The sequence below is a fragment of the Salvelinus namaycush genome, chromosome 3 (assembly GCF_016432855.1).
Source record: "Salvelinus namaycush isolate Seneca chromosome 3, SaNama_1.0, whole genome shotgun sequence".
Taxonomy (NCBI): Eukaryota; Metazoa; Chordata; class Actinopteri; order Salmoniformes; family Salmonidae; genus Salvelinus; species Salvelinus namaycush.
Genome location: NC_052309.1, coordinates 78,005,525 through 78,077,613, shown reverse-complemented (window position 1 = coordinate 78,077,613; position 72,089 = coordinate 78,005,525).

The following is a 72,089-nucleotide window of genomic DNA, read 5'->3' as shown; positions in this document are numbered from 1 at the left end:
GATCAAAGTTTCATCTTATCTGATCGTATAGTATCTAGTTGATTAGATGGATGTTTGCTCCACACATTTATGCATGGTGCTTGATTATGTTTTTATGTACTGTGTAATTACCATCCAATGTTTGTTCCTGTGCTTGTATAGGAACTCTTTTATTGTGATTGCAAGATATTAAATCAGTTCCAGAATGTTGTAAACAAGACTGTCCGCTTGGCTGTTATGTTCATGGACTTTGTCTGCCTGTCCGTCCATCCATTTTGTCTGCCCGTCTGTCAGTGAATAATTGACAAAGGGGAATGACACGTATGGATTTCACCTTGAGTGTGGATGGTACATGATCGATCTGACGCCTAGAAAATTGAGAAGAAAATGAGAGGATGTACCTCTTCATCAGTGAACTCCAGTCTCTAGGGAAACAGTAACCTGATAGTATTTACTATTTAGTTTAGTATTTTATTAGCATCCCTGTTAGCTACTGCTAAAGCAGTGGCTACACTTCCTGGGGTCCAAACAAAACATAAAACATGACATAAAACATAACCTTAATAGACAAGAACAGCACAAGGACAGAACTATCCTAATCTAATAGCAACCTTGAATTCTGATATCCTGATCTCACAGAACCAGGGTGTATACTAAGTAGCTGGTTTGAGGAGTTAGCCAGGTAACTTTCTATGGCAATGAATGCTTCAGAACTAACCTGCTCTGGGGAGGCTAATGCTGAGTTTAGATGGTACGAGGTAGACAGCAAACCAGATGTCATTGTTTTCAATGAGAGCAAGACGTTAAATGCCGTCCCTCGTCTAAACGCAGCATAACTCAGGGCTAATGCTGCGTTTAGACGGGATACTCAAAAACCGTCATACCCGTCGGCATAGCGGGACAAGAAAGCAAGAAAGATGGTGACGGCAAAAGCAAGCCAGCACGACGGTATGCGTTGCTATGATGATTTCACTAAACAGACAGTTAGAAAACAACGCTACGGCAGACTGCAAAAGTCTGAACTTTGGCGGCAAGTCCCGTCTCCCGTGACGACTGACGGCATTCACCGCCAGGCTCAGCAGTATTTACTGTCATGCTCTCATTGAAAACAATGACATTTGGTTTGCCGTCTTCCATGTAAACCTCGGCATAACTCAGTTTATCCTGAATGAAGTGTCTGAGTCGCTAGTTGAGGATCAATGAAATCAGATTGCCACCCTCTTGCAAACATTGCATAATCATTCCCTTCATTTGAGGATGACGCCCGATTCAATATTTTATTTATCAAATGTTTTTTTGTGTTCAAAAATAGTTATATTAAAATACCTATGACATTACATATTTATTAAGGACAGGATGCATTTGAAAGTTCACACGCAGTAAAACTTTTGTATGACGTTGTACAATTATTTTATCGATAGAAGTGGGGAAAAAGATGCTGTGTGCGTTGATATGCACACCAAAGCACATCAAATCAAATGTTATTGGTCACATACACATATTTAGCGGATGTTATTGCGGGTGTAGCGAAATGCTTGTGTTTCTAGCTCCAACAGTGCAGTAGTATCTAACAGTTCACAACAATACACACACATCTAAAAGTAAAAAAATAGAATTAAGAAATATATAAATATTAGGACGAGCAATGTCGGAGTGGCATTGACTAAAATACAAAATAATAGAATATAGTATATACACATGAATTGAGTAAAACAGTATGTAAACATTATTAAAGTGACTAGTGGTCCATTATTAAAGTGGCCAGTGATTCTACGTCTATGTTTATAGGGCAGCAGCCTCTTAGGTGCAGGGTTGAATAACCGGATGGTAGCCGGCTTGTGATTGCCATTTAACAGTCTGATGGCCTTGAGATAGAAGCTAAAGGTATCCTGGAGGGCAGGCAGTGTGCCCCCGGTGATGCGTTAGGCAGACCGCACCACCCTCTGGAGAACCCTGCAGTTGCGGGCGGTGCTGTTACCGTACTAGGCGGTGATAGAGCCCGACAGTATGCTCTCAGTTGTGTATCTGTAAAAATTTGTGAGGGTCTTAGGGGCCAAGACAAATATCTTCAGCCTCCTGAGGTTGAAGAGGCGCTGTTGCGCCTTCTTCACCAAACTGTCTGTGTAGGTGGACCATTTCAGATTGTCAGTGATGTGTACGCCGAGGAACTTGAAGCTTTTCACCTTCTCCACTGCTGTCCCGTCGATGTGGATAGGGGAATGCTCCCTCTGCTGTTTCCTGAAGTCCACGACCAGCTCCTTCGTTTTGTTGACGTTGAGGGAGAGGTTATTTTCCTGGCACCACTCCGCCAGGGCCCTCACCTCCTCCCTGTATGCTGTCTCATCATTGTTGGTAATCAAGCCTACTACTATTGTGTCTTCTGCAAACTTGATGATTGAGTTGGAGGCGTGCATGGCCACGCAGTTATGGGTGAACAGGGAGTACAGGAGAGGGCTGAGCACGCACCCTTGTGGGGCCCCTGTGTTGAGGATCAGCAAAGTGGAGGTGTTGTGTCCTACCTTCACCTCCTGGGGGCCGCCCGTCAGGAAGTCCAGGACCCAGTTGCACAGGGTGGGGTTCAGACCCAGGGCCCCAAGCTTAATGATGAGCTTGGAGGGTACTATGGTGTTGAAGGCTGAGCTATAGTCAATGAACAGCATTCTTACGCTCACTGTATTCCTCTTATAGGGCAGTGTGCAGTGCGATGGCGATTGCATCATCTGTGGATCTGTTGGGGCGGTATGCAAATTGAAGTGGGTCTAAGGGGCCAGGTAAGCACTTCATGATGACAAAAGTGAGTGCTACGGGGAAATAGTCATTTAGTTCTGTTACCTTTGCTTTTTTGGGTACAGGAGCAATGGTGGACATTTTGATGCAAGTGGGGACAGCAGACTGGGATAGGGAGAGATTGAATATGTCAGAAGACGGCATTAACGATAGGTAATAAAAGAAAGACGGCACTTCTAACAGCCTATTTCACATCATAACCTGCTGAATTTGCAAGATCACTTTTATTTCATAATGATTTCAGCAAAAAAAAAAAAAAGTGTCACTGACGGATTTTTCAGTATCGTCTCAATGAAGAGTTCGACTAGCCATGTGTGGCTGCTGCAGGCTGCAACGAGACATGCATGCGCAGTTACAAGCCTGCTAGAGTTAGCGGCAGGCAGATGAGCAATATCCACCGTCGTAATACGGATAAAGCCTGAGCTGGAATGTGAAGCGATCTGAAGCTAGTTCATTTCAGAAAAGCCTGGGTACATCTAGCTATGTAGGTAGTATACCCCTCAGTTGTTCTGTAAACACCAGATAGAATCCCACAACATCAGGAACCATCCGTGTTCTTGGTTCTTCCGTTTGCATAGGCTGGACATGTGATTCATAGATGCTAGTGAATGCAAGGGAAAATCATGGAAATGGAAATGCAATAATCATGTGGAGTTTCACCAAAGTCGTTAACTCCTGCTCAGTTCACCTGGCGTGAACAGAGCCACATATTATATCGTATGGAGTAGCACCGAAAGTATTTCTCCCACTACGTTCCCCTAACATAGACATATTCCTTTTATAACTCACTCCTCAATGTGTTTTTAGCTTCGGGCTAGTGCTAAATATCCTTTTAGATTTGGAATTTGCCACCATGACCATGGACAAACAACCAACAAAACTAAACTATTGGCTGTGGCCTCTGTCTTTCTAAAGCTTTACTTCAAATCATTTACCCTTCTAGACACTGTAATGTATATCATTCACTGGTTTATGATGCTACTTTATCAATGTCGATCAAATTCCCTGACAAGCTAGCACTTCAAATGGGTTCTTTCTTTTGTCCTTGGCGGGAGTTCAAGGGAAATATCTAATCTTCACGGAGATAAGGGATAACATTCATCAGCTCTCATTTACCTCATTCATATTCAGTAGCTGTTTCATATTAACTCCATCCCTAGTCCAACGTCAGCAAGATTTGGTGGAGCATTTAGGACTGTTAAGACCAAGGGAGACTCTCAGATCTCTGCCATGAGAACTTTATCAAAAAACACACACACTGAACTTCAGGGGCAGGGAAACTTTATACTTTATATGACCCTCACAATTCTGTTTAGAATTTCCACAGGGAATCTCTATTTTTGTATCTTGTGGAAAAGTTGATTATTTGTCTTTAGCACTCCCTGCTGCCCATATAATACTATCGCACCACATAGAGATTACAACTAAGGATACAATCACACTAAACAACACAGTGAAACTCTCTGAAATTGTATGGATCTTATTTTCAGTCTGTCCACCCATCTGGTAGTTGGAGCTCTCTGTCTTCTACGAGAGATACAGTACACATTACATGTTATTGATTGAAACATTCCATTAGATTAAACTTGGTATTCCTTGTCATGAACCAACTTTGTTCAGTCTTTAACTGAACAATTTCCCCTAGGTTTCCTTTCCAAGTACTCATCGATAGGGTTTAAATGACTAGCATGCTGTTTGTTTGAGCATGCACTGTTTGGTGGCTGATAATCATGGGGTCAAGTACAGGCCAATGTTCAGAGATCCCACTCGCTGTGTTTTGAATTGTAAGTAAACAGACATTTGATGCATGAATAGCCCTCTATCAGGTTACACACAAATAAGCATTTAGCTCAGTATCCACTGTGCAAGACTGGCGGCCACTACTATAATTGTGTTTATGGTTAATTCTGTTGAGATTGCATGTCACATTCATATAGCGCATGCTGATACAGTGTCAAATGTGGTCTCTGTATTGTAAACAATAGATTCATCACGTATGTTTTTGCATCTTGGATATTATTATGGTTTGGAACAGGGGAGGTAGTGATGTTGAATGTAGGCTTTTTGCCCACTGACATAGCTCAGTTAGTTCTCATACGTATTCCTCCCTGCCGGGCATTGCTCAGCAACAGAGCCAGCATAGCAGACCCCCTCCCTGCCTCTCCTCCCTCTCCCTTGTCGATGTTTGGCACTATCTGATGGGGTGTGATCCACAGTGGGCCAGGCCCGCAGCAGCTGACAGCCTCTCATGGTGTTGTCATGTCAAGGGGAGGCTTTGTTAAAATGGAGAAAAAATTCTCCAGAGGAGCCCCCACTGAAACAGCAAAATGGCAGAGGTGGTAAAGAGAGAGGACTCTTTCACACCTGTCAAACACCCTGGCCATAACAGAGGGCCGCTGTTGTTGCTCAGCTGTTGGGACGCCTTACACTCGGGTACCTACAGTAACAGTACAGACTCACCATGGCCAGTTAACTGCCAATGATAGCACGTTGCTCAGGGCAGTGCCCAAGGCTAAAGTTCAGGAGGATGCTCGCACTCGAGGACTAGTCGCTCGGCTTTGATTTAATGTTTCATACACGTTACACGTCCCACTCTGCCCGGGCTCTTGGCTGCTATTACTGTATTACTGTAATGTTACCGTTGTAAGGGTTGAAAGTACATGTCAGCACCTCATCAATCTAAATATATTCCCATACTACAAGGCTATGACCTTCACTTTATGGCTATGCCATTGCATTGCATTATGCTGTTTGCTTGTTGTCAGTGCTTCATGACACTGATTTGATAACAATGGGATGAACATTTAAGGAAGGCCACATTCTGTTTGCCCTGAGCAGCGTTGTGCAGACCAGCAGTATATTGAGTTAGGATGGAACGATTCATCTGAGAACTGATGACCATTTCTTAGATAAAGATGTACTGTGGATGCATTTCTACTCATTGTGCTGGTAGTGTTTCACATTAGATTTAGACATTAGATTATTCTCTAAATGTCATTCTTTGAACTGTATATCTACCATTGTCTGTACTTTGTGTTGCTATATGGGATATTATTAGCTGGTTATTTGTCCATAGTGTATTAGCTTTGGGGAAGAATACACTAACACTTTTTTGGTTACTACATCAAATCAAATCAAATGTTATTTGTCACATACACATGGTTAGCAGATGTTAATGCGGATGTAGCGAAATGCTTGTGCTTCTAGTTCCGACCATGCAGTAATATCTAACAAGTAATCTAACCTAACAATTTCACAACAACTACCTTATACACACAAGTGTAAAGGAATTAATAAGAATATGTACATAAAAATATATGAATGAGCGATGGCTGAACGGCATAGGCAAGATGCAGTAGATGGTATAGGGTACAGTATATACATATGAGATGAGTAATGTAGGGTATGTAAACATTATATAAAGTGGCATTGTTTAAAGTGACTAGTGATACATTTATTACATCCATGTTTCATTATTAAAGTGGCTAGAGTTGAGTCAGTATGTTGGCAGCAGCCACTCAATGTTAGTGATGGCTGTTTAACAGTCTGATGGCCTTGAGATAGAAGCTGTTTTTCAGTCTCTCGGTCCCCGCTTTGATGCACCTGTACTGACCTCGCCTTCTGGATGATAGCGGGGTGAACAGGCCGTGGCTCGGGTGGTTGTTGTCCTTGATGATCTTTTTGGCCTTCCTGTGACATCGGGTGGTGTAGGTGTCCTGGAGGAGAGGTAGTTTGCCCCCGGGGATGCGTTGTGCAGACCTCACTACCCTCTGGAGAGCCTTACGGTTGTGGGCGGAGCAGTTGCCGTACAAGGCGGTGATACAGCCCGACAGGATGCTCTCGATTGTGCATCTGTAAAAGTTTGTGAGTGTTTTTGGTGACAAGCCGAATATCTTCAGCCTCCTGAGGTTGAAGAGGCGCTACTGCGCCTTCTTCACCACGCTGTCTGTGTGGGTGGACCATTTCAGTTTGTCCGTGATGTGTACGCTGAGGAACTTAAAACTTTCCACCCTCTCCACTACTGTCCCGTCGATGTGGATAGGGGGCTGCTCCCACGATCATCTCCTTTGTTTTGTTGACATTGACTGTGAGGTTATTTTCCTGACACCACACTCCGTCTCGTCGTTGTTGGTAATCAAGCCTACCACTGTAGTGTCATCTGCAAACTTGATGATTGAGTTGAAGGTGTGCATGGCCACACAGTCATGGGTGAACATGGAGTACAAGAGAGGGCTGAGAACGCACCCTTGTGGGGCCCCAGTGTTGAGGATCAGCGGGGTGGAGATGTTGTTACCTACCCTCACCACCTGGGGGCGGCCCGTCAGGAAGTACAGGACCCAGTTGCACAGGGCGATGTCGAGACCCAGGGTCTCGAGCTTAATGACGAGTTTGGAGGGTACTATGGTGTTAAATGCTGAGCTGTAGTCGATGAACAGCATTCTTACATAGGTATTCCTCTTGTCCAGATGGGTTAGGGCAGTGTGCAGTGTGATTGCGATTGCGTCGTCTGTGGACCTATTGGGGGCGGTAAGCAAATTGGAGTGGGTCTAGGGTGTCAGGTAGGGTGGAGGTGATATGGTCCTTGACTAGTCTCTCAAAGCACTTCATGATGATGGAAGTGAGTGCTACGGGGCGATAGTAATTTAGCTCAGTTACCTTCGCTTTCTTGGGAACAGGAACAATGGTGGCCCTCTTGAAGCATGTGGGAACAGCAGACTGGGATAAGGATTGATTGAATATGTCCGTAAACACACCAGCCAGCTGGTCTGCGCATGCTCTGAGGGCGCGGCTGGGGATGCCGTCTGGGCCGGCAGCCTTGCGAGGGTTAACACGTTTAAATGTTTTACTCACGTTGGCTGCAGTGAAGGAGAGCCTGCAGGTTTTGGTAGCGGGCCGTGTCAGTGGCACTGTGTTGTCCTCAAAGCGAGCAAAGAAGTTGTTTAGTTTGTCTGGGAGCAAGACATCGTGGTCCGCGACGGGGCTGGTTTTCCTTTTGTAGTTCATGATTGACTGTAGACCCTGCCACATACTTCTCGTGTGTAACGGCAGATTTCCTCCTCTTCGTCTGAAGAGGAGGTGTAGCAGGGATCGGACCAAGACGCAGCGTAGTAAGTGTCCATGATTTTTAATATAATCAACTGAACAAGACACAATACAAAATAACAAAAGTAAATCTAACCAAAACAGTCCCGTGTGGCCCAAACACTGACACAGGAAACAATCACCCACAAACCAATAGTGAAAACAGGCTACCTAAATATGGTTCCCAATCACAGACAATGAAACACACCTGCCTCTGATTGAGAACCATATCAGGCCAAATGACAAACCTAAACATAGAAACACAGAACATAGAATATACCCACCCAGCTCACGTCCTGACCAACTAAATAAAAACTAAACAAAGGAAATAAGGTCAGGAACGTGACAGTACCCCCCCCCCAAGGTGCGGACTCCGGCCGCAAAACCTGAACCTATAGGGGAGGGTCTGGGTGGGCATTTGTCCACGGTGGCGGCTCTGGCGCTGGACGTGGTCCCCACTCCACCATAGTCAATCCCCGCTTCCGTGGCCTCCTCGGAACGGCGACCCTCCAAAATAACCCCACTGGACTGATGGGCGCCTCTGGACGGAGGGGCAGCTCCGGACTGAGGGGCAGCTCCGGACTGAGGGGCAGCTCCGGACTGAAGGGCAGCTCATGACTGAGGGGTAGCTCATGACTGAGGGGTAGCTCATGACTGAGGGGTAGCTCATGACTGAGGGGTAGCTCATGACTGAGAGGTAGCTCATGACTGAGGGGTAGCTCATGATTGAAGGGCAGCTCATGACTGAGGGGTAGCTCATGACTGGCGGGCGGCTCAGGCAGCTCCTGACTGGCGGGCGGCTCAGGCGGCTCCTGACTGGCGGGCGGCTCAGGCGGCTCCTGACTGGCGGGCGGCTCAGGCGGCTCCTGACTGGCGGGCGGCTCTGGCGGCTCCTGACTGGCGGGCGGCTCTGGCGGCTCCTGACTGGCGGGCGGCTCAGGCAGGTCTCCTGACTGGCGGGCGGCTCTGGCGGCTCCTGACTGGCGGGCGGCTCTGGCGGCTCCTGACTGGCGGGCGGCTCTGGCGCCGGGCAGACGGACATTTGATTGTAAGGAATTCTAGGTCAGGTGAACAAAAGGACTTGAGGTTCTGAATGTTGTTATGATCACACCACGTCTCGTTAATCATAAGGCATACAACCCCGCCCTTCTTCTTACCAGAGAGATGTTTGTTTCTGTCGGCGAGATGCGTGAAGAAGCTGGGTGGCTGTACCGACTCTGATGACGTGTCCCGAGTGAGCCATGTTTCCGTGAAACAAAGAACGTTACAATCTCTGATGTCTCCCTGGAAGGCAACCCTTGCTCAGATTTAGTCTACCTTGTTGTCAAGAGACTGGACATTGGCGAGTAGTATGCTCGAGAGCGTTGCGCGATCTGCCCGTCTACGGAGCCTGACCAGAAGACCGCTCCGTCTGCCCCATCTGCGGCACCGTTGTTTTGGGTCGCCGGCTGGGATCCGATCCATTGTCCTGGGTGGTGGACCAAACAGAGGATCCACTTTGGGAAAGTCGTATTCCTGGTCGTAATGTTGGTGAGTTGACGTTGCTCTTATATCCAATAGTTCCTCCCGACTGTATGTAATAAAACCTCATATTTCCTGGAGTAACAATGTAAGAAATAACATATAAAATAAAAAAATACTGCATAGTTTCCTAGGAACGCGAAGCGAGGTGGCCATCTCTGTCGGCGCCGGAATGATTCCATATGTGTTATTTCATAGTTTGATGTCTTCACTATTATTCTACAATGTAGAAAATAGTAAAAATAAAGAAAAACCCTTGAACGAGTAGGTTTTCTAAAGCTTTTGACTGGTAGTGTATGTGTCATATCAGTATGTGTTCTACATGCATAGCTTCTGCCTTGGATGCTTAAGTAACAGGCCTGATGTAAGAGTGAGTGAGGTGTATGTGAGCTAGCAGCAGAGGGGAGGCGAGGAATTTGGAGGCAACAGCCAGGGCTGATTTGCAGCTCCATTCCAGCGTGTGGGCCCTTTCAGGCTCTCCTGCCTGTAACAGGTTGACGTGATAAACTCTCCAGCAGCAGCAGCAGCTCTAGTCAGATGTGGCATGGTACCCCCCCTCTCCCCCCCTCTCCCTGTGCTCCTCTATTCTCGGCCTGGTGGCTCCAGTGCTCTGGATTTACACCTTCACAAGGAAGTAATTGATTTCTTTAATTTGTTTCAAGAGAAGCCGTTGTCAGCCGACCAGGCAGCCATTTTTCAAGCCACTTTAATTAAATGCCAGGTCTTTAGGTGCGATATGAAATTCGTTTGGCTCCTCTGATCTTCTACTCCACAGACAATTCATTAACATTTCTTATGTGCCTTTATGTTTTACACAAAGCTTCAAAAAGGAGCTCAACTGTGACATTTTGGTTTCTATACCATATATTTAATAATTTCTTTACGTGCATTTAGACTGCAACGATAAAGTGTGTCTGTTCCACATAAGATAAAGCAGCCTCTGTAGAGTCTCAGCCTGAAAAGGAATTCAGAGAAAGAATTACCTGAAATATCCATCCAGGAACACTTAAAGTTGTATATCATTGTTTTAGTATTATTGTAGAAGGTATTAAAATATGCCTTAAGCTGTAGTACAACTTTGACCATGGTATTATATGTGTGACCACTGCTAATTCCTGGCTTTATTGACCTAAATAAAATGCTCATACTCATAGAAGATAACTTGTCTTGCTGCATTTAGCGGTTCAAACCATTCTAAATGATTACAAGCTGGTTTATAGTTCATAGTTCTGTTTCATTTCCGCCTCAAAAATGTTTTGTGTTTCTCTAAGCCTGTACTGAATATTACATTTGTCTGTTGAGTGATGCTATATGAGTCGGGACAGCTGACAATAATTATCTGGTAACCGGGTGTTACGCTCGTCGTCGGATGATAAATGACCGGACCAAGGTGCAGCGTGGTAGGCGTACATTCTCTCTTTATTAGAAAACGTAACACCGGGGAAAAACAATGAACACAAACCGAACGTAAAGCTAGTCGTGCACAAAGCAACAAACAAAGACAAGATCCCACAAAACCCAAAAGGAAACTGACAACTTATATCTGATTCCCAATCAGAGACAACGATAGACAGCTGCCTCCGATTGGGAATCAAACACACCAACATAGAAACAGAAAACCTAGAATGCCTACCCTAATCACACCCTGACCTAACCAAATAGAGAAATAAAAAGTCTCTCTAAGGTCAGGGCGTGACACCGGGAGATACTCTATTCTCGCCCACAGAACAGGGTTGCATACACACCTCCATCCCCATAATATTCTGCCTGCCTGCCTGCCACCCCACTCGTTCTGACTCAGAGCTCCTCCATAATGCTCCTCTCCACAGATCCTCTCACAATGGCGCTCTCTCCCTCTCATGGAGATTCACAGCAGCTGCCTCCTGCCTGCCTCCCACCGCCCATCCACACTGCACTCCCCAGCTTCAAAGAGGAGGAAACATGCTGAGACTCATAAAGGGAAACCTGCTCCAGGATACCACATTACCTCTCTGTAAGAGTTCTGGGTGAAATATTCCTTAAAATATAGTTTTTTTTACACAAACGAGCTGGGATGGGAAGTGCAGCTTGTGAAACAAGCAAGGCCAGGATTTCATAAGGGATTTTTGGAAAAGGTTTGAGCATGAAATGGCAGAGGACTCGTCGTAAACGGTACATTAAAAGGAGTCTCAGATCAATTTCCCCAGCCAAATGCTGCATTACAGGAGTCATTTTGACAAAGTAGCCGTGTGATTATTTTGTATTTCCATTTGAAAGCAATTAGCTAGTGGCTGGGTCTTTCCCTTGAGTTTCTGTGGCTGAATGTAAGGAATGACTCAAGATAATTGCTGTGAAATGAACAGACCGAGAAGTGAAGGGAAGCAGCAAAACGTCAGGGTTCCCTCTCCACGGAAACGCCCTCTGCCTTTGTCGATGCACCAGAAAATTAGGCAGCAAGCGATAACAGAGCTTGAATGAGTAAACGCCGGGGCCGAGTGATATTTACTCCATTCCAAGCTATTACAGAAATTGAGTGTTTCCCTGGATCTCACGCTGTGCCGCCAGAGTGGCTGAGTACAGGAGGAGGAGGTTTGACACACATGGCAGCGCTGCAGCCTCCGCTGCTATGAAGGAAAAGCAAGTTGAACAGCAAAACAACAACGTTTGTATAACAGCACGCACTCCATCCAAACACATGAAGTAGCTTAACTTAGCCGCAGGTTGGCACTATGTCCGTTCACTGAACCCTGAAAGGACACAAAGAAGTTTGAAGAAATGGGAAGGGACTGACCTGGTGTTTTCCCCCTTGTCTAATGTATCTTAGCTGGAAGCTGCCTCCTCAGCCCCTGCACTAATTACTGGCTTGCTCAGAGGCAGCTGTCCCTTGATATGCCTTTCATGCCTCTCTTAATTATGTCGGCCAGGAGAGAATGTGATTGTTATTGTCATTACTCTCGTTAGTAATTAAGCATCTATTGACTCCATCCAACATTCAGTCGGTTTCATTAGGCCTGAGGTCTGGAGATATGGATTAGTCTCTCCCAGCGTCACACAGCCAGGCAGGCAGGCAAGGCTATGGAGCACCACCACACAGCACAGCCTTCCACTGGGTGGTTGAGGTCTACAGATGAGGAAGAAGAGGAGGAGGAAGAGGAGTTGAACTGTGGCTTTTCTCCCCCCTGTGACAGGGACAACCTTCAGCCCGCACTCAGCATGGAGGTGGTGAATGAGGGGAGTCTCTCTCGCCTTCACGCTGTGTCTCCGTCAGTGACGCTGCAGCAGTGACTGGCTCTCCCGGAGGTGGCATGGCAGCCATGGAGATTACTGAGGCAGGAATGTCAAGAATCTTCTAAATCCTCAACCAGAGGTGGATGTGGGTTGACCGACACGAGAGAAGGGTGAGCGGTGGCGCGGGGGAGAAAAATATGACTTGAAACACCAGGGATTCCCTCCCATAGGGAAAGTGGCAGAAGAGGGTAGAATAATAGCCTCTGGGATGGGGGTTCAATAATCGTCCAGGAGTGACAAGGAGCCAAAGCAATTCCTAACTGAGAACTAATCCCCACTTTTTGCGGGGCGAGGAGAGAGGGAGATAAGCTTGGAGGTTAATGCAGAGGCAGCTCTCCTCTGTCCTCCTCGGTGACAGCCCCTGACAGGCAGACCCTAGCAGCACGGCTTGTTTATGTTAATGTAGGCGGCCAAGCAAGCTCCCACGCTGCGCTCCACCAATAGAGACGTCAGAGGCTCGTCAGAGTGTGACGGAAACCTCTCACTGGGGCACCCAGAAACTCTGCCTCCACAGACGGGGACAAGCTAGGGCTCTATCAGTCAACCATGATTCACCATCTTCTTCTGTGCACTTGATATGAACAGCAGCCACAGTTTGCTTTCGAGGGCGTCATGCTCAACTGTCATGCCCTTTCTTTTCATGAACCTCAGAAACAATGAAAATACATTTTGAAAGTACAGTATGCTCCGTATCCTGATGTGTATTTTTCAAAACGTTCTGCACAGTTAGAGAAATTATGGTCTTATTTTCGGCCCAGTTTATGAAACAGGAACACATACAGTATTTCACACATTCTACTGTAAGTTTGTTGTTAGAAAACATACGGTATCTTTAAAGATGATGGGATGATTCATGAAGACCCTCCTGCCAGTTTGTAATTCGGCAATAACAGCAATATGACTGCCCATCCTCTGTATGTTCTTATCTCCATGTTCATCTTGTTGATACTCTGGGCTATCTTCCTCATCATCAGCCCTGTCTCTAACTGATGAACGGGTCTGCCTCTCTGACCTGGAGTCCCCTTGTTTGTGTCAGTGTGATGTAGGGTCTGACCTGTGGAGGTGAAGCCCAGATTAGGCGGGAGTCAGGTGGGGACGTGGAAACAGATGAGGGGTCAGAGGCGTGTGAGAGATGCCTCTCCCCTGGCTTCTCTTTTGGGTCTCCTTCACCCCGCCGCGTACAACCTGCGCCAGCCTTTCATTCTAATCTGATGATAATGATATTTGCTCAGGACGACCTCTGCGTGCACAGTGTAATTACCCCTCCAGGTCTCTATGATCTCGCCTATTGGAAATCGATGGGCCATAAGAGGACCCCATCAGAGCTTATTATTATCACTGCTTGGTTTTCGTTACAACGCGATCAGATTTAATATGTTGTGTAGTTTTTTACGTCATGTTTTTTTTCATCAGCTGGGGTGGTTAAGCAGGTGTCTGGCCACTGTCAGAACAACATCCCCCAAAAACCTCAGCATGATGCAACGCTTTGTTGCTTACCCTTCACTTCACACTGAAGCCATTACCACAGACTGTCATCTAAGTATAATCCCTTCCCTTAATGACACCTTGGTCTTAGTGGTACTCAGCAGTTCAACGTCTGTCCATGCGTTCGAGGACTCTCTTCCATTAGATACTCATCCATGGTCAAGAACCCTTAGAATCAGTTTCTTCTCCGTGTTGATTGTGACACTTCAGTAGGGCCTCGGCCCGAAATAATCGTCTCAACCTAGCTCCTACAGACTGTTTTCTGCGGCTGCCAAGGGCATACGTATGGCCCACTGATCTGGAGCGTATTGCCATTATTTCTGCTTTATGAGATCCAAACTTGTTATTTCAGGAGTCACAAATGTCTTTGCAGTGACCTTCCGTCTCTTCCACCTTCCCTATCTGTTAGTGTCAGTGTTGTCAAGGAGATAAGAGGATCACCGGTGAGATTCCATCAATGGGGAAAATGGGCACTGCTGAGATTTATTATTGGAACAATGGGGATGACCATGTCTATGCAATTAAACTGTCATTCTGGACTTACGTCTGGTATCAGGTCCATAGAATATGTCCTTGAAGTTTACCTTTAGTTTAAGCATTGCTTTCAGGGTGGGTTGTATGTTTTGAGTCATACTACGGGCTTACCAGCTTTCCATGAATTTCCTTTTATTGACCCCTGTAAAAGGTCTGGCTCAGTCAACAACTTGGAGTTGTCATGTTTTTATGAGTGAAATGAACCTTTATAACACAGCTATCAGCATTTATTGTGCACGAGTGTTCCAGGGATTCCAGAAAAACCCATCCGTGAGTGTTCAGCAGGGCCACTGACCCCTGAGCTGTGGTGATAGTGTCTGGGGGTAACAGTTTCTGGTCGGTAGAGGTCACAAGTCAGAGTTCGAAGGAACAAACATGGAGGCAGAAATATGAAGAAGGATTACATTTAAGGAGAGGGGCCAAAGGAGGAAGGTGAGAGGATTGGATGTGGTCGGTTGGCAACATTGAATTGAGTGTGAAAAGTATTTTTAGCTGAGGACAGAAAAGGTGGCAAAAAGGAGAGGTGGAAGTGATCGATCTGTTTGTGCAAAGGGCAGAGGACTGCCGAGACATAACAGTGGGAGCCATGAGTGAAATAGACTCAAGAGGATAGGAGTGCACAACCAATGCGGATGGGGAAAGGAGAGGCACAATTAATGAGGAAAGGGTAACCAAGACATGGGAGATGAGATATGACTCTGTACCGGTACCCCCTGTATATAGCCCCGCTATAGGGATTTTCTTAAAACTGCATTGTTGGTTAAGTGCTTGTAAGTAAGCATTTCACTGTAAGGTCTACCTACACCTGTTGTATTCGGCTAGTGTGACAAATACCATTTGATTTGATTTGATTTGAGACTGGAAGGACCGAGGCAGCAAATTACAAGGCTATACTGATAGAAAAGATGGGATAAGGATATCTACTGTAGACATACAGTATGTCACATGACGTTGGCACAAATTGAGTAGACAGAGGAAGGAGACTAGTGATGAAGAATAAAGCAAAGTGAACAAAGGCAAAGGGAATAAGTGGCTGCGAATCGAATTCCAGACAGTGGTTGGTGGACAAGGGACAGATGAGACAAATCCATTTTTAGTTTTTGGTCACAAATTCTCTGAAAGGACTAGAAGGAAAATGCCATCTCCCAATGAGTATTTCATTCTGCCAAGGCTTTGTGGAGTGCCGGTGACTTAAAGTGATGAGTGAAGTGAGAATGAAAAAGAAAGAGAATAAACAGTTCCATATGCAGCTTTGTACCCAAGGACACGGAAAATACTTCCATCCTGCTCCATCATTTCAGAGGGATCTGATGCCATTGTGCCCACTGTCACATCCTACCCTACAAGGACACATCACCATACAGCAAATAGGCCTCAAGTGCAATCTGTGGTAATGCCACACCCAATGGTTGATCACCAAACTATAATTTGTATCGTGGTTACCAGAGAAACACAACTTTTAATGGTGCTCTGACATTGTTCCATGGTAAGGAAAATATACTGAACGAAAATATAAATGCAGCATGCAACAATTTCAGAGATTTTACTGAGTTACAGTTCACAGAAGGAAATAGGTAAATTGAAATAAATGTATTAGTCCCAACTCTATGGATTTCACATGACTGGGTAGGGGTCACCCACCGGGGAGACAGCCAATCAGAGTTTTCCCCACAAAAGGGCTTTATTAAAGACAGAAATAAGCTCTTCGGCCCCCCCCCACTGGGCTGGCGTGATTACACGTGGTCTGCGGTGGTGAGGCCGGTTAGACGTACTGACAAATTCTCTAAAACAAAATTTGAAGGTGGCTAATAGTAGAGAAATTAACATGAAATTCTCTGGCAACAGGTCTGTTGGACATTCCTGCAGTCAGCATGCCAATTGCACGCTCCCTCAAAACTTGCGTCATCTGTGGCAAAACTGCACATTTTAGAGTGGCCTTTTATTATCCCCAGCACAAGGTGAACCTGTGTAATGATCTTGCTGTTTAATCAGCTTCTTGATATACCACACCTGTCAGGTGGATGGATTATCTTGGCAATGGAGAAATCCTCACTTACAGGGATGTAAACAAATTTGTGCACAACATTTAAGAGAAATAGGGTTTTGTGTGTGTTTGGAACATTTCTGGGATCTTTTATTTCAGCTCATGAAACATGGGACCAACACTTCATATGTTTCGTTTATATTTTTGTCCAGTATAAATCAATAAAGTATTCTTCTTTATTGACAGTCCTATTACAGAGAGATCTGGTGCAGTATTTGGCTAGCGTTGTGTTATTGGTGAATGGGAGTTTAGGTGTGAAAGCAGTACAACCATCTCTGTTATGGTTCAAGGGCTAATGTCTTGCTTTGTTGAAATAATTTTCAAAGCTTTGCTGGCTTGTATACTCATCAGATTGTTAACAGATAATACCTTTCTAAACCGTGTCGGCATTCCCCCAGACAGTGTGAAAGAGTCAGAGGGCCAGTTGGCAGATTGAGTATATTTTCTGTTATTTTAACACCTACTGTGTGTAAAAGCAGTTGTATTCAGACCAACACTTCCATTCAATCATTTTCAGATAAAGGAGAACAACACTGTGGGTTCACCCAAAGAGACAGAACCTGTACTGTATATTAGAGGTAAAACATTACTATATATTAGAGATAGAACTCATGCGCCTCCTAATCTTTTCACCTCTCGATTAAAAGCTGCCGTTGATGCTGTTTGAGAGCCATACGGAAGAAGATCATATTAAAGCTCTGAAAACTGAAAACTATTGTTCAACATTGACAGAGCTTTCCCATAATCATTCCCCATTGGGATAGACTGGAACAATAAAGAACAATAACTATTTAAATGACAGCTCCCTATGGGCAGCTCTTCAGATCCATCTCACAGAGAATAACATTGAAGCTAACCTTGAATCTCTGCTGTGAAAAGTAGCATTTTATCTCAAATTTGTTTGAAAGGACTTATGGGTTTTGCACTTGGGGGAATGGGTATTGGACGGTCAAGATCTGATGTATTTTGCACTAAGCTCCATACAGCACCTATATAACAATGTAAGTGAGAGGTTGTTTAGAGTGCTTCATGTCTCTTTTTTCAATGGTGGATGGTCTGTATAGCTTTACCAGGCATAGAGTAGAGGCTGCTGAGTGGTTCATTACCTATTCCTAAAGCCACTACTGAGGTGAAATGCAATGAGAAATAATTATTGGAGATCTTGGAATGCTTGAAAGGACTGCTGATATTATATCACTAAAACAAAGTTGTTGAAGAGCACACAACTTTCCTATACATTTTTTAAAAATAAATCCTGCTTACAGTAACTGATTTTTACCTCTTTCAGAACCAGTTTTATTAGCCAATAAATAATAGCTAATGACTGATTGAACAGTCCTTGTTCTTGGGAGAAAATCTGGTAAGAATTATAACTACGGGACCGCTATTTGCGGTCCCGTGTGGCTCAGTTGGTAGAGCATGGCGCTTGCAACGCCAGGGTTGTGGGTTCGATTCCCACGGGGGGCCAGTACAAAAAAAGTATGAATGTATGTACTTGTAAGTCGCTCTGGATAAGAGCGTCTGCTAAATGACTTAAATGTAAATGTAAACTCTGAAATATTGAATTTATTTTTTACTCTTCTTGATGGCTTTTTGTGAAATACAGTTGCCTAGAGAGAGGATCCATATATATGTCTTTCTCAGTTGTGACTGGCTAAATGATTTCTTGAAGCGGCTGTAGACTGGTCATTTCATTTTGGCACCTAATAACAGTCAGGTCACAGTGTGCCCCGACTGATCCTCTTTGATATGATCCTCGCACTTGCCCAAGCCCTCTTTCACAGGTGTCAATCATTACCTAGCTAGCACATTTGGTTCCTTGGAAGTTGTGGGAACATATGTTTTTGGTTTCACATTGGTCGGGGGAACAAAATAATATGTTTCCTGACCGATAAAATGTAACGTTTTTTTAAAGTGAAGTAAAAATGTTTCCTGTTCTGGAAACGTTTATTTGTAGGAGGTTTTGAGAACGTTTTACTCTGGTTCCTTGAAAGTTTTCCCGGGAGGTTTTTAGTCATGCTTTTTTATTAATGGAAATAATAGGCTATTTGAAGGTAATTAAATAACATTTTGATCATGTTTTCTGATCGTTACTAAAGTTCTCTTGTGGTTTTTATTGAACGTTTTCTTAACACTACGAACTATATGTAAAGGTTATTTTGATGTTTTTGAATAACTTAAAACTTTCACTGAATGTTTCAATAAGGCTTTAATAACACTGCTAGCTTATTTTGGGTTAACTTTTTTGAACTCCAAGCACAGATACAGTAGGAAACATGGACATACATTTGCTTTAGGCATTAGTCATGCAATTTTTTTTAATATTTTTTTTATTGTGACACAGCATCAGTGAGATTCGACCCTACGGTGTCTTCAGGAAGTATTCACACTTCTTGACTTTTTCCATATTTTGTTGTGTTACAAAGTGGGATTAAAATAGATTTATTTGTCATTTTTTGTTAATGATCTGCACAAAACACTCAATGAAAAGTGGAAGAAAAATGTGAACATTTGTAAACAATTTATGAAAAATAAAACACCAATATATCTTGATTACATAAGTATTCAACCCGCGGAGTCAATACATGTTAGAATCACTTTTCTCAGCGATTACAGCTGTGAGTATTTCTGGGTAAGTCCCTAGGTGCTTTGCACACCTGGATTGTTCAATATTTGCAGATTATTCTTTAAAAAAATTCAAACTCTATCAAGTTGGTTGTTGATCATTGCTAAACAGCCATTTTCAAGTCTTGCCATAGATTTTCAAGCTGATGTAAGTCAAAACTGTAACTACTGTCTTGGTAAGCTGTCTTGGTAAGCAACTCTAGTGTATATTTGGCCTTGTGTATTAGGTTATTGTCCTGCTGAAAGGTGAATTAATCTCCCAGTGTCTGGTGGAAAGCAGACTGAACCAGGTTTTCCTCTAGGATTTTGCCTGTGCTTAGCTCCGTTCGGTTTATTTTTTATCCTGAAAAACTTCCCAGTCCTTAACGATTACAAACACCCATAACATGATGTAGCCACCCCTATACTTGAAAATATGGAGAATGGTACTCAGTAATGTGTTGTATTGGATTTGCCCCAAACATAACACTGTATTCAGGACAATAATTGAATTGCTTTGCCCTATTTTTGGCAGTATTACTTTAGTGCCTTGTTGCAAACAGGATGCATGTTTTCGAATATTTTGTATTCTGTACAGGCTTTCTTCTTTTCACTCGGTCAGTTAGGTTAGTAACTCTGTTGTTGATCCATCCTCAGTTTTCTCTTATCACAGGCATTGTGATTTTAAAGTCACCATTGGCCTCATGGTGAAATGCCTGAGCGGCTTCCTTTCTCTCCAGCAACTGAGTTAGGAAGGACGTCTGTATCTTTGTAGTGACTGGGTGTATTGATACACCATCCAAAGTGTTATTAATAACTTCATCATGCTAAAAAAGATATTCAATGTTTCCTTATTTTATTTTTGAACGGAAGTGACGGAACTGAGAATGGAATGTATTTGTATAACGTTCTTAGAACATTGTCATAAAAATGTTACGAAACTTTTCTTGTGGTTTTAATGGAAGATTTTTTAGAGCTAATTGATTTCATGTGTAGAATAATTTTGGGGTGAAAATTTCCAGAATTTTGCCAAAAACTGACATACAAGAGAACCATACATTCTCTGAGCGTTCTGAGAACATCGCTTAAGTCACACCATTTTTGAGAACGTTCCCAGAATGTTGTAAAAATATTACATTAAAAAGAACCACATGGGAACTTGTGTGGAATGCTCTGTGGAAGTACTGAAATTCCTACAGAAGAATGTTGTTTCTGAACGTTCTCTGAACTATTTGAGAACATTCCCAATGTCAAACCAGTTGGCGAACGTTCCTTGAACATTACAAACAATGAAATTAAATGTAACCATGTTTGAACTTTTAGGAAAAAATCTGGTAGCTCTTTGCACTTGTACCCGTATACAGGTTGAAAATTGCATATTTGGACACTGATAAGTGCCAAAATGGAACGTAGTGGCTATACAGTAAGTATATGACGTCAGAGCTCAAGGTCTCCGCTTCACAGCTCAGTATGGGTTTTGACTGACAGCGGTTCGGAACTTGAGCACCGCGTGCGACAAGAAGTTGCCTCCGTCAATTGGGCAAATTGTTTGTTGTCTCAGTGAGGGAAATGCTTTAAACAGGGCCGTAACCAGGGTTTCCGTTTAAGTGATGTTCATTACAATTGGAACATTACAACTGTATAGCTATGTCATGATGTTGGCCTGGGGGTAGGTTTATGACAGTCATAAATACCTCTCCCCCCCTTTTTCCTCTCTCTACCCTACTGATGTGACATTTGAAAATCCCTTGGTTAACATAGAGATTCTGGGAACATCAGAAGGTGGGGGAAAATGAACCATATTCTGGTAATCCGACCAGTTGAACATATGCGGTGGTACTTAATGAATATGATGTCAGTTCGGTTGTCATCTGAGACATTCTCATCAATGATAGGAGGACATAAACTCTACAGTGGAAAGTCTGCACATTGTAGTTATCGGATTCACATGGAATTGTTGTTCAATTTAAATGTTTGAATATAAAATTATTGGTGAAAAGATTCAATGTAATTTTAGTTTCCAAATGAGAGATTTGGGTTTTCATAAGGTTAGGGCTCTGCTCAATCAGTGGCCCGCCCCTGTGAAGAGACATGGGTTATAAAACTATGAAGACACACCCTTCTCCCTCCACTATATAAAGCCTTGACGAAAATGTAACCTCCTGTTCCAAGTACGCGAGGCCTGCAGCCTCTGCGTTAAAAGGGCAAATAACTTGCTGTTCCGAGGATGTGAGGACGATGGTTCATACATTAAAAGGACTAACATGTCAACTGTTCCGGGTACATTAGGATGACGATCCGATGTCAGAATGGTTCAGATAATAACTACAGAACGAAGCCAACCTCAGCGTGAGCTTTGGTTGCGAATGGTATGAACTTTGAACTCTAGCCACTTGACTGACATACACTATATATACAAAAGTATGTGGACACCCTTTCAAATTTGTGGATTCGGCTATATCAGCCACACCCATTGCTGACAGGTGTATATAATCGAGCACACAGCGATGCAATCTCCATAAACAAACATTGGCAGTAGAATGGCCTTATTGAAGAGCTCAGTGACTTTCAGCATGGCACCATCATAGGATGCCACCTTTCCAACAAGTCTGTTCATCAAATTTCTGCTCAGCCGTGAAGTGGTAGGCCACAAGCTCACAAAACAGGACCGCTGAGTGCTGAAGTGCGTAGTACGTAAAAATCGTCTGTCCTCATTTGCAACACTCACTCCAGAAAGCAACGTCAGCACAAGAACTGTTTGTCGGGAGCTTTATGAAATGGGTTTCCATGGCCGAGCAGCCGCACATAAGCCTAAGATCACCATGTGCAATTCCAAGCTTTAGCTGGAGTGGTGTAAAGCTTGCCATCATTGTTTTTGTGGTTCAGGCTAGGCCCCTTAGTTCCAGTGCAGGGAAATCTTAATGCTGCATTATGCAATGACATTCTAGGCGATTCTGTGCTTCCAACTTGTGGCAATAGTTTGGGGAAGGCCCTTTCCTGTTTCAGCATGACAATGGTTTGCCGAGATCGGTGTGAAAGAACTTGACTGGCCTGCACAGAGCCTTGACCTCAACCCCATCGAACACCTTTGGGATGAATTGGAACGCCGACTGTAAGCCAGGCCTAATCACCCAACATCAGTGTCCGACCTCACTAATGCTCTTTTGGCTGAATGGAAGCAAGACCCCGCAGCAATGTTCCAACATCTAGTGGAAAGCCTTCCCAGAAGAGTGGAGACTGTTATAGCAGCAAAGGGGGGACCAACTCCATATTAATGCCATGATTTTGGAATGAGATGTCTGATGATCAGGTGTCCACATACCTTTGATCTAGTAACTCTATACTATGCACACCAACATTACGATCTGCTTCTCTGTATTGCCTTGTGAAAGCCTAACACTGTAAGATTGTATTTTGTAACTTACTAGCCGTGTTTGCAATAGAAGACGCTTTCAAATGATGCCCACCTGACCAGATTGCGATTTATAATAGACCGTTTTTGGAATGCGTAAACAACAACAGTAATAGTCAGATGGCGGGATGCAGGGCTGTGCTCCAAACAAAACAGCTACAAGTTTGCTTGCTATACTTCCTCAATAGCACAGCTTGGAGAGCTCAAAAAAGCACCTTATAGTTGAAGACTCTTCTTTGAGTCATAAAAGTGCATTGAAATTACGTAGGAACTGTGCACACTTTGGAGAGGTTTGTGGCCACTTGGAGACACCAGTTAGTCCTCTCACTCAAACACTCATGTTGCTGAATGTACCCAAAATCGGAGTATTTTCAGATTTTGTTATCAACAAATGTGGCAAAAAGTACAGTAAATTTAAAATGCACATAAAAGCACCAGTTTAATGTCTGGATTCAGTGTTGTGTCAGAATAACTGTTTCGTCCTCACCTTTAGTCTAATAATTTCCCCATAATCTCCAACTGTTCCCTTTTAATTGCTACCATGGTTATGCATATGTTTTTATATTTCTTCTGTAAGGAACATTTCTTTCCATACAGGCCAATTACCATGAGTGTAAAGGGTTAAAGTAAATACAGTTTTTTGTCAAGTTCCTTAAACGTGATGAGAATGTTCCAAAGCCAAAAACCTATTCTGGCCCATTCCCAGAAAATTGTGGGAAGGTTGTAAACATAGGACAACCACGTTCTCACCAAGCTCTAAGAAACGATATGGTTCTCAGAATGTTATGTGTTAGCTGGGTATAATCAAGCTTCGTTGGGCCTTTACCCCTAAGCCCCCTCTGGCTCCAGAGCAGAGTCGGGTTGCAGGAGAAGAGTGTTAAATCTGCCCTCATTCAGGGGAAGGAGCTGTTCTCTGACCCTGTGTTTATACCAGGGGCAATCATATCTCCTCTCTGTGTATCATTTCAAAATACATTCACCTCAAAGTGCTCTCACTGTCAGACATTTTACTCCTGTCTATAGGCTGAACCAAAACGGTCACACGCTGCTGGCCGACCGAAATGGTTCCAACATCTGAATGAAAAATGCAGGATACAATATAGGGATTGCTTTGGGTGTACCTATAATTTAGGATGCTACAGAATGCTTTCTAGTAAATGCATAGAAAGGCAGAAGGAAGAGGCACCCAAATTATAGAACTGATTCAACTGCCCAAAATAATATTCTATCTGTCATTAGTGCAATTATTTTTAAATGACATTGGTAATGAAATGACAACGGTCAAATGAGAAGACATGCCTTGCTGTCTTCATGTGATCCACATAATGTTGATTCATGATTATTACATGAAATCTTTCTGGACTGCAAGGAGTATGGCCTTTGAGGCTTTGATGGTGTGTTGTTGTTTCCACCAGTTTATGTTCATTTTTGTTATAACATATAACCACTGAAAAATTGGTTATGTCTGAGGATTCAATGCATGTATTGCACTGTTTGCATTGTCAGTGTTACTCTTTCTAGTGAACTATAGGCCCCTGGAGTTGGATTAGATGTTGAGGAAGGAAGAGCTAAACCTCTGTTGTGCCTCTAATCTGTGATTGAATCCAGGGTAGGAGTCCAGCTTCTCTGCCTCTCCACTAACATGGCTGGCCATGGAGCACAAGGCCAGAGCAGCCGTGCCAAGCCAGGGAGATGATGGAGAGATTGAGCAGTGAGAGCAAATATAGATGTCAAGGTTGTGGGTTTGATTCCCACAGGCGGCCAGTATGAAAAAGTATGCACTTACTTAAAGTCGCTCTGGATAAGAACATCTGCTAAATGTCAAATGTAAATAAAAACTGATAAAAAAACTGAAAAACTAACAGATTGACTTTGGTAAGAGGGCACTTTTAAAGTCCTCCCGAGTGATTGTTCCAAAGCACCGTTTTTCCACCCTTCAGGACACCCCAGAGATGTGAAGTGTAAGGTTATAGTATGGCCCAGTGCTCTATATTAATGGTGACTTTGGCTCACCTAATACAGATTCTCAGGGTTATAGCCCCCGGGTGCCTGCTGAGCAGAATGCGAAAGCAAGAACAGACGATCCCTCTCCCCATCCCCTCCCTGGTCACCAGGGCCCACAAGCCCTCGCTCAAGGTTACAGCCCATACAGCCTGGCAGCAATGAAGCCATCAGCACTGATTCTAAATGATATCCCGGACTGGCCAGCACTTAACATATTCCCTTTCTCTTCCACTCCTTCTTTAAACTCCTGATTATCCCCTTTTCATGTTCAGATTGTAATGCATGATCAGAGGGGAGGCTGCAGTTCCCGCTGTGAGGAGAAAAAAAGCAAGGTTATAATCAAGGGGTCCCTCTTAAGGAGTGAACTGTGTATCGGATGTTGGGTATGTCAGTGGGTTTTGAGCTTAAGTAATTCTGAGCTCAAGCGTTGCTCAGTGTAAAGTCTTAAATGGCAGGACGGCAGGCTTCCACAAGCATGTCTTACACACACAATGCACACAGTTTCTTAGGAAACTGGCTTACATCAACCTATTTCAGGATGACGTATGCTCTAGAATGTGTAACCTGTGAAAAGAAGCCATCTACCCAGGGCTGTTAAATGACAGCTCCAGGGGACACTGACGCTTTTTTGTTATTCCATCCTCATTGCTCATGTAGATTCCACTAATGCTCACTTGACGAGTAAAAATGTTATTCTAATGATGGTCGATGGAGCAGGTTTTTGCAGGTAGTTGTTATGGAAACTGCAGCTGCAGCTTAACTGCAGTAAGCTTCCTCTCCTACCTTCCCCTCTTCTTCGCCTGCTCTCCTCCTCTCCGTTCTGTGTGATGAACACTGCCTGGTGGAGTCATTACCAGAGTGGACATTAGTTAATAGTTAAGGACAGAGCTATGATATGCTGAGAGTATTCATGGAGATGTTGAGTGTTGTGATAAAATCATGAGTGAGGAGGGATTTTTTTTGAGAGCCTTAATTCCTGTGCTAGTCAAAGTTTTCATGCCTTGGTGGCTTCCATCATCCACGTTGGCATATTTAATTCCCGCATTCCTTATTTCCACTGCAGGAAAAGAAAATGTGAACATATTGTTTTAACAGGTCTCTGATTCCCACTGGGCATGCACTGGTTGAATCAACGTTGTTTCCACGTCATTTCAATGAAATTACATTGAATCAATGTGGAATAGATGTTGAATTGACATCTGTGCCAAGTGGGTTGTTTGAGACTTCTCCTAGGCTGTATGCCTATCAGTGTCAGTGTGAAATGGTTGAGCAGAAATGAGCGCAGAACCTATGAAATGGGAAAGGGCTAAGTGAAATGGGACAAATTGGGGATTTTGAGTCAATTCCCTCCCTGGCTGTTATTTTTGTGATTGAACATTCATCATGATGTTGAGGTGCTAGATGAGGAGCAGACATGGGGTCAAATTCCATTATGACCATCCCCAAGGAAGTGTTGAGATTGTGACATCAACGCTTTAATTCCATATCCTTCAGGAGCAAGTAGGCTAGAGCAAACAACCAGTCATAGTGGCAAGAGCAAAGCAAACAACCAGTCATAGCGGCAAGAGCAAAGCAAACAACCAGTCATGTAGGCAAGAGCAAAGCAAACAACCAGTCATATAGGCAAGAGCAAAGCAAACAACCAGTCATATAGGCAAGAGCAAAGCAAACAACCAGTCATATAGGCAAGAGCAAAGCAAACAACCAGTCATATAGGCAAGAGCAAAGAAACAACCAGTCATATAGGCAAGAGCAAAGCAAACAACCAGTCATATAGGCAAGAGCAAAGCAAACAACCAGTCATATAGGCAAGAGCAAAGCAAACAACCAGTCATATAGGCAAGAGCAAAGCAAACAACCAGTCATATAGGCAAGAGCAAAGCAAACAACCAGTCATATAGGCAAGAGCAAAGCAAACAACCAGTCATATAGGCAAGAGCAAAGCAAACAACCAGTCATATAGGCAAGAGCAAAGCAAACAACCAGTCATATAGGCAAGAGCAAAGCAAACAACCAGTCATATAGGCAAGAGCAAAGCAAACAACCAGTCATATAGGCAAGAGCAAAGCAAGTAGTGACAAGGACATGGATGTCATAGAAATAAAAAGGATTGAATACACTGTGTTTCTTTAACTATAAGGATTAAGTTAATCTAAAGCTTAAACTATTTATTTGTGGAGTAAATTGACATTTATTTGTTTCCTTTCCGCCATTTTTAATTTGTTGATAATGGTTTGTGTCATTACTAATGATAAAACATACTAATTCACATCCCCTGCCTTACACTTGATATAATAGCATCCTAACAGCTGTGGAGCTAATTAAACACATTTGGAAATTTTCCGAGAACAATAGCGGGCACAATCGGCAGCATCACTAGTCATTAGCCATAGCTTGCCATCTCTGGATGAGTTCCTGCTTGAGGCTGAATGTGCTTCCTTGGAGCTTTGTCTATTGACGACTTTTGAACTTCAGCTGGTTAAACTAGAATGATGTCAGTAATGGTCTGAGAGCAGGCAAAGATAACACATTACAATGACCCCATTATTGTTTCCATAGATACAGAATGATAGGGTACAGTTATTATATATTATATCATTGGCGTCACTTAAGACACAGCACGTTCTAAACTGAAGTTGGATGATTACAAACTCAAACATATTAGTATCTAATACTGTAACAACCCATCAAAGTTCATAGGTTTGTTGTTGAGCCAAAACTGTGGTGACTGTTTGACTTCTTCTTTTTATCAATATGAAATGTTTGACTATTTCAGCTGTTGTTGTTTCAGAGTTAATGTGAATGTTTCAAGAAGAACAGGAGTGGTTTTTGCAGTGGGCTTTTGTTTTATGTACAGGATATTATGGTAGTGTAACAATTAACATAACATATGTTACATTAGGGCTTAATCTACAGTAACGTCTATGATGATTAATGAGAAATTAACTCCATCCCAAGTGCACACCTCACCTGCTGTCTTGCTGATCAGAAGTATGGATGTACATGGATGAAATACATAACATAAGTTCATATCGACCCAATAAGATATATTTTTTAAAGTGTTGTTTTAGAATACTCTGCTGTATTTGACCAGAACACAAGAACAGGAAAGTAGCTCATATTGAATGTTTTGACCAGGCATTGTTGAAGTGAAAGAGTTCCTCTGCCGACAGGTGCTCCTGAATATTCATTCGTAGTGAACCCTTACCGATTCTAATCACTGTCAATATGTGCACACTTCGCAACTGTCAACCATTCAGAAACAAAATATGTCCCTGCCCCAACTGCTTATGGATATTTGTGATGCAGGTACCAAAACAGAGAGTGCTCTTCAACTGAGCTTTGTGTTTAGGAGGTACAGTGAGTACACTTGAGAACTCTGAAGCACCCAGCTCACATGCCTCAGCAATACACTGGTGGAGCGTACTGTCATTCATTACAAATCTTCCCCTTTTCCACCCAAACTCAGTAGTACTACAGTCTGTCATGTAGTAGCTTGATAAGAATGGCTGTTCATCTCTGTAGTATTTTCTTCATAACCTAGGCCTAAATTAATTTACATTTTCCGAGAAGACTCAAACTGGAGTTATTTGGCATTTCTTACGGACTGTATTTACAATCAAGTGTAAGATATACTGTACCTTGTCAGATTTGTGTATTTAACGTGCCCTATCTGTAGAAAGGATTAGAGCATGCTTGCTGGTTTAAACAGTGGTGTTGGCACAGCACTGGGGCCTGTGTTGTATCATGAACTGGGACGAGAGAAGGTCAGAGCCAATGCCAGTCCCAGGGCCGACTGACTCATCACTCTTATCACATTTGAACCCTCTTTCACTGTATCTTGATTGGTCACTCTTATGTGGAACATCACTTCAACCCTGGAGCAAAGGCTTTATCTATGATTCCTTATCATCTTCAACTCCACCTCTCTATCTCTCACACTCTCGCTCCCTCCCTCGCTCGCTCTCTTATTCTTTGTCTCCTGTTTCCCTGTCGGTTTCCACTTCCTCCTACTCACCTGATATGAGAAACGTGTAGAAGGCCTCACCCAGTCACTCAGCAGGCTGTAACAGCAAGACATCTGGTCAAAACAAAGGATGACACATCCACACTTTACTCAGTTGACGTAATTCATGATTTGATCCCTTTTCTATAAAATGTGGAATGTTTTTCAGAGGCATCCCACACACTATCTAGAGATAATCACCACTGTTAATCAGTGAAATGCAAGTAATTTGACTTTACACTGCATGATGTAAGATGGTTTATCACTAATTGTCAGTGATACACACAGGATGGCATCATGGCAGCGATGTTACATTTAGTGCTGTTACTAAAACAACTGTACAGTATCATTTCAAATGGGCCTACTTGGCATGGTACTTATTCAAACTTAGTTTGAAATACTGTATATTATCATAGCATCTTATGGCCTTTATATAAATCATTTGCAGTAATTAAAGTATTGTAAGTAATATGGTTGTTTTCTACATTTCTGTGTTGTCAATTGGCCCCACTGTCACGCCCTGACCGTAGATTGCTTTGTATGTTTCTATTTTTAGTTTGGTCAGGGTGTGATGTGGGTGGGTATTCTGTGTCTGGGTATTCTATGTTGTAGGTCTAGGTTTTCTGTTTCTGTGTGTTTGGCCTGGTGTAGTTCCCAATCAGAGGCTGCTGTCTATCGTTGTCTCTGATTGAGAGCCATATTTAGGTAGCCTGTTTTCCCACTTTTGTTTGTGGGTGGTTGTTTCCTGTTTAGTGTTTTGTTTCACCTTTCAGGACTGTTCGTTTGTCGTTTTTGTTGTTTGTCAAGTGTTTTCGTATTTTATAAAAAAATATGACCACTTACCACGCTGCACCTTGGTCCTCCTCTCCTTCTCCAGATGACAATCGTTACACCCACAGAGTGCAGAATGAAGGATGTTGAAGAAGTCTATATGGAACCACACTTGTCCTTGAAGGTTCTCCTCCTCCTCTTCCTCCTCCTCTTTATTTCATACGAGTCAAACAGTGTTTGTTAAATTTGACTGAGGTACATAAAGTAGCTTGGGTTCCCTCTGCAAATATTGATCTGAATGTGGAACGTGTAAGACATTTAGAGTACTTCCGAGAAGGGCTGAACGTTAACAGTGAAAATGAAATATGAATCTGTACGTTATCTATAATTTATTTATTTTATATGTGCATTTAATTCTTAATTTTGAACGTGTATTTTAAGTGTAATATACAGTATAATAATCCTGTAGAGTCTGACCTTTCCTCACACAGGAAGCAGCGCAAGTCCTAATCCAGGCACTGGTCATCTACCGTCTGGACTGCTGCAACTCTCTGTTGGCTGGGCTCCCCGCTTGTCGCAATTAAACCCCTGCAACTTTTCCAGAATGCCACAGCCTGCCTGGTGTTCAACTTTCCCAAGTTCTCCCATGTCACCCCGCTCCTACGTACACTCCACTGGCTTCCAGTCAAAGCTCGCATCCACTACAAGACCATGGTGCTTACCTACGGAGCAGCAAGAGGAACTGCCCCTCCCTACCTTCAGGCTATGCTCAAACCTTACACCCCAACCCAAGCACTTTATTCTGCCACCTCTGTTCTCTTGGCCATCCCACCCCTACGGGAGGTCAACTGAAGATGTCTTTTCCTACTAGCACTGACTTTGCTGATAACTTATTTATTGAGGAGAAAATGTTCTCACTACGACTGAAATATGTGTTTGTCTCACCTAGCTATCTGAAGATGAATGCACTGTAAGCAACTATAAGTTGCTCTGGATAAGAGCGTCTGCTAAATGACTAAAATGTAAAACATGTAAAAATGTCTAAGGTTCACGTTGCACTGACAAACTGTGCTAGACTATTTTCAGTAATATTTAAGGGGAAATTCGCCAGGCGTCTCCTAGTGAGTCGTTTTAGGAGGAACAAAGTGGACATGAACTCAAAGGTGCCGGTAATCATTGAGTCCATCAAAGGCCCTGAACGCTGAGCACTGTCAGGGAGCCCTGGCTGCTCCAGTCCCTCCGTGTGCTGTGCCCACCCCCCCCCTTCCCCCTGCCACCACACAGGGTAATAGCTTCCAGGAGCGGGCTGCACACGCGCGCCCCACTGAGCACGGCCACCCACTTCCCTCAGTGGGTCTGACCCCTGACCCCTGCCCTCCTGCTGTTCCTGCTCCCATTACACCTCTGTACTTTACTCTCACCGCTGCCTTCTTCATCTCCCCTCACACTCCGATATTAACAACACATTTTTGGGAACACATTGAAGTCAGAGGTGGCAGAGTTTTTGGGCAGAGGATAGAGATCTGGAGAAGACCATTTTTGTTGTATTCTTGTTCATGTCACATATTGTTATTTGCAGTGTTGTCTAATGGAATTGCATTATCAAGCCTCTGTTTTTATGAGATAATCTGTGGGTAGACAGTGTTTAAGTTTCAGCATGGTCCTGCTGATGGCAGATTACAACTAGAAAATATTTTTTCCCAGTGCCCGTGGCACAGAAAGGCATTGGAAATAAAAGCATAGGTATTCCTGCTATTACATCCCTTCACATACAACACAGCCTGAGATCAAAGTTATCAACACATTACAGTCTCAGCCACGTCAATAATCGAATACATGTCCTTTTTGTGAGCAATGAAAATAACCAGCACCTTATGCATAAGTAATGCCAGAAAAAGGCATTGTATGAAAGGGCCGGTCCGGTTTTCAGCGAGACCCATTCCCATTAGTTCCAAAGGCGAGTCACAGCTTACATAGCCTTATGTTTCCTCCGTGTTGTCATTCTCAGCATATTTTATAATGGATTAACATATTTCCTTCGTACACAGGAAAACCCTGATAATGAGAGTTATCGTTCTTTATAATTTGCACCACTGATGATAATGGACTTCATTATGTCCCTCTTCCACTAAGATGTCACCCTGAACACATTTAAATTAGCCAGCCCAGAACAGATCTTAAACCAAGATTATTCTTTCATTCAAGCCACCATTTGGAGCCATTTTGATTCCTTTTAATACAGCGCCTTTTCACTCCAGTGAGCAGCAGCCCTGTTTATTTGACTGTCACAACATTATAAATCACTGGCAGCTCTCGAAGCAGTGACCAGAGGGGAGAAAAGTCACCTACAGACAGACAGGGGAATGTAGCGGTGCAAAGCCAAGCTCACTGACTAGGAACAGGGCAAGATAGAGTCTTGACCAAGGGCCCAAGGGAGTCAATGATGGGGACCATACTGTGCCTTATTCAATGAAGATAATGAATGATATTGGATACATAATTAAGGGCACTGTGTCTTGTGGTGTTGTGTGGTGTTGAGTTCATTTTGCCCTGGCCTCAGGGTGGAACCATGCAGACTTGAAAACAGTGAGGAATACAGTTGGGTGATGGGAGGCAGTCTTTTGTAAATTCTGATACCCAAAGTAATTGTATTACACATATTATTTGGTAGAAGTGAAAGTTGTTCATTATGACCTGGTTTTATTTTTAATTTGCTGAATGTGGATAGTTGTACAGGAAGTTGCACAGTGTTCTTGTTAGGCCAAACACTATTATTGTGACAATCCTCTAACTTGTGTGGTTTCACATTATTACTGTTCTATTGTATTGTTGAACCTGTTTCTGCTCACCTGTTTTGGCCACACTACTAGGTTCTGAGGATGGCTGCGAGGCTGTGCCTGTGGGAAGCATGTTAACTGTTGTATTGACTGATGGAAAGGCTCCAGGCTGCTATCCCTGGAAAGGTGTAATTTGTGAAGCTCGGGAGCCTGCAGCATCTGCATTAACACCTTGGCTGTGGCGTCTCCCAGGGCCCAGGAGCCGAGGACAGTGCCTTCCCTTCACACCTCGTTACTCCTGTTCCCTCCCCTGACCTTCCCCTGCCTGCAGGCACAGTGCACACACCCCTGGAGACAGCAAACCAATCAGGACCTCTGCTCTGAATGAGTCTGTACAACCCCACCCAAACACACTCACTATCGCTGTCATACTCTCCATCTCAGAATGGGCTTATTGTCGCCAGAACCCATCATTGTCCTCTCGTCATTGACCTCTTGTATCAGGCAAAAGTGGTTTACTTTACGTTTGGTTCGTTCTGAATGGTTTCCAATGTGACCTTGCAGAGCGCCATGCAACACCAAGGCCTTAAGACAAAAGTGTTGCATTTCATGTTGGTTATTGAAAGATTGTTACCTGAATGCTAAGTAATGGTCGATCATTTCAGACGACCGGTTCAGACTAGATTGCCTTGAATGCGCCGGGCCTTGGGGAAGGAAAATGGAGTCCTCCAGGTGGAAAGGAAAAAGGTAGAAGGCAAGTTTGCTGTGGTTTGTCTCTGCTGCTCCTGGCCTGAAACCTGGATGTTCACCTTGACTGGGTCATTTATTTTGCCACAGTCTGTCTGAGTCACCTGGCACTCTGAGACGGAGGGACTCAGACCAATTACATTTAGTCTTCATGAAGTGACGACACCAGGGCTGCTAAAAGTCACCATAAATTTAACTTGGAAGATTCTCCGGCCCAGTCTCAGAGGTCACACTTAGTTAAGATACAAGTATTTTGGTCACATAAGAGTAATTGAAGAGAGCCTCAGCTCTGGATATTAATGACAGTCACACACTCACTCGTATTTTCTGGGATTAAAGGTCCAATAACATCACAGTATTATTAACTCAAATCTACACACTAATAACAGCCTTGATAACACAACTTCAGCTCCAATCATACCCATGTTCCTCTGCTCCAGACCTCTATTCCTCCACCGTTTCCAAAACAAAACACAGGCCTAATGCGAGACACGGAGCCGTGAGAAACATGTAAATGAGCCGTCTAGTCCGGCATTGTCCTCATCCCCTTCTTCCACCTTCCAACCTGGGAACACTGCGTCCAGACCTGACAACGGAGGAAGAGGGGCTCAGGCCTGTCTGCCTGTGTGTGTGTGTGTGTGGGGAGCCCAGCCGGAAGACTGGGAGAGTGGCGAGCAGAGAAAAAACCTGTTAATTGGTCCAGTCTGGCTGGCCCCTGTCAGAGGAGGCCTTTCATGGCCTTTTCATGGCTTCCTCCTGGGAGAGCAGAGGAGGAGACTGCCGGCCCGTAATGAGGCACCGTACCTGGCTGCAGAGGGGGGACTCACGCGGGTCACTTGTGGGCAATTAGGAAGAAATAATGAGAGCTCTCTTTCTCTTTCTCTCTCTCTGTCTCCCCCCTCCTGCAACACACCTTTGAGAGATGAGCGGGGGTTCATCAGACAACTTTTAGGGGATCCCGTGAGAGTGTGGCTCTAAGCTGGGAAGATAAAGTGGCATTGCAGGAAATGATCCAAAATGTGTCATCAACAGAAACTGTGGTGTGTCTCTGGCAAGCATGGATAGATACATACAGTAACACAAGTACATATATATCGCCCTAAGTTCATACTCTTTAATATGTGCTTGTGTTATGTATGCTTGTCGAAGACGATGAACTTGAGACAGAGTTATCGTGACATACATGCTCATGACACCACCCATCCCAAAGGAGCTGGAGTGTCACGGCTTTCTTCCTGGGATGAAGGAGAGGACCAAAATGCAGCGCAGTTAGTGTTCAACATGTTTAATTTAACAATAAACGATGAACATTAACAACTAACAAAATAACAAACGTGAAAAGCCGAGACAGTCCTATCTGGTGCAGAACACAAACACAGAGACAGGAAACAACCACCCACAATCCCCAACACAAAACAAGCCACCTATATATGATTCTCAATCAGGGACAACGATTGACAGCTGTCTCTGATTGAGAACCATATCAGGCTGAACATAGAAACAGACGAACTAGACACACAACATAGAATACCCACCCCAACTCACGCCCTGACCAACTAAACACATACAAAACAACAGAAAACAGGTCAGGAACGTGACAGAACCCCCCCCTCAAGGTGCGATAGATTGATGAGCACCCTGGTGCGTTCACATCACTACTTTCTCTGAGCCGAACCCAATTTATCCCCAACACAAGAAGTAAAAGGGATGAGGTGTGAGAGTGCCTCAATACTAAGCCGAGGTGTATGGCACAGGGTCAATTATCCCCGGCTGGGACTTCCTGCTTTTCATGCAGCTCATGAGTTTCTTCCTGACTGACAGCATCTGTCTGGAGAGAGATTTTCCACTTCTCTGACAGAGATTGATGCCTTGCCTGTCCCCAGCTGTAATATCACTCAATATCCACTGCACTTAATATCCAAATGGCAGCAAATCAAAATCACCTTCAGTCTGAGACACGGGGGTAAAACACCTCGGCTAAGTAATGCACCATATTTACATGCATACAGCCAATTCGTTTTAGGGGCGGGAGGTGATCAAGCATTTACATGCAGGCAGGGGGTTATCCATATGGAAGTCTATACACCCCCCCAGAGTAATGGTGAAGTATACAGGAACACCTTAACAGGCTATGATTGTTCCTGCTTTTTTACTGGTGACATCAGCCAAGGAAATGGATTAATAAACCAATTGAAATGGCACAGAAGGCTGAGTATTAGAGAGCTCTACTTGTACTTTAAGATGACATTTCTCATGCGTTGGAATTAGAGGGAACATTTTCACGTTTGAACAAAGGCGTGTGAACGGTTCCTATTTGTTCTCGCTGATTTAAAAGAGCATTAAGCCCAGACAGAACCATCGTGTTGGATAGAATTTATGCTCTGCCCTTGCAGTTCAAATAGTGTGTGTAACATCAAACTGTGCCAGTCCCAGAAAGTGAACCCATTGGCTGGGCGTATGTTCTTCCTCCCCCTACCACTGATGATTATCACTGATCCCTTCTCTCTTCTCTTGCCAGTGCAGTTCATATTGTTGCTGTAGTTGAAAAATGTCCTCTTTGCTCATTCATGTGCTCTTGAAGAAAACTTGTGAAGTATTGGTGGCCATGTAACAGTGTGGTGATGTATTTTGTACAACCTGGCCCACTCCAGGACATGTTGCACATTACACATTTTAGAAGTATAATGACACAATCTGTGTTTATTTCAGTGTGTTTGTTGTCAAACAGAATGAAGCATTGATGGCTCTGGCACTGAGTTGTGTGATATTGCTGTAAATGTGAAGTCAGACCCTGCTGTTGTTCCATTGAGAAAGGAACATAACCACTATGGCTCCAGTGAAAATCCCTGCACTGTAAAAGCTCCATCTGTAGGCATGGCAAGACAGAATGTGTGTAAGGCTGTAAAAAATGAATGTGAGGATTGTAAGATGGCCAAGGGAGTCTGTTAAACTGATAGAAAATGTAAAGTGCTATAGTCATGGATGTAATACAGAATGATTGTCTTTCTCCCCTGTTTATTGGCCAGTGTATGGGGTGTAATGAAGATAAATGTTTGTCTGAGCCCGGGGGCCTGCTGCTTTGGTACTCTCCCTCCTTGGTACATACAGATGTGGACTCCAGACAGGCAGCAGCACCGAGAGGCCCTGTGCGAGGCCAGGGGAAAGGTCCTTGGGTGACTCACCTGGGTTTTATGCCTTAATGACTCCTTGTTACTCGCACAGCCATTTCCCAATTGCCAGCGGCACTTCCACCCTCTACGTCCATTAGGTGGAGGGAACACGGATCAATATGTGATGCAATTTCCCTGGGGAATGAGAGAGAGCCAGGCTGCTTTAGTGTGGCTGCATGGGCTGCTCTCTCTCCCCCATCCCCCTCTCACTCCCTCCCTCCTTCCTATCTCCCCATCCCTCTCTCTCCCTCCCTCTCTCTGAACACACATCATTTTGGGAGTCTATTTCAGGTAGACGTTGTGAGTGGGAGAGGTGACGGGAATTGACTCATTCAATTATCTAATTGAAGTAAAATGTTATGCTGGCAGTAAGCATGTCAGCGGTTGCAGCAACAGCGACAGTGCCTTGTCACAGACAGTGCCCTGCCCGCTCCGCCCGCCTCCACAGGAGTAGAATGAGTCACCTACCTAGTGGCGTGGGACACAGTGTGGCAGCATTTGGTTCACCTTAAGACCAATGGTCAACATCCATTTTGTTATTTTAAGCTCATCTGTATATTCATGGTAAATGGACTGCAAATGTGCTTTAAGGACAACCAAGTCCATATTAGCACAGCTTTCCTCACAGAGAATAAAGCAATAAAAAGATAGAACAGCTGTAAAATAGTCTGTCTCATTTTTTCCTTACTCATTGTAAACTTTTTGCATAGTTCTCTGCATTGTGTAATCCATTTCGCTGTTAGAAAACCATGATTAACTTCACTGATGCAGGAGTGTAGGTCTTTTGAGTCAATACAAAACACTCTGAGGATGTATAGAATTTACAAATACATTTTCTTTAGGCTGACTTGCCTAGTTAAATAAAGGTTAAATAAAAAAATATATAAAATTATGGGGTTTGGATGAGTTATTTCAAGGCTCCAAATGTGTGTTGCTGACTTGTGTTTCCATGACAACAACATTTAAGATATACAGTATTTTCTACTTTGTGTGTCCTCTATTGTGTATTTGTAGAGACTGGTACAGTATGTGATCAATATATTCACCATAATAACATACTGACAAATCAAATGTTAGTTTTTATTCAATGTCTGGATAGGCAAGGCAATGCTATCAAAACATAGATAGTACATGTAATGACTTGCCATGCCATAGCTTGATTGTTATGTGGCAGGACAAGGTTCATTGTTTTTCGGCGAACAGATTGTCAATGGAAAATAATGGATACTATACGATTAGAAAGGTTAAAAAATCATGTAAAACATCACAGCACAATTGAAAAATATATGGCACATGGAAACCAAATGAGGGTGGTCTATGGTGGGAAGGCTGAGAGTGGCTGAGGGTTTGGATTAAAGAGCTTATGTTTGGTCATGTATTATTGTTATGTGACTGCCTTATTTAAAAGTACCATGTATGTAAAATGTGTATGCAAAATATGTATGTAAAATGTATGTATATGTAGAAGAAAAGTTGTAAAAAAACAAAGATATTTGTCCTCCGAAGGGGGGGGGGGGGGGGGGGGGGGGGGGTGATGGAGGGGTTAATACATTAAAATATATATATATATAAACTCAGCAAAAAAAGAAACGTCCTTTTTTCAGGACCCTGTCTTTCGGAAAAATCAAAATAACTTCACAGGTTTAGACACTGTTTCCCATGCTTGTTCAATGAACCATAAACAATGAACATGCACCTGTGGAACGGTCATTAAGACACTAACAGCTTACAGACGGTAGGCAATTAAGGTCACAGTTATGAAAACTTAGGACACTAAAGAGGCCTTTCTACTGACTCTGAAAAACACCAAAAGAAAGATGCCCAGGGTCCCTGCTCATCTGTGTGAACGTGCCTTAGGCATGCTGCAAGGAGGGCAATAAATTGCAATGTCCGTACTGTGAGACGCCTAAGTCAGCGCCACAGGGAGACAGCTGAACAGACAGCTGATCGTCCTCACAGTGGCAGACCACGTGTAACAACACCTGCACAGGATCGGTACATCCGAACATCACACCTGCGGGACAGTTACAGGAAGGCAACCACAACTGCCCGAGTTACACCAGGAATGCACAATCCCTCCATCAGTGCTCAGACTGTCCGCAATAGGTTGAGAGAGGCTGGACGGAGGGCTTGTATGCCTGTTGTAAGGCAGGTCCTCACCAGACATCACCGGCAACAACGCCGCCTATGGGCACAAACACACCGTTGCTGGACCAGACAGGACTGGCAAAAAGTGCTCTTCACTGACGAGTTGTAGTTTTGTCTCACCAGGGTGGTTGGTCGGATTCGCGTTTATCGTCGAAGGAATGTGCGTTACACCGAGGCCTGTACTCTGGAGCGGGATCGATTTTGAGGTGGAGGGTCCGTCATGGTCTGGGGCAGTGTGTCACAGCATCATCGGACTGAGCTTGTTGACATTGCAGCCAATCTCAACGCTGTGCGTTACAGGGAAGACATCCTCCTTCCTCATGTGGTACCCTTCCTGCAGGCTCATCCTGACATGACCCTCCAGCATGACAATGCCTCCAGCCATACTGCTCGTTCTGTGCGTGATTTCTTGCAAGACAGGAATGTCAGTGTTCTGCCATGGTCAGCGAAGAGTTCGTATCTCAATCCCATTGAGCACGTCTAGGACCTGTTGGATCGGAGGGTGAGGGCTAGGGCTAGGGCCATTCCCCCCAGAAATGTCCGGGAACTTGCAGGTGCCTTGGTGGAAGAGTGGGGTAACATCTCACAGCAAGAACTGGCAAATCTGGTGCAGTCCATGAGGAGGAGATGCACTGCAGTACTTAATGCAGCTGGTGGCCATACCAGATACTGGCTGTTACTTTTGATTTTGACCCCCCCTTCATTTAGGGACACATTATCCCATTTCTGTTAGTCACATGCCTGTGGAACTTGTTCAGTTTATGTCTCAGTTGTTGAATCTTATGTTCATACAAATATTTACACATGTTAAGTTTGCTGAAAATAAATGCAGTTGGCAGTGAGAGGACGTTTATTTTTTGTTGAGTTTATATATAGTAATAATAATGTTGGTTGTGTTGTTTGTGGTTCTGTTTATGCATATCCGTAGAGCAAATAGAATGTGCCCATGTTAAGGTTAATTGTTTTTCGGCGAACAGATTGCCAATGGAAAATAATGTTTGCAAGCAGTAGTTCTGTGCTCCGCCGGGCATCATCTTGGGTCAGTGATCTTCCCTTTACCTCGGGACGTTGGCTTTTGGAGTTAGCATTCGTTGCCGTGTAGATGGGAGAGAGGGGAAAGTGGTCCAGCGGGTGATCAGAAAGTCTGAACCTGGCCCTGAGAGAGTACGACTGTCAGAGACAAACCACAACACTAAGGGGGAGACGTAGGAATAGCAGTCCCCTGCCGAGGGACTGAACACTGAGCTCTCTCTACAAGTCTCACACCACATCCTGTTTGGGAACACAACAACAGAACAGAACTTTTACAATCTACTAGCTTTTCTCTAAGTGTACGATAGTGGTAAGGGTTATCCATTCTAATGCACTTGTGAGGGGGTAGGGGGATGTGGCGAACAATGAATTTGTTCCGATTGTGTCAATTATATGTTGATTTGCCACGAGATCTTTTAATGTTAATCTGTAGGTTGACTCCCTTTGATGTCGTGTCTAATCAACTCACCATGATAGGGTAGATGGGGTATGTCCCAGTGGTCACAGCCCCAAACTAGACCTTTCATACTGTCTCTCTCTCTGCCATGCTGCCTCTACCGAATGGCACACGGTTCCCAAAGATGAAAGAGCGGCATGGTAAAGCTGTCATTAAAAAGAGAACGAAGGCGAGGCACGCAGGGAGGGAGGGAGGGAGGGAGGGAGGGAGAGTTCTGTGGTTTAGGATCTAACGAAGAGAGAGTTGAGTCTCTGGTGTTAAATTATTTACTCCTCAGTGATCAGACCCCTATTTAATTAGCCCTTGTTCTCCTGATGTAATCAGGCCCCCATCGCCTCCATCGCCAGCTGAGGTGTTGGGCTGTGAATTAGGGGGGGGGGCTTATATGTTCCGTGCTAAGTTACCCCGGGGGGGGGGGGGGGGGTTCAGGTAGAGGACACAGGGACACACAGGGCCTGTTGGCTACACAACACTGAGGCTAACAGTAACAACACTAACAAAGCCTCAGTGACTGTGATAAATCTGTAAACAGGTCATGTCTACCACCTCTCATGTATCCATTTTACAGGTGTTAGCCTCCTTATTGCCCTCCCTCTAAACATGTTATACAAGCATGAGTGGATGTGAATGTACATAGATCAATGTTGCTGAGCCAAGTTGTTATTGAATGGAGGACATCTGGCCATCTTGCTGGGTATCACTGTGTTGTCTGATCCCTGGTCCCCTGCACATGATAGTGGCGTGCTCACTGTCAGTGCAACCAAGCATTTTGTTACACACAGAGACCCGACCAACACCACCCTGCTCTCAGAGAGCCCATTGCTGTGCTGCTGCAGCAAAAAATAAATGTCTGAAGTGGAAAATCACACCTGATGGCCTGCTAGAGTTGGCTTTCAAGCCCCATGATGGTAGTCTGGAAGTCTTTGTACAAATCAATTTTCGGGAAAATGGGTTTATGATAAAAAAAAGAAAGAAAGGCCGGACAGAAACCCAGACGATCCACTGTCCTTCGGTAAAAGCTACAGGTTCAGAGCAGTGGCGGTTGGTTGTGCTAAAGATGAGGGAGGACAATTTTTTTTATTGAGCATGGCCTTATTTCTATTACAGCATATTGGATGACTGTCATTCATATTCCAATTACCCAGCACAATGTAACATCAATAAGTTTAGGCTACTACATGATAATCACATTTTCCCTATACCCATCATGAGGTTGCTACAACCTAGCCTATGAATGGTAGTTTACAACATAGGTGCACAGGTTGAGAGAAATGTGAGTAATTAAGGTAACAGACATTGACACATTCAATACCGCCTTGCACACTCTGGCCTGCATCTAGCTGATCTAAGGCGTAATCATTAGTCCAACAGTTGCAAATGAGAGTTTCTATTGGACAAATTCAGGTATGTTTATTCCCATTTTATTCTGTTTGCTTCCGTTTTAAGAAATGTTTTTCAACAGAATCGACGGAATGAATACACCCCTGATCACATGCAAACACAGTTCATTTTCATAGCAGCCACATACAAACAGCATGATCCCTTTGATCGTTGTATATACACTACCGTTCCAAGATTTTGGGTCACTTAGAAATGTCCTTGTTTTTGAAAGAAAAAAAAAATTTGTCCATTAAAATAACTTGAAATTGATCAGAAATACAGTGTAGACATTGTTAATGTTGTAAATGAATATTCTAGCTGGAAATGGCTGATTTTTAATGGAATATCTACATAGGCGTACAGGGGCCCTGTCACACCCTGATCAGTTTCACCTGTCCTTGTGATTGTCTCCACCCCCTCCAGGTGTCACTTGTTTTCCCCAGTGTATTTATCCCTGTGTTTCCTGTCTCTCTGTGCCGGTTCGTCTTGTATGTTAGTCAAGTCAACCAGCGTGTTTTTCCCGTACTCCTTTATTCTCTTTTTGATAGTCTTCTCGGTTTTGACCCCTGCCTGACTCTGAACTACTTTCCTGCCTGCCTGATCATCCTGCCTGCCCTGACTTTGATTCTGCCTGCCATTCGGTACCTTTTGGACTCTGAACTGGTTTTGACCCTTTTGCCTGTCCAAGACCATTCTCTTGCCTTACCCTATTGGATTAATAAATAATGTAAGACTCCAACCATCTGCCTCCTGTGTCTGCACCTGGGTCTCGCCTTGTGTCATGAAACTGTTGTCCTGATTAAAGAAGCAATAAAACTGTCCTTCTTTAGACTAGTGAAGGGAGAAGTACACAGCGTTGTACGACATCTTCAGTTTCTTGGCAATTTCTCACATGGAATAGCCTTCATTTCTCAGAACAAGAATAGACTGATGAGTTTCAGAAGGAAATTCTTTGTTTCTGGCCATTGAGCCTGTAATCGAACCCACAAATGCTGATGCTCCAGATACACAACTAGTCTAAAGAAGGACAGTTTTATTGCTTCTTTAATCAGAACAACAGCTTTCAGCTGTGCTAACATGATTGCAAAAGGGTTTTCTAAGGATCAATTAGCCTTTTAAAATGTTAAACTTGGATTAGCTAACACAACATTCCATTGGAACACAGGAGTGATGGTTGCTGATAATGGGCCTCTGTACACCTATGTAGATATTCCATATTAAATCTGCCATTACAATAGTCATTTACAACATTAACAATGTCTACACTGTATTTCTGATCAATTTCATGTTATTTTAATGGGCCAAAAATTAGCTTTTCTTTCATAAACAAGGACATTTCTAAGTGAACCCAAACTTTTCAACGGTAGTGTACAGTATATGCTTCCAAACTTGATTGGTAAGATTGTGATTCCTATTTCATTACTATGTCTCTTGGCAGGTAATTTGCCAATTTAGCAGACATCACAAACATTCCATGTCATAGACATTTATGGAATATACATGTATGTCTGACTGATTTTGATCATTGAATGGATCATTTTGCATGTGATGGTTCACACGATGAAAGAATGTTTAGAAGTTGTGACAAGTATGACAATTTCACTGAGAATCAACTCATCAGTTTTGATCAGCAAGCCATGTGCATTTGTGCTTACTCTTTTGCACACGTGCCAAAAACACGTGCAATTTGCTTAAATAAATAAGACATTCAAATCTGGTGTGAACAAGAAACGAATTGTTCAGAGATTTGAACTTATTGTTTTGAAAAAAAGAATTCTCGTTTCGAGAACTGAGCCAAAGCGCTTGAGAAAAACTGTGACAAATGTACCGTCTGGTGATGTCATCAGGCAGTCCAAAACTCCATCCCACCAAAACAGGCTGTAATTTCAGGTGGTCTTTTTAAACAGCTCTTACACTAAAAGGGCATCATCATCATTTTCACAATTTCACAGTATTATTCCAACCTCATAGTGTGGAAATATAGACTGAGTGTACAAAACATTAAGGACACCTGATCTTTCCATGACATAGACTGACTTAACAGTCTATGTCTATGTCTATGAAGTCTTTGAAGGTGAATCCAGGTGAAAGCTATGATCTGTTATTGATGTCACTTGTTAAATCCACTTCAGTCAGTGTAGATGAAGGGGAGGAGACAGGTTAAAGAATATTTTTTTACCCTTGAGACAGTTGAGACATGGATTGTGTATGTGTGCCATTCAGAGGGTGAATGGACAAGACAAAAGTTTTAAGTGCCATTTTACTGGGTATGGTAGTAGGTGCCAGGTGCACCGGTTTGTGTTAAGAACTGCATCGCTGCTGGGTTTTTCACGCTCAACAATTTCCCGTGTGTATCAAGAATGGTCCACCACCCAAAGGACATCCTGCCATCTTGACACAACTGTGGGAAGCATTGGAGTCAACATGGGCCAGCATCCATGTGAAACTCTTTCGACATCTTGTGGAGTCCATGCCACGATGAATTGAGGTTGTTCCGAAGGAAAGGGGGGAGGTGGTGCAACTCAATGTTAGGAAGGTGTTCCTAATGTTTGGTATACTCAATGCATATAAAGTACAGGAAATCACGTTTTTGACTGCACTGGGCCTTTAAGCTGGAGTCGTGTGCTGCTGGCTCTGTGAGGAGGCCCAGGTTTGATAAGCGCCACGCAGAGGAGAAAATAAGAGAAAAGTGTGCTGTTTCCTGCCGAGGTAATTCGCCTTGGGCCTTAAAGTGCTTACTTATACTGCAGGGGGACTTATACGCAAGAGCTGACATGGGAGACAAAGAGAAGATGGGGAGAACAGTGTGAGAAACTGGTCCCGTCACAATGGAGATTGGTGGCTTTAGCAGAGAGCGGGAGAGAGAGAGGGACTGAGAGGGAGTGAGACTGTGGCATCAGGTAGGAGTAGGGGGTAGATTAGTGTTAACAGCCTACTGGTGTTAAAACAGCTGTTCTACTGTGGCGCTATCCATCATAGCACCTTTTGCACACACACGCATGCACATGCACACACACATGCACGCTCAAGTGCTTGCACAGGGACAGACCGAAGCGTGCACACACACCTTTTCAAACCTACACAGACATACACACTCACACACCATGGCCTGTAACCATCACACTCTCCTCTCCAACCTCCCCTGGTTAAACTTAGGCCCATTTTTATAGGAATGCTGCTGTAGTGAAGTGTACAGTAAGCACCTGTGACATCTTTGCCGGTGCCAAGAGCCCACACGTCAGCCAGAGTTGACAGCATGGCTGCCACATGCCTGAGGGCCCCGCAAATTTCCCCTCCATAATTGCATCCCATGTCAACCTGTGACAAGTCAGCCTCAACCAACGCTGGAGCGCACTAATCACCGGCCAGTCCTCCTCTCCTCCACCTCCTCTACCTTGTTGCTTTTCACTCTCTCTCTCTCTCTCTCTCTCTCTCTCTCTCTCTCTCTCTCTCTCTCTCTCTCTCTCTCTCTCTCTCTCTCTCTCTCTCTCTCTCTCTCTCTCTCTCTCTCTCTCTCTCTCTCTCTCTCTCTCTCTCTCTCTCTCTCTCTCTCTCCTTTTCCCTTCTCTCACTCACTCCCTCTCTTTTCTCTGTCTCCTACTTTAGCAGCCATTACGTCTGTATTACCTCCAGCCATCAATGTGAGTCACCAATGAAGGCAGAGCTTTCTCATTAGGGCCCTTCTTTACGTTCCTGTTAATATAGCTGTTTGTCATTTATTTTACCTGTCATTCCCACTGGCAGTTACTGTCAGTGTTGTATGCTTTGATCATTTGACTCATTTTCAATTATTTACAAATCAAATTATTAAAAGAGGCAGCGACTGAAAATAATAACTGTCAATCTGGTCTCCCAGGACAACTGGCTGATGATTCATATTCTACCGGATGGAAATTTGGGTTAGATTTGGAAAGATAGCGACTGTAGAGCAATGTCACTGTTCATCACCGTACACCTGGGCTGATGGTAGAGTGTCTGTGTGTCACTCTAGTATGTGTGTGTTGGCTTATCTTGTTTATATCGATGTATTTGACTCCAATCTTTTCTGTGATTCTGTGTGTCTGTGATTCTGTGTCGGTGCCTTTCTGTGTCTGTGGTTCTGATTGTGATTCAATGTGTGTCTCTGTGCGCCTGTGATTCAGTGATTCAGTGTGTGTCTGTGCGTACAGTATGTTAATCAGTTATTCAGTGTGTGTCTCTGTGCGTCTGTGATTCAGTGTGTGTGTCCTGTGTGACATGGTTACAGTGCCTCCTGTCTTCCTCAGATTGAGGTGAGAGCAGCCAGGTGGGTCTGGGCATGTCTGGTGCCACGGTAACTGGATGTGATAGCTGGCCTCTGGGGATCTCTGCCTTAGAAGTGCTAAACGAGCCAAGCAGAGCAATCACTGTGGGTGTGTGTGACCGTGTGTGTACCCGTGTGTCTGTGTTTGTGTGTCGGTCTGCAATACTGTGTCTGTCTGCGTGTGTTTGTTGCATTTATCCCAGGACTAAATATACCCTAGAGGCTATGATAAGATAAAACCTCTATAAAGTATTAAATGTTGCCAGGTAACAAGGCTTTGTAGCGACAGATAAACATGTGGCCACTACCTGGCTCCAGAAGGATGATGCTAAGCGTAGCAGACATTCCCCATTTGGTGGTGCTGTAGGGTCAGCTGCCCAAAGGGTTCCAGTCACTGGGCTGGTGACAAGACACACCGGGTTTGGGTGTGTTGAGGGTAAACTCCCTCCTCACCACCCTCACCCCTTATCTCAATGTAATTCTTAGCCTGGAGCTGCACCGCTGCCCCCCCCCCCCCCCCCCCCCCCGCTCCAGATTGGAATTTAGTTAATTAAATGCAGGAGGGAAACATTGCCGAGGGTTCTCCCGCGAGAGGTGACATGTAGGGGCATGTGCTTGTGTGTGCTCTCTGTCCTCTTTAAACACCAGCAACCTGCCGAATGAAGCTTGTGCATATAAAACAAAGAAAATCACTGTGTGTATGCGTATGTGTGTGTGCACATTTATTTATGAGTGTGTGTGTGTGTGTGTATACAGTATGTGTGGGTACAGTGAGTTGTTGCCGCGGGCCAGCAGAGGCCTCGGTGGTGGTGGTGAGACAGTAGAGACCAGACAGGCAGGTTGGATGATGGTGATGGGGGGCCGAGAGGAGAGCCCACCCCACCCCGCGCTGCACCGACCGAGGTGAATGCCAAGGATTCTCAGAGCCACTCCATCAAGCAGGACCCCCCGGGGGAGCGCTAAGCCAATGAATTACACATTAGATCATTGTTACAGGATCATAACAGTGATCTAATTGCCAATTTCTCTTTTTAATTGAATTTGGTGGAGTGAAGAGGACAGAGAATAGGATTCCAGGGACTTTGTGGGACGACGGAGGGAGCAGATTGGAGCTGGTGTGCTGGTGTGCCGGGCCCCATAGTTAATGAGGAAAAAAAGACTGAGCGTGACATTCATCGTCAAACTAAGCGTTACGGCGGAAAATGTCAAAACCAATATTCTTCCTAATGCTTCTTGTCCTGCTCATATGAGACATAGATGATTCCTTTGAGACATAGCTGATACTTTGAGACATAGATGATTCCGTTGAGACATAGATGATTCCTTTGAGACATAGATGATTCCGTTGAGACATAGACGATTCCGTTGAGACATAGATGATTCCTTTGAGACATAGATGATTCCGTTGAGACATAGATGATTCCGTTGAGACATAGATGATTCCTTTGAGACGTAGATGATTCCGTTGAGACGTAGATGATTCCGTTGAGAGACGTAGATGATTCCGTTGAGACGTAGATAATTCCGTTAATATGTAGATGATTCCGTTGAGACGTAGATGATTCCGTTGAGACGTAGATGATTCCGTTGAGGCGTAAATGATTCCTTTGAGACGTAAATGATTCCTTTGAGACGTAGATGATTCCGTTGAGACATAGATGATTCCGTTGAGACATAGATGATTCCATTGAGACATAGATGATTCCGTTGAGACATAGATGATTCCATTGAGCACAATCTGGAGGAATAATGAATCTACAGCATGATAACATGTGTTGTCATTGTCAGGACATCTTAAATCAGTTTTACAACCAAACACAAACCCTGAATCCTTCCCCTCACATGACTGCCCTCAATTCTCCATTTAAAATGTTGATGATCAATCTTAATGGAGTACCCCTTGGCCAGGTCAGTGCTACAGTACACACTACCTCCTTTCACAGATGCTGCTGCCCTATCTATCCTACAGGCCTGGGATCAGTTTCAGTGTTGGCCCCCAGTGCTAATGGCCTTAATGGAACCTGTGGGGCGCTGTTCTGTGACTTGGGATGTGATAATTGCCATTTGCCTCTGTCTGTGTCCGTGGCCCCGCCACCCCCAGCACTGCACAGCCAACCCGACTCTAAATGAGCTTGCCACTGTTTTCTGATTACTGCCCAGTTAAATAAGATGAGATAAGTTAGAACCACATCTCTCCCCAAGCCGAGCTTGAGAGCTGACAACTCCCATACATCTGCCAGCCATGGCTATGGAAATTGAGATGGGGTTGGGGGAAGAGTGATTTGTGTGCTTGTGTGAATATTCTCTGTGTTTGTGTGTGTGTGTGTGTGTGTGTGTGTGTGTGTGTGTGTGTGTGTGTGTGTGTGTGTGTGTGTGTGTGTGTGTGTGTGTGTGTGTGTGTGTGTGTGTGTGTGTGTGTGTGTGTGTGTGTGTGTGTGTGTGTGTGTGTATCTGTCTGTGGGTCTGCGTGTGCACAATCATTTTTGTGTGTGTTTATGCATGTGTGTGTGTTTTGGAGCTGATGGTGGTGTGGAGGGATGGGGGATACCTACCTCTCTCTCTCTCTCTCTCTCGCTCTCTCTCTTTCTCTCTGTTGTTGTTCAGTACCTGTCATTGATGAGAAGCCAGGGAGAAGCTTCAGCTTGAAGCTGTCATCGGCCCTCTGTATCTGTCTGCCTCCCTTTATCACTTCCCCCCTCCTTTCTCCACCTCTTCTTATTTATCTCCCTCCCTCCCTCTCTCTGTCCCTGACTGTGATGTGGATGCAGCGTGTGAGCAGCAGCCAGTGAGCGTGCCTACGTTAGCGGTGTGTGCTGTTGGAATCCATGCAGCGGCTGACTGTACTGCCTCTTAAATAGGAGCAAACAGACTCATCGCTCGTGACTCTGACACCACTGAGACCAACGCTCCCTCTCCCGGACTGACGGGCCAATCGCAGGACACCCCTCACTCTCTCAGTCGCTCTCTCTCTCTCTGATTCTCTCTCTCGCATTCATTCCTTTGCTCTCTATCTCTCTCTGTCTGTAGCTAAGTCTCTCTACCACACCTCGTCCAGAGCAGAGGAACAGAAAGCCCCCTGCCCAGCCCAGGGATAGCCAGACCGCTGAGAGGATGAAACTCTGACAAGCCGACAGACCGCAGGGAAACGAGCACAACTGTGAGTACAACAGTCCTTTCACCTCTCAGTCACAGGGACTTAACGCTGACACACACGCGCATGTGTGCAGAGCATGCTCACACACACACACTAACACATACATAGCTACCTAACTTGATCCTCTTATGTGTTGTGCTTTTGTCTCTCACAGGCAGACTATTTTAGTAAGGGAAGTGTAGGAGTGTGTGTATGTGGAATTGAGTGTTAGTATGTGCTTTATATGTATTTGTATAGCATCATTTTACTGTATCACTGTATACAATATTGATACTTGCACTCTTTATACTATCTACACTATTCTCTGACTCACTGTCATACATGTGATGATAGATATGGAACAGGATTATTTTAGCTCGGATGATTCCAGCTATAGTGGTGTGAGTATTTTGACAGATCTTTAATAAGGTTAGAAACTGGTCAGACACTGTGTTCAATGTCTCTCTAATGCTTTGGGGATTTCTCTGCTCTTGCTGTCTCCTTCTATTGGCAATAAAGGCATGGTGAAAAACATATCAGGGTAGCATACCCCTTTTATCTCATATCTTAAACGTCTAAGCTGGTATAAGCCAATAGATGCCTAGGGGTGAAAAAAGGGGCGTACATTCTTTCAACCGCTGAAGAATCCCAAGAAATTCCACTGCTTATTGTTTAGTGCTCAGCTAGGCGATGTCTGGGCTGGGTGCAGATCTGTACTGATGTGACACACATTTTTTTGATTATGCTTCTGGTTCATTTCTGGCTGAGGCGATTTCCTATTTCCTTCTTCCATTTGGAGCAGGGTGAGTATAATGTGATAGCGGCTGACACGCGGGGTAATGCCGTTCGGAGGACACAGATTGCATTTCCCCTGGAGAATACTCCTGCTGTATTAAAGACACAACAGGGCTGCTCTGCACTTGTCATCAGCTCCAGTGGTAATGCAGGCAGGGGAGAGCCAGGCGTGGTGTCTACAGCCCTACTCTCCTTTAAACACATCCAATTGGCCCTAATGCCACAGTCTGACTCACAGCAGCATGCTTGGGATGGGGAACAGCTTACAGTTTACATCACATGTGTTATGGTGTTATGCCCGGGCTTTTCTACTGCTTTAACAAAAGGGACAAGAACTGGAATTCCCATTGACAGTTTAAAGTTTATGTGTACCGTAGGCCCATGCATGTATTCTCTGTCTAAAATGTGTTTAGGTTGAATTACAGTATCCTGTTACAGGATGCTAGTAAATCTATATTTAATGGTCCTCTTCTAATATACTGAATGTAAACTAACTGATGTAGAATAGGTGTGTTGTATTGACACACATGACCAGGTTAGGTCTTAACATTTTTTTTTTTAGGAAATCTACATTTAACCATAGACTCAAAACGGTTTACATTTCATATGGCATAGAAAGTGTCAACTAATCCCAGAAGTGTCAACTAATCCCAGAATCATTAGACTGTGAGAGAGCACTTAGATGTCATGCACATGTTTGGCATGTGATGAACACTCCCAGAAAGAATGCATACGGGGAAAGAACTGAGAGATCAGAGATCGATGGCTCCAAGGACAGAGAGAGAGAGAGAGAGAGAGAGAGAGACTCACTTCCCTTTTCAGCATGTCCTCAAAAAAGGCCTGAAGCCAGTGTTTTTGGTAAACTTCACAGAGGCATCCTCTTTTAGAAACAACAACAACATCTCTTCCTCAGTGTGTGCTTTGTTCTTGCAAGGCCCCACTTTACCTCCCACTTATGTGACAAGGAGGGCGTAGGATCAATACCTATCAAAGGCCCTAACGTCTGAGTGGCCTACATAACACAGCCACCAGAGCTCTGCCTCTGAAAACCCAAAGAAAGTTACCTGAGACATCCTCAGAGGTACAGTATGATATTCAGAACACAAGACGGCCCAAAAAAAACTCAGACAAGAGAGTCATTTAAGCTTTCTCAATTAATATAACTTTCATTTTGGAATTTGCCTGCAGCTTTCATGCACAATTCATAATTAATTTTACTGAGAAGTTGGTAATGTTCCTGGTAACACTAAGGCATTTTTCCCATTTCTTTTCTCCCTCATTATTTTCTTAGAGGAAGATGTTTATGGAAAGCAAATTGCCTTATGTGCTGGAAAACATTTAGTTGCATACATCTACATTCTTATAAGCAGACAGACTATCAAAAAGAAAGCTATTATGTATTCCTTCTTCAGCCTTGAGACATCATTTTCATAACTTGAGCTGTTATTAAAGCGCCTTGGAAGGCCGGTTAAAGGAAAAAGCCAATTGTTAAGTGAATGCCATTCTCTGTGTATTATTTATGTGTTCCAGCAGCATCTTCCATTTAAGCAATAAGGCACAAAGGGGTGTGGTATATGACCAATATACCACGGCTAAGGGCTGTTCTTAGGCACGACGCATCGCCTGGACACAGCTCTTAGCCATGGTATATTGGCCATATACCACAAACCCAAGAGATGTCTTATTGCTATTATAAACTGGTTACCAACGTAATTAGAGCAGTTTTGTCATACGCGTGGTATACGGACTGATATACCCGTGGTATACGGACTGATATACCACGGCTGTCAGCCAATCAGCATTCAGGGCTCGAACCACCCAGTTAAAAGTAGTGATTAGATCACTGGTAACCGGTACCAATCATATTGGGTATGGCTGTGGTAGTCTTTTCACTCTCTCTAGGCTTAATTACACTTTATGCATGAGGAGCGTTGGTTGGGGGAGTGTTCAGACCACGGCAAAGTCAAACTAGATATGTCGGCCTCAAATCATTGGCCAGAAGTATTCAACCATGGCTGGATGTAAGGGACAGTATATTCACGGGGTACATCAATGTTGCATTCTTGACTCGTTTAAACATTCAGATGTGCTGATTAAATTATTACTCACTCAAGGGTTCTGCTCTGCTCCTTGAGCTTTCTGGCTGTTTTTCCATTTATTTTCTGAATTCTCAAGCAGACCTTTGGGTATTGGGTATCAGCAATTACAAAACTTTTAATAAGCGGGCAACGGTATCTCCACATATGCCAACTTCTTACGGTATAAGTATAAGCTGCTGGGGATTGCTGTTAGGCCTACATGTTTTGCAAATATGTGCTAGCTTGATTTAGTTAATTTACCACTCGGTTTTCTCTCTCTGAGAATCATTGTAAGGTTGGTTCACTAGTGTTACTTTTATGTTCCATAATAAATATTTGAATGTTATGTTTGACATTTTAGTTATTAAGATGGTATATCAGTCTCGCCCAGACAAGATGTATGGTTTACACACTCTCTGCAACAAAGCAATATGGTAAACAGAAACCGAAGGAAATTGTTATTTTCCACTGCCATAAGACAACAAAAACAGAATTGAGTTGTTTCCTTCACAGAGCTTTGAAAGGTAGTTTCTCTGCAGACCTCTGTGAAAAATATGCTAATTATAGGGCAGGGAGCCACTGAGGAAATGAAAAGCATTACCATACAACTTCATTTGCAACATTTTGGAGGTCGCTTATCAGGAGGGAACAGAATTAGTTCTATCTCGCAGAACAACTTCAATGTAGGCAGGAACATGCCCCAAAGTCTTCCCGGGCTCTGTCGTAACATGCTCTATGACTACATTGTTTATTTAGTCCATTTCATTAGAAAGTTTAACAGGCCCTGTGTGGGGTTTTGTGGGCCCAGCCACCCGGTATACATTTAATCAGCCTGTCCCCCAGCGTTAACCTTCATACCTCGCCTTCCCCTTTCATTGTCAGTCTCTCCAGGGTCACACAAAGTAGCATCAAATATTTATGCTATTAATAACTGCCTTTAGGAAGAACCCCTAAATAAATCTTCTCTGCAATAGAGCAGTCCATTCCAGTTAATAAAGTGGTGAAGGAGAAATAAGTGAGAGTGGGCAGACACTCATCGCCACAAAACAGACCCAACAACAGAGGGAGATACCACAACAGAAACAACAGAGGGAGATACCACAACAGAAACAACAGAGGGAGATACCACAACAGAAACAACAGAGGGAGATACCACAACAGAAACAACAGAGGGAGATACCACAACAGAAACAACAGAGGGAGATACCACAACAGAAACAACAGAGGGAGATGATACAATAGAGGGAGATACCACAACAGAAACAACAGAGGGAGATACCACAACAGAAACAACAGAGGGAGATACCACAACAGAGGGAGATACCACAACAGAGGGAGATACCACAACAGAAACAACAGAGGGAGATACCACAACAGAGGGAGATACCACAACAGAGGGAGATACCACAACAGAGGGAGATACCACAACAGAAACAACAGAGGGAGATACCACAACAGAGGGAGATACCACAACAGAGGGAGATACCACAACAGAAACAAAAGGAACCAAAGCGCTTTTCTGTTATCTTATTGTAGACTGGGGAAAAACACATTTTTACCAGCAGGTTGTTTTGATGATGGATTTGCGTGTGTGTGTGTGTGTGTGTTGTGTGTGTGCGGGGGGGGGGGGGGGGGGGGATTGGGATGGCTTGAGAATCTCCGGTCCCTAGGGGGTCTTTTGCATTGACAGACTACAAACATACACACACACGTGCACGCATGTGCACACACTCACACACACACACAAGTAACAAAGAAAAAGATGTTTAGCATTGGAGCCGATTGAGGCAGGGCACAACAGTAATTATGTGTTTTTCAGCTGAGGTCTGGTGACAGTGATTAGAGTGATTTTTTGGGGGGAGAGTGGCGAGCACGCGGCCTAATGAGGAAAGAACTTGCCTCACTACAGAGTGACCATGCGCCATGATCAACCTGGTGACTGTGTGTGTGTGTGTGTGTGTGTGTGTGTGTGTGTGTGTGTGTGTGTGTGTGTGTGTGTGTGTGTGTGTGTGTGTGTGTGTGTGTGTGTGTGTGTGTGTGTGTGTGTGTGTGTGTGTGTGTGTGTGTGTGTGTGAGACTGTGTGTGAGACTGTGTGGTGTTCCTCCAGGCTGCGGCTGGAAGATATAGAGATAGTGAATATGACAGGGAAGAGGGTGTTGGGGAGCAGGAGGATCACTGAACTCATATTAGTCTGGAGTCAGAGTTGAGACACCCAGTGAAAGGTCCTTTACGTAATCAATGTTTAACTGTGTCCTATTGTGATGATTAATATTAGTTTATTGGTCTGCGCCCCTTTGGCTTCGCACTGGGGAAGCAGCTTGCCCGGCTTGAATAGGTCACTACATTAGCCAATCAATACGCAGTGGTGTAGTGCTATTTTTTTAGGTGAGGGAGTTCAAAATGTAAAGGATGTCATAATTTCCTTACAGACAGATGTAGCCTATAGAATACATCATTCTAGATAATATAATTCTATACTAAAAAAATATAGAAGCAACATTCAATTTCAAAGATTTAACTGAGTTGTAGTTCATATAAGGAAATCAGTCAATTGAAATATATTCATTAGGCCCTAATCTATGGATTTTGGCCCACCCACCCGTTGGGGAGCCTGGCCAAGCCAATCAGAAAGATTTTTTTCTTTATTACAGACATAAATGGATGTATTTTGCTCACTAACAGGGATGTAAACAAATTTTTGCTCAACATTTTAGAGAAATAATGTCACACCCTGGCCTTAGTTATCTTTGTTTTCATTATTATTTTAGTTAGGTCAGGGTGTGACATGGTGAAGTATGTGTTTTTGTATTGTCTAGGGCAGGGGTGTCAAACTCATTCCACGGAGGGCCGAGTGTCTGCAGGTTTTTGGTTTTTCCTTTCAATAAAGCCCTAGACAACCAGGTGTGGGGAGTTCCTAACTAATTAATGATGTTAATTCATCAATCAAGTACAAGGGAGGAGCGAAAACCCGCAGACACTCGGCCCCCCGTGGAATGAGTTTGACACCTGTGGTCTAGGGTGTTGTTTGGTTTAGGGGGTTAAGTAGAGTAGATGGTTTAGTGTTCAGTGTAGGTGTCTAGGAAAGTCTATGGTTGCCTGAATTGGTTCTCAATTAGAGACAGCTGGTTATTGTTGTCTCTGATTGGGAGCCATATTTAAGGCAGCCATAGGCTTTAGCTGGTTGTGGGTAATTGTCTATGTGTAGTGTTTGTGTCAGCACTATTTATATGTATAGCTTCACGGTCGTCAGTTTGTTATTTTGTTAGTTTTTGTATAGTTGTTCGTTGCTTGTTTTTTCTCTCTTCTATAATAAAAGAAGATGTATTTTGCACACGCTGCGCCTTGGTCCTCTCTCTCTTGTCAAGACGATCGTGACAAATAAGCTTTTTGTGTGTACGGAACATTTCTGGGATCTTTTATTTCAGCTCATGAAACATGTAAAGACCAACACTTTACATGTTTCGTTCAGTATAGTTAGACTATTGCAGATCTGGAAAAATGATCCACCTACCGTTGTTACTATGAATAGTGGATAGGGGGCAGGATAGGGGGCAGGATAGACACTTAGACTGGTAGACTATACACGGAAAAGCGTAGTGCATAAGGCAAGTACCTAAACACCTGATATAGGGTATGCGGATGCAAGCACATGACGAAATGTGGCTAGGATGGAAGACATTATATAGTAAAACCTGCAAAAGAGAATGTAAACTGAGGGAAAACACACTAACCTCCCCTGTCCCCAATAAAAAACCACACAACCATCCCCACAGCAAAAACAAGTGTGACAATTTTGGACCACCCCTCCCCCCAGTAAATTGCGATCTGTCCCTTAAGCAGTGGTCTCAGCTCACGTGGCACATGTTCTCCCCTACTGTGAACAATGTCCCCAAAGACATTGATGGTGGAGGCGCACATGAGGGAGAAGAATTGGCACAGGATGCAAATGTCTTCTTCCCCGAATCCCAGAGGAAGAGGCTCTGGCCAGCTTGGTCCGCTGTGGACGTGCCTTTTAAAGCTTGTGGTTGTGAACAGGCGGCTTCTCATGGTGTTTATGATAGGAACTGCTAGTGATTATTTTTCAACGTTCTGATTGGCCAAAGTGGTCACACCTCTGACAGGCTTTCGCAGTACACACACATAGCTTACAGTTCTTCATCATTCTCGCCACTGCCAGAAAAAAGACGGGGAAGAAACTACCATTTACATCTGGGCTGCTATACATAGACTATTTATTTTGTTTAACATTCTATGGTTTTCATAGCATTTTAGTGGTCATTAAAAATAATTGATTTAGAATTTATCAGAATACATTTTCCAGAAGTAGTTTTACCAGCACTGTGTATTCTGAAATTGAAAACGTTGAGAGAGCGCCGCTCCCCCACGCTCCGGACACATTACAAGCCTGTCAATACGCCGGGATATCTGTTTGGAAAAAGGACCGAGGCGAGCTGCTGTTCCTTGGGAGAGAATTCTAAATGTCTGTGTCCAAACTTCTGCATCACTAATACAGAGATATACAGTATGCTATACTTGTACATTACATTTAGAATAGGGGGAGCACTCTATTTTTCGTATTCATACATCATTAATATTCACATTTCTTGTATTCAGAAATGTGTGTTAAATCTCTAGATTTTCAATTTCACTTCTTCTTAAATCTTACTTGATTTGCATGTATCATGGTGAATTTCCAATTCCCGTGGGATTATTGATGTGTGTGTGTGTGGGAAGATAATGTGAGTATATCATGCAGCAACATTTTGGACCCGAACCATCATTTTATTTAGACAGAACAAAATGTGCAGACATTTTTGGAACTAGATGACATGGTTGAAAATGGTCATTTTCATCTGAAGCACTGGTCCAGCACATCAGTCCTCCAGTATCATCCGCCCAATCACATTTGTGAAAATGCCAATGCTGGTGTGCATCTGACTGATACTGTGTCCATTTGTGCACCAGGTTGGATTTAGGCATAACACGTCATTTTCCACACCATTTTGTCCGAAAAGTCGATTACTCTGCCTCTACAGCCATGGATGTGTCTGGATTGAACATTTATTCTGCATGCTGCCAATAAAAGTCATGGAGGCCGGCTTCCATCAGTGTAATGATATTTCAGCCCCAGTATTAGTTCAGCAGTGTTTTACACAGCAGTTTCTGCTCAATTAAAAATAGTCCATATTTAAATGCAAAGAAAATCAGTCGCCTGGCGATCCGTGTGCATTCAGATATGCTGCAGAATGGTTAAGTTATGAAGTTTGAAATTGAGTTTTTAAGCACCCCAATGCTCCACGCCTTTAGAGTTAGTTAGAAGAAGGGGGACCGTTCATTTGTAGCTGTGAAACGTTCCTTTGACGTTATTGATGTAGAATAGATTAACCTTTAAAAAGGTAAGTAAGTGAAATGTGAAATAATTCATTGAGAGTCAGCCATGTAGCAAATGTGATTTTCGCCAGCAGAAAGACCTGGTAGGCCATTACCCACAAACACAGAGGGAAAAAGACCTGGTAGACCATTACCCACAAACACAGAGGAAAAAAGACCTGGTAGACCATTACCCACAAACACAGAGGAAAAAAGACCTGGTAGAACATTACCCACAAACACAAAGGAAAAAAGACCTGGTAGACCATTACCCACAAACACAGAGGAAAAAAGACCTGGTAGACCATTAACCACAAACACAGAGGAAAAAAGACCCGGTAGACCATTACCCACAAACACAGAGGAAAAAAGACCTGGTAGAACATTACCCACAAACACAGAGGAAAAAAGACCTGGTAGACCATTACCCACAAACACAGAGGAAAAAAGACCTGGTAGAACATTACCCACAAACACAGAGGAAAAAAGACCTGGTAGACCATTACCCACAAACACAGAGGAAAAAAGACCTGGTAGAACATTACCCACAAACACAGAGGAAAAAAGACCTGGTAGACCATTACCCACAAACACAGAGGAAAAAAGACCTGGTAGACCATTACCCACAAACACAGAGGAAAAAAGACCTGGTAGACCATTACCCACAAACACAGAGGAAAAAAGACCTGGTAGACCATTACCCACTAACACAGAGGAGAAAAGACCTGGTAGACCATTACCCACTAACACAGAGGAAAAAAGACCTGGTAGACCATTACCCACAAACACAGAGGAAAAAAGACCTGGTAGACCATTACCCACAAACACAGAGGAAAAAAGACCTGGTAGACCATTACCCACAAACACAGAGGAAAAAAGACCTGGTAGACCATTACCCACAAACACAGAGGAAAAAAGACCTGGTAGACCATTACCCACAAACACAGAGGAAAAAAGACCTGGTAGACCATTACCCACTAACACAGAGGAAAAAAGACCTGGTAGACCATTACCCACAAACACAGAGGAAAAAAGACCTGGTAGACCATTACCCACAAACACAGAGGAAAAAAGACCTGGTAGACCATTACCCACAAACACAGAGGAAAAAAGACCTGGTAGACCATTACCCACTAACACAGAGGCGTGTAGAAGAAGGCCGGGGCTGGGGGCTCCATTCTGCTCTGTTTCTAAGGCCTACAGTACGAATAGCACATTTTGGGACTAAATTGCCAGTCAGAGCTTGGGAAATAAATTCCAGATAGTGTCAGCCCTGTGTGCTGGTCGTTTGGAAGTTCCGTGTCCTTCCCTCCCTCGCCACTCTCTGGCTTTATTTAGCTGAAACTGTCATTTCCCATAAATCCTTGGGAGGAGGCGTCCGTCAGGGCTGCCAGTTCCCCTGTGTGGAGCACCTGTAACAGGGGAGGGAAGTGACAGCTCTGCCGGGGAGCTGCCGGGACGCTACCGGGTCTGTTCCATCACACCAGGGCTCCACACAGCCATCTCCACTTCTCCCTATGAGGCCTCCCTACACAGGGACATAACAAACACAATATCCCAGGGACTTCAGAACAATTCACTAGCTGCAACTCAGAAATGTCAGGGAATATGGATTTATATAGTGGTAATTGTGATGTACAGTATGTAAACATACAGTATTTATTTGTATTCAGTGTACTATTAATATTATTATGTTTGATAGGTAAGATCTCTGGAAGAACCTCATTTGGTTATCGGTGTAGGTAGCATGAACTGATATAGATTTGAATTTCTAGATAGAATGCAGTGTATTAGTCCATTTTCTTGAGAATATTGTGTCTTTAGTCATTCGAGAGACTGAGTATAATCCAAATGACAAGACATCACACTGCTCTTTTCATAAAATCGTTGTTGAAATACCATTACATATTTCAACAAGCATTTGGGAGAATAAAACAGATGTACAGATGTAGGATCTTAATTTGAGACAGTTTGCTAGAGCAGGAAAATAATCCTGCAGCAACAGGAAATGTGAATTATTATGTGTATTATAATTAATGGGCATTTTTGTAGGGATTGATACATTTTTCGTTAGGGAAAATCAAGTCTGAAATTTCAAAGAGGAAATTACAAACTTCAGCAGCCTTTTTAAACCTCAATGACACTACAAGTTTTACATTTCCTGCAACAGGGTGATCAAATTAAGATCCTATATCTGTAGGCCCTAGCAAAGGGACAATAGGCAGCAAACCTGTTAACCAGGTTTGTTGCCTAGTTAACAGTATGTGAATGTGGTCTGCACTTGTTGTACTGCACTTGTCATCCTTGACACGTCAATAAATGTCCATGGCTAAACATTTTACTGACAAAAGGTCACTGTATCTGTCAATTGTCATTTCACATGGAATAATTGTTATATTATTATATTTATAAATGTCGCTTAAAAATGTTTGTGAGGTGAAAAAATAGGCAGTCTTTTTTTCTCTCATTCAGCTGTCAGCGCACATGCTCCATCATTTTCGCTCCAGGAAATTAGAAAGGAAAAACGTTTGACAGCACAATTTCACAAAACACCGCCACGCTATCATTTCATTTTCTACCAGACATGTTTTTCCTTTATTTATTTCATTATTGTCTTTTGAAAACAGACAGAGCGATAACAGCGGATACTTTTTGGGTAATTTATCCTTGTTGCAGTGTCGCCGCGCTTTGCCCTCACCTTCTAAAGCTTTAACCCTTTACCCCTGGCCTACGGTGAGTAATTAGCTCGTGTGTCTTTGTCCTCTAGAAGCTGGTGAGACAGTCGCCCTGACTAGATAAAACCTGCTGATTAGCCCGTAAGCAGCTACACTATCGCACCATCAAAAGAGGAGGATTATATGTGGGAGATGACAGATGAATAGAAGTACAAGGACCAGCTATGTCTCCTAGTGCCTAGGTTAGATGCCTGATCCACTCTGTCTGGTGTGTTCTGTGGTTGAACCACTGTGTCCCTCTGGGCTACAAACCTTAGATGTCACTGGTTCCTCCATGCCGACGTAATGCGGAGGAATAAACACACAACACATACTGTAGCTAACCTTCCGTTACTGCTGGTGTGTTTCTACTAAAAACACACGGCTTTGCCCTCATTGTCCTTCCTCAGGCTGAAACGCTGTGAATGTTGTGTGAACAAGGCAGAGAGGTTGTCTGACCTGCCGTCATGCAGACGTGCTGATTGTACATCACCAATGTCGGCCGCTGATGGCTGCTTATCTCCCAGGTATCGATTGGAGAATCACTGCGCGGGTGGACCAAAGCAGCGCAGCCAATCAATTGGGGCATTTCATTCTCCTTGAAGGTCTGCCTTTTGATCCTCACCACAGATTGGTTGTGCTCACTGCCTGCGATACTGTGGGCTGTTTTGTTGTATTGGGTATTATGAAAAAGAGTGGGTGGAGAGTGACGAGCACTTCTGTTTTGGCAACCTGCTGCGCAGCGCTCCACACGGAGGATGTGTGTGGCATATGTGTGAGGAGGATCCTTATGTGTTTTACCCCGGTCTCATTGCATAGCACCTTGAGATCCTCGCTTTAGAGGTTAATGTGTTAGAATTCCAATTTAATTGGAAGAAATAATTTGACATAATTTCATTACTGAGGGATTTGGAGGCCAAGGGTCAACCAAACATGGAGCTTCTCTGGGTAATATCCTGCTGCCAACTACTGTTCATCTGCTGTGGTTTTACTGACGGCTTTTCCCCTCCCAAGTCAAACCTCTGTCTACAGTGAAGGAGATGGAGCCTTGTTGCTGGTGGCCCTGAGGCTGTGCAACACTGTTCTTAGCTCTGTCCCTAACTCAGACTCACTCACTGTCTTTCAGGCTTCACTAAACACTCCTCTTCTCAGATCATCTTTCACTTAACCTCTACAGTTTCTTTAATTCATTCTCTCTTGGTCTTAGTTTTGTTTGTCCATCTATTGGACTGTTCATGTTCATAGCTAGGAGTAGTGATTGTATGTTGCAACGCTTTTCATTCCTCTCATGTCCTAGAACACATCTGTGTACATATGGAGCAGCCTTGAGACTGAAATACCTAAATATAGAATTTATAATCATAATTATTATCAAAGCAGGTTTGCTCATAAGTATAAATTACCTACAGCACATTTACATCTATATATTTTTGTATAAATCATTTGAATACCCCTTGTTTTCTAGCATTTTCTTGCTATGGTAAAACTGTATTAGTGTCATTATTACCATTGTTCTGTTGATACATTATTACCATTGTTGTATTGATGAATTATTACCATTGTTCTGTTGATACATTATTACCATTGTTGTGTTGATGAATTATTACCATTGTTCTGTTGATACATTATTACCATTGTTCTGTTGATACATTATTACCATTGTTATATTGATACATTATTACCATTGTTATATTGATACATTATTACCATTGTTATATTGATACATTATTACCATTGTTCTGTTGATACATTATTACCATTGTTATATTGATACATTATTACCATTGTTCTGTTGATACATTATTACCATTGTTCTGTTGATACATTATTACCATTGTTCTGTTGATACATTATTACCATTGTTCTGTTGATACATTATTACCATTGTTCTGTTGATACATTATTACCATTGTTATATTGATACATTATTACCATTGTTATATTGATACATTATTACCATTGTTATATTGATACATTATTACCATTGTTCTGTTGATACATTATTACCATTGTTATATTGATACATTATTACCATTGTTATATTGATACATTATTACCATTGTTATATTGATACATTATTACCATTGTTATATTGATACATTATTACCATTGTTCTGTTGATACATTATTACCATTGTTCTGTTGATACATTATTACCATTGTTATATTGATACATTATTACCATTGTTCTGTTGATACATTATTACCATTGTTCTGTTGATACATTATTACCATTGTTATATTGATACATTATTACCATTGTTCTGTTGATACATTATTACCATTGTTATATTGATACATTATTACCATTGTTATATTGATACATTATTACCATTGTTCTGTTGATACATTATTACCATTGTTATATTGATACATTATTACCATTGTTATATTGATACATTATTACCATTGTTATATTGATACATTATTACCATTGGTATATTGATACATTATTACCATTGGTATATTGTTTTGTTGTGAAATAGAATAGGTCGGTTGTAATTGTCTGATGATTCTCATTCAGCCTGTCTAGGATATTGCATCAGATTGTGGCCAACATGTCTTTGTTCAAAACCAGGACGCACAAATGTTTAATATCACAATACTGACAACATGTTCATTTCACTCTGCTTAATTGAGCAGTGCTGAAGGTCAGATGTTTTAAGAGAAAGATCCTACCATATAAAACCATAAGTCATTTGACCCTGGGAGAGCGAGGGAAACCAAACTTTTCTCTATAATTCACGTTTGGAATGGAAGATGAACAAAAGCCTGTTATGTCTGTTATGTGTGGTTCTGCCGGCTCCACAGAGTTGACTGTTTGCATAATATCTTCCTCATAGGTCTCCTTAACCTTTGCAGAAGGCTTATTGACTCTGGATAACCTTGCACAGAGCTAGCAGAGGGAGGACTGGAGATGATGAGCATGTTGAGGGAAGGGAAGGCGGCCCGGCCCACATGGAGCCTAGCTTCCACCGCCCCCAGCCCACCCACCCACCCCCGCCCGCCAGCCAGCCGAGCTCTGCACAGCTACACCTCAACCAGCTCTCTCCCAGCCTGACCTTTGCCTTCTGATCTCTGTTACCATGGAGAAGCCCACAATACTGTGTTCTAGCGCTGAAGACGCATAATAGTGTAGCACAATGTGCCTTTAATATACTCCCCACTGCAAATGTATGAGGAAGAATGGACCAGAGAGAGAGAGTTGGAGTGAAAGCGAGAGAGCAAGTGAATGAATTGTGCAGCTGAAGGTTGAAAATGGTGGACAGTCTAGAGCTGCAAGCGCCTGCATACTGTAATGTAAGGCTTATTATCTCTATTGTCCAGAGGAGTTCCTAATGGTTGTCTCATTCAGAGGGGCCTACACTACGTCAATTTCCTTGGTGTAAAATAATTCAGGAAGAATTCCGATTTTGTTGGATTTTGATTAGATTTACAAGCCCTATTTTGGTGAAGTGAAATCAAAACTTGTCACGTTCCTGACCTGTTTTCTGTTAGTTTTTGTATGTGTTAGTTGGTCAGGACGTGAGTTTGGGTGGGCAGTCTATGTTTTCTGTTTCTATGTTGGTTTAGGGTGACCTGATATGGCTCTCAATTAGAGGCAGGTGGTTTTCATTTCCTCTGATTGAGAGCCATATTAAGGTAGGTGTTTTCACACTGTTTGTTTGTGGGTGATTGTCGCTGTGTCTGTGTTTATTGCACCACACGGTACTGTCTCGTCTCGTTCGTTCGTTCTTTCCTGTTCATGCGTGCTTCGTTATATGTAGTTTGCATGTTCAGGTCAGTCTACGTTGTTTGTTTGTTATTTTGTAAATATTCAAGTATAGTTCGTGTCAGTGTTCGTCGTGTCTAATAAATTCATTATGTCTACATACCTCGCTGCGTGTTGGTCTGATCCATGCTCCTCCTCATCCGAGGAGGAGGAATATGACGACGATCGTTACAAAACTAAATGATTCCATGTTCTCTGAAAAGCTTTCAAACAGAATAAGCTAGCATTCACATCAAAACACGAGCAATTTTGTAACCAGCATGACATGTTCTACGCAAATAGGTATTGGATATTTTATAGAGAGCATCGCAGTAGTCCTTGAAAAATAGCTATGGATGGTTACATCAGCTCTCCTGGAAATATATCATCAATAGATGATTTCTGGTTTATACAATAACAACCAGGAAGTGATTCATGTCTGGTCTCTGGGCAGCTTTGAATCCTATTACAAATGGTTTATACCAGTAACCTGTGTGGGAGGGAGGCTGGAGGTGGGTCAGGAGTAGAGACAAGACAGAGCTGTCGAGACACAGAGAACCATCCCTCACTCCTCACTGTAGTGGTTAAAGGGCATCCAGGCTGTTAAAGAAGACATTAGCATTTAGATTTGAGATGCTCCCCTCCCCTAACCTACGTAGAGGGACAGTGACTGGGGTGCATCGCCAGCACACACTACAGACTTTTAGGCCTTGAGTAGGCCCAAGTGGCAGCTCCCAGCTCCCTTCACCTGATCAATCTCTCAATAGGCCCAGATTGCTTTGGATGACCTCCTTGTGATGAGGCAGGATTGGCCATACTGATGCTCTCCAATCGATAGCAGATGGCATCATGGCTCATCAACAATGAAGTGCTTTTAATGGAGGTCAGGGCAGGGAAAAATCTATTCATTTTCATTTGTAAATTGCAGATGACAATATTCTAATCAAGGTACATTGGTATCAGCTAACTGAGCCTCTCTCTATGACCCCCCCAGTTGACTGACTCTTACTCTCTCCATCTATCTCTCTCTTTCTCTCTCCCCATCTCTCTCACTGATCATTTATATTCATGAGTATGCTGAATCCAATCCATATAGACATTTGGCATCACGCATGCCTATAAATGTACACATTTCACATCAGATAAAGACAAACTTTACCTCATGGTGTCATTCAAATTTTATGTCAGGCCTCCCCTTTTCAGATGCATCTCCTCAATGTCCCTCAGTCAGGGTGATGTCATTCCATGCTCCTTTGCCAAGGCAGCTCAGCTCACTCAGAGAAACGCCCTTCCACATGTTTCACCTCATTAACCGATGATTGAAAAGATGACAAATATGACATGTGCAATTTATTATCTTAATGAATTCACTCTCCTCTGTCAGAGACAGGTAGGGCAGCGGAGCTATGGACTTGACGGGTTTGGTGAGATGTTGTGATTGTAGGAAAGTGAACACTGTGTTGAATGCTCCGATTTCCATCTCTCTTTCCATCTCCGATCAATTTGTCTCAAATCAAATCAAATTGTGTTTGTCACATGTGCCAAATACAACTGGTGTAGACTTTACCGTGAAATTCTTGTTTACGAGCCCTTCTCAACGATGCAGTTTAAAAATAATAAATATAAAATAATAATAATAAAATAGTAACACAAGAGGAATAAAATAAAATACACAATAATGGAGTTATATACAGGGAGTACCAGTACCAGATCAATGTGGAGTTATATACAGGTAGTACCAGTACCAGGTCAATGTGCAGAGGTACGAGGTAGATATGTACATGAAGGCCGGGTAAAGTGACTAGGCATCAGGTTAGATAATAATAAGAGTAAAATAAAGAACAGAGTAGCAGCAGCAAATGATGAGTGTAAAAGTGTGTGCGTGAGTTTACATGTGTGTGTTATGTGTATTTATGTGTGTTTGTGTTGTGCCGGTATGCGCGTGTGTTATGTGTGTGTGTGCATATGTAGTGTATATAACCACAGTAATATGCACAGAGGGGATATTTTCATCACTGCAATTGGAATGGAATGTAGCCGTCCGTTGTGATTGTGCACAGACGAACCTGGCTGCCCTAGTACCTAGTGCATGGCGTGAGGGAGGCCATGCAATGCCCATGGTGTGTGAAGACTTTGAATAGTGGAGAGAAGGGGCAGGTCTGGGGGACACTGTCTGCGCAGAAGGCATCGTGCTTGCTGAGCTGTGACCAATCCAATCGGCACTGGAGATCGCTGCACACCTTTTCAAATGGATTACGCCCTTTCTTTTCCACAGAGTGAAATTGCCAAAAAGGTATTCTGTCATTGTTGTCCTGAATGGGAAGTAGGTCACAGCCATTATAGAAATATTCAAGTCAAGGATACTGACAATGAAATAGAAATATGTGTGTTTTTGTCTGCTCTGAAAGCACTGGAAAGGTGTAGGACTCTGTTTAGAGGGGAATTTGCCGAAAACCTTTTAGTTCAAGGTCTGTTGTAGCCTCGTCAAATGTAGCTAGAGAAGTGTATCAGTGAATGATTGAGAATAATCAGTAAAGAGTGGCAATGGTATAATCCTCCACAGGAAAGACAAGCACCCCGTCCCCTTCAACCCCCCTTTCTTTTTCAGTCTCTGAAGTGTCCCCATTGATTTATCAGTATTCTATTTTTAGGTACATGAAACGGTAATTGATTTATTGGAATTAACAATGACTCATGTGTAGCTAGCATCAGAGATATCAGAAGATAGATTAATGCTCTGAGAATTAGTCATATCAACTCCCCTATTATTTATAACACTGTATTTATCCCACTGCATAAACGCACTCACTTTTAACTGATGACATCGCTCATTAAAGTGGTAGCGACCCCTTTGAGTTAAAGCTCAAGTCCCCTGCTCTGTCTCAACCCACCCTCTTTAGAACCTGAGAAAACCAACAAACCCTCCACTGAAGAGCTCTCCTTTCCCTATGTTCTAGAGCCACCCACTAGCAGAGAACTGGTGGGTACAACGGAGGAAGGGAGTATTGCCCACGCTATCCATGAGGGTTGGCAGCGGTCTGGGTAGCGGGGTTGGCTTGTCATGCCTCTCTGCTGTCTCTGGTGTAATTTGATCGCAGCGGGGGTGCTGGGGGTGTGCCGTGATCGGCAGGGATTAGGCAGAGCGACACAGCAGATCACGGCTGTATCGGTGGCAGCCATGGAGGTAATCCCTGTGTGCCTGCCTCAGGACACTGCTGTGGCTCTGCCTGACTCTCTCTCTTCATATGGAGCTGTTTGTCTGGGTTTTGTTTGGTTGTGTACCACCTCTGCTGGCCTCCACAAGGTGGGCCCCATGTTCACTACATGGACACTGAGAGCCTGCCACTACGTAACCATATTATCTAAACACCATGTTAACAGGATCAATGCAGTGCACTGTCCCTTCACCCAGTATTGTGTCATCACTGAAAGGAATTATGATTCAATTCACACATGACTATGAGCTATGACGAGAGAAACATGTTATGTCTGAATGATAGACTATTATTATTATTATTATTATGAGGTTTATATGTAATGGTTTCCAACATGAGGGTTGTTGACAAGTCTGACCTGGTTACATAATATTTCATTGCCTTCTTGAATGTAAGCACATCTCAGACAACAACAGATGCACAATGACTCAATGCTGTATAATACAGTATGTGTTATATTAATGACAAAAAGTGAAATAGCTGGAAACCAATGGCTGGAAACCATTTAAAGCAGTATTTTGGGAATCATTTTTAGGAAATAGTGTTATGTCTTAATTCCACATGGAAAACAACAAACTAGTTTTATATCCATTTACAACCGGAACCTTCCATAACATTTTAGATATTTTAAATATGCCACCTATCCTTTATCACACCATATAGACGGGTTGGTTGTTTACAAGCAAAACCAACGTGTGTGCAACTATGGGGCAAAACAGATTGTTGACAACATGTAAGCTATATTTCGTCTCCAATGTTTATTGAAAACATAAATACATTTGCACAATGAGCACTTATTGTCTCTCAAATACATCGTTACAGTTGTTGGTTAGCTAGCTAGCGGATTTTAGCCATATTAGCATTGACAAGAAATCAGTCATAACAAGACATTGTATCAAGAACAAGATGAAACGAGCTAAAACGATTCCCCACATGGAGGTTTCTTGTCATTCTTGCTAGCAATCTGGTCATCCAGAATCACAAGAACATGCTGACTTCTGCCCTATGGAAGCGTGCACATCGTTTTTGTGACATTGTCAGCTAACCCATCTATAAACAGTATATTTATTTGAAGGGATAGTTTGGGATTTTTGCAATGAAGCCCTTTATCTACTTCCCCAGAGTCAGATGAACTCGTGGTACCATTATGATGTCTCTGCATTCCGTTTGAAGGAAGTTGCCAACTAGCGTTAGCGCAATTACTGGACTATCCCTATAACAACCCTCCCTCTAACCAGTGTTTCATATTAATAATTAATTTCTCCCGCTGCCCCCTATGGAAGGTATTGTGAAATAAATGGCACTTCAAACCTAGAAAATATGACATCGTTCCAGCATCCCGCTCTACATGATAATAACATTGTTTTGATAAAAAATTCTGCGTGAAATATTAACAAGGAGTCCACAAGCTCTTACTTTAGCAGCCGCCATACTGCGATGAATGACAACTCAGTGTGAGAATGAGTTCGAACATGCTTCCGTTTGCATATGTGAAGTTTCCACTACGTATCAGCACAGGAGAACCGCTGAGTAGTTGATTTGATTTGAAAAGATCCACACTTTTTGTCCTCACTAGTTTTATGAACTTATCTTAACTGAGGTTGACCTTAATTGAGCTGTTGCTCAAAAGTATCTCTATGAGATGTGTGCACTCCTAAAGATATTGATTTAATGTATACTGAACAAAAATATAAACGTGACATGTAAAGTGTTGGTCCCATGTTTTATGAGCTGAAATAAAAGATCCCAGAAATGTTCCAAATGCACAAAATACTTATTTCTCAAAAATGTTTGCATCCCTGTTAGTAAGCATTTTTCCTTTGCCAAGATAATCCATCCACCTAACAAGTGTGGCATATCAAGAAGCTGATTAAACAGCATGATCATTACACAGGTGCACCTTGTACTATAGGACAATAAAAGGCCACTCTAAAATGTGCAGTTTTGTTACACAACACAATGATGTGTCAAGTTTTGAAGGAGTGTGCAATTGCCATGCTGTTTGCAGGAATGTCCACCAGAGCTGTTGCCAGATAATTTAATGTTCATTTCTCTACCATAAGCTGCCTTCCAACGTCGTATTAGAGAATTTGGCAGTACGTCCAACCAGCCATACAACCGCAGACCACGTGTAACCACGCCAGCTCAGGACATCTACATCCGGCTTTTTCCCCGTGCCAGCCACCCAAACAGCTGATGAAACTGTGGGTTTGTACAACCAAAGAATTTCAGCACAAACTGTCAGAAACCGTCTCAGGGAATGCTCATTTGCATGCTCGTCGCCCTCACTAGGGTCTTGACCTGACTGCAGTTTGACTTCGTAACCGACTTCAGTGGAAAAATGCTCACATTCGATGGCCACTGGCACACTGGAGAAGTGTGCTCTTCACAGATGAATCCCTGTTTCAACTGTCCTGGGCAGATGGCAGACAGTGTGTATGGCATTGTGTGGGCGAGCGGTTTGTTGATGTCAACATTGTGAACAGAGTGCACCAAGGGGGCAGTGGGGTTATGGTATGGGCAGGCATAAGCTAAGGACAACGAACACAATTGCATTTTATTAACGGCAATTTGAATGCACAGAGATACTGTGACGAGATCCTGGGGCCCATTGGCGTCACATTCATCCACCGCCATCACCTCATGTTGCAGCATGATAATGCGCAGCCCAATGTCGCAATGATCTGTACACAATTCCTCGAAGGTAAATGCCCCAATTCTTCCATGGCCTGCATACTCACCAGACATATCACCCATTGAGCTTACCTTATTTACATAACAATTCAGACCCTTTGCTATGAGACTCGAAATTGAGCTCAGGTGGATCCTGTTTCAATTGATCATCCTTGAGATGATTGGAGTCTACCTGTGGTAAATTCAATTGTTTCTTTTCAATGATTTGGAAAATCACACACCTGTATAAGGTATCACAGTTAACAGTGTATGTCAGAGCAAAAATCAAGCCATGAGGTTGAAGAAATAGTCCACAGAGCACCTAGACAGGATTGTGTCGAGGAACAGATCTGGGGAAGGGTAGCAAAACATTTCTGCAGCATTGAAGGTCCCCAAGAACACAGTGGCCTCCATCATTCTTAAATGGAAGAAGTTTGGAACCACCAAGACTCTTCCTAGACCTGGCCTCCCGGCCAAACTGAGCAATCGGGGGAGAAGGGCCTTGGTCAGGGAGGTGACCAAGAACCTGATGGTCACTCTGACAGAGCTTTAGAGTTCCTCTGTGGAGATGGGAGAACCTTCCAGAAAGACAACCATCTCTGCAGCACTAAATTAATCAGGCCTTTATGGTCGAGTGACCAGATGGAAGCCACTCCTCAGTAAAAGGCACATGACAGCCCACTTGGAGTTTGCCAGAAGGCACCTAAAGACTCTGAAAAATAAGATTCTCTGGTCTGATGAAACCAAGATTGAATTCTTTGGCCTGAATGCCAAGCGTCACGTCTGGAGGAAACCTGGCACCATCCCTACGGTGAAGCATGGTGGTGGCAGCATCATGCTGTGGGGATGTTTTTCAGCAGCAAGGACTGGGAGAATAGTCAGGATCAAGGCAAGGATGAACAGAGCAAAGTACAGAGAGATCCTTGATGAAAACATGCTCCAGAGCACTCAGAACCTCAGACTGGGGTGAAGGTTCCCCTTCCAACAGGACAACGACCCTAAGCACACAGCCAAAACAACGCAGGAGTGGCTTCGGGACAAGTCTCTGAATGTCCTTGAGTGGCCCAGCCAGAGCCCGGACTTGAACCTGATCAAACATCTTTGGAGAGACCTGAAAATTGCTGTGCAGCAACACACTCCCCATCCAACCTGAGAGAGCTTGAGAGGATCTGCAGAGAAGAATGGGAGAAACTCCCCAAATACAGGTGGGCCATACCCAAGAAGACTCGAGGCTGTAATCACTGCCAACGGTGCTTCAACAAAGTACTGAGTAAGGGTCTGAATACTTAAGTAGATGTAATATTTAAGTTTTTTATTTTAATACATTTGTAAAAAAATATTTGTTATTATGGGGTTTTGTGTGGAGATTGATGAGGAAAAAAACGAATTTAATACATTTTAGTATAAGGCTATAACCTAACAAAATGGGGAAAAAGTAAAGGAGTATGAATACTAACCCTAACCCTAACCCTAAATTGACTGATTTCCTTATATGAACTGTAACTCAGTAAAATCTTTGAAATTGTTGCATTTTGCGTTATATTTTTGTTCAGTGTAGATTCAGACATGTATAGATCTTTGATGTACATATTGTTTATTTTGGTTTACAGCATGTAATTGATTCTCACTTAATCTGTCTTAATAGCATCAGTAATAATCTGAATGAATACTAAGATACTATTGATGCAATATAATGATTTGTTTAATAACGCATAGATGGTAGCAAGGCACTAGACATTTTCAGATACATATTTTCAATATTTCCAACTTGTTGCAGAGAAACATACACTTCAATTCAGAAGTTTAGGGTTATCAAATTAATCAGAAATACAGTGTAGACATTGTTAATGTTGTAAATTACTATTGCAGCTGGAAACGGCAGATTTCTATTGGAATATCTACATAGGCTTATGTAGATTTGCCTCTTCACTGTTGATGTTAAGATTGGTGTTTTGTGGGTACTATTTAATGAAGCTGCCATTTGAGGACTTGTGAGGCGTCTATTTCTCAAACTAGACACTTTAATGTACTTGTCCTCTTGCTCAGTTGTGTACCGGGGCCTCCCACTCCTCTTTCTATTCTGGTTAGAGACAGTTTGCGCTGTTCTGTGAAGGGAGTCGTACACAACGTTGTACGAGATCTTCAGTTTCTTGGCAATTTCTCGCATGGAATAGCCTTCATTTCTCAGAACAAGAATAGACTGACGAGTTTCAGAAAAAAGTATTTGTTTCTAGCCATTTTGAGCCTGTAATCGAACCCACAAATGCTGATGCTCCAGATACTGAACTAGTCTAAAGAAGGACAGTTTTATATCTTCTTTAATCAGAACAACAGTTTTCAGCTGTGCTAACATAATTGCAAAATAGTTTTTTAATGATCAATTTGCCTTTTAAAATGATAAACTTGGATTAGCTAACACAACATGCCATTGGACACAGGAGTGATAGTTGCTGATAATGGGCCTCTGTACACCTATGTAGATATTCCATAAAAAATCTGCCTTTTCCAGCTACAATAGTGTGGTGGCATATTTCTGCATTACCAAATGAGGAGAGTTACAAACTTCACACACCAGTCAGAGTTATACTTAAACTACATCTTTAATAATAAGAGGTTTGCAATAGCCTTTTTGACTTTCAATGATGCGCTATCTCTAATGAACCATTGGAAGTGACTACAGAAAATTACAAATATCTTTTATAGCCAAGATACACCCCTCTCAACCTACATGACGAACCACAGATCTTAGGAACAGTTCACACAGGTTAAGATTTGTATGAAAGATATCTATAAAACATAGCAGACAGTTACTGCTGTGTCAACAGTTTTCATTGTAAAGACCAGTGTCTGGCCCTCTTACTCCAAAAGGG